General features: G+C 38.6%; 2 protein-coding genes, 1 long non-coding RNA gene and 1 other non-coding gene across 4 annotated transcripts; 1 reads left to right on the top strand and 3 right to left on the bottom strand.

The window, feature by feature from the left end:
- Nucleotides 1-14,901: 14,901 nt before the first annotated feature.
- LOC138720785 (uncharacterized) lies at nucleotides 14,902-15,899 on the bottom strand. The gene is made up of 3 exons (XR_011337475.1): nucleotides 15,856-15,899; nucleotides 15,233-15,298; nucleotides 14,902-15,085 (listed from the first exon to the last, which is right to left on the bottom strand). It is a non-coding gene; the product is annotated as an uncharacterized lncRNA (long non-coding RNA).
- Nucleotides 15,900-20,861: 4,962 nt separating this feature from the next.
- Nucleotides 20,862-43,151, top strand: CTR9 (CTR9 homolog, Paf1/RNA polymerase II complex component). The gene is made up of 25 exons (XM_069857569.1): nucleotides 20,862-20,944; nucleotides 23,325-23,423; nucleotides 24,032-24,271; nucleotides 24,694-24,811; nucleotides 25,453-25,542; nucleotides 27,400-27,548; nucleotides 30,035-30,142; nucleotides 30,596-30,703; nucleotides 30,819-31,055; nucleotides 31,723-31,812; nucleotides 31,916-32,044; nucleotides 32,149-32,332; nucleotides 33,228-33,316; nucleotides 33,589-33,774; nucleotides 33,950-34,037; nucleotides 34,285-34,433; nucleotides 36,427-36,543; nucleotides 36,700-36,845; nucleotides 38,223-38,294; nucleotides 39,504-39,639; nucleotides 40,248-40,394; nucleotides 40,804-40,961; nucleotides 41,225-41,321; nucleotides 41,673-41,785; nucleotides 42,047-43,151. Exons 1-25 carry the CDS (start codon nucleotides 20,900-20,902, stop codon nucleotides 42,456-42,458), a joined length of 3,507 nt encoding a protein of 1,168 aa, XP_069713670.1. The 5' UTR covers nucleotides 20,862-20,899; the 3' UTR covers nucleotides 42,459-43,151.
- An 11,247-nt stretch (nucleotides 43,152-54,398) lies between these two features.
- Nucleotides 54,399-64,496, bottom strand: EIF4G2 (eukaryotic translation initiation factor 4 gamma 2). Its single transcript, XM_069857021.1, has 22 exons — nucleotides 64,451-64,496; nucleotides 63,936-64,047; nucleotides 63,704-63,769; nucleotides 63,187-63,312; nucleotides 62,753-62,855; nucleotides 61,934-62,065; nucleotides 61,780-61,846; nucleotides 61,546-61,697; nucleotides 61,011-61,121; nucleotides 60,356-60,439; nucleotides 60,174-60,272; nucleotides 59,826-59,967; nucleotides 59,566-59,726; nucleotides 59,012-59,125; nucleotides 58,091-58,216; nucleotides 57,750-57,854; nucleotides 57,451-57,666; nucleotides 56,898-57,156; nucleotides 56,471-56,675; nucleotides 55,786-55,997; nucleotides 55,528-55,649; nucleotides 54,399-55,222 (listed from the first exon to the last, which is right to left on the bottom strand). Exons 1-22 carry the CDS (start codon nucleotides 64,494-64,496, stop codon nucleotides 55,157-55,159), a joined length of 2,826 nt encoding a protein of 941 aa, XP_069713122.1. The 3' UTR covers nucleotides 54,399-55,156.
- On the bottom strand, nucleotides 58,807-58,970 carry LOC138721667 (small nucleolar RNA SNORD97). The gene has a single exon (XR_011337597.1). It is a non-coding gene; the product is annotated as a small nucleolar RNA SNORD97 (small nucleolar RNA).
- Nucleotides 64,497-71,786: the final 7,290 nt, after the last annotated feature.

Genomic DNA, 71,786 nt, shown 5'->3' with positions numbered 1-71,786 from the left:
ATATTGCATTGATTCTTGTGACAGGAGAAACTGAATGCCTGAGCGTAAGATGGAAAGATTACGTCAGAATTCTAAAGTGTTTGTTCAATTGTTGGTTTACTTTTCTTCACAAATGAAAACTGCCCCATATTGCTAAAATTGCTTTTGCAAGGCAGTAAGAGCTTATAAAATTAATCTACAACTGTTGCAAACTGATTTTACCTAAAAGATATTCAGAAAAATAATAAGGAAGTCGTATGACATTTACTTGGCACCACATTAATGCCTCCACCAGCATAATCAGTTAATGCTAGATCTCTTCATTCAACATGGGCAGTTTTACATTATTGAGTGCATTGAAAATCCTATCTGCAATATGCAAGTGCTAATAAACAGCATTGTTTACAGCATGAAGCCAGGAGCTGGTCAGTGCCTTTAACTCAAGCGAAACTTAATGCAATGAAGAAAGCTAAATTTAACAACTGCAAGCATAATTGCCAATAATACACCTACTAAGAACAGAATTATAAGACCTGCCTATCAGTTATTTTGGGGTTGGTTGGGTTTTTTTTTTTTGTTTTTATTTTAAATCTCTGATATTAAGTGCTACTGCATTCTATTGACATTGCTCTCCAGGTTCATTTGTGTTTTGGAGAACAATGATCCCAAAGTAATACAAGCAGTCAATTAAATACTTCATTTTTGTGCCAGATAAAGATTTTCATTTAAAAGTTATGAAGGTCAGCTGTATAAATCCTTTTCAGATGAAGAAGAAAAATGTTGGGCTGTGAAATTTTGGAAGGCAAATATGTGATTAACAGAACTCCTCTTATGGCATAATGCAAGAAAAACTAAGCAAAACCAAACACATAAAGTCTCAGGTGATTATTTCAATTATTTCCTAAAAGACTTAAAAATTCAAGGTTCCCAAGGTCAGATAGGGCTGGAAAACTTTGGGAGCAGCATGGATACAGGCTCAGTGAGTGCCGTGTGGTGGGACATTAACAGAGATTTTTGAAGACTTACAGAAGTTAAATACTTTTCATTTTTTTTTAAAAAAGGGAACACTAACTAATCCAAACCCACTGAGAAAAAATGCATGTTTGAGAATGGTGGCAGCATGACGCCAGAAGAATGTTTTTTAATAGTAATTCTTTATAAAATTGAGGACATTGATATAAACTATACAACACACACACAAACACAAGTTTACAGCTGTACCAGTTAACATCATCTTAAGAGGCTTCAAGCACAAAAAGCTTTCTAAATACCACTTTGTAATTGAGGGCCTAATTTTACAGTCTTTGAATTCTTTAAAAATAGATTAGTTTGTATGTTTTAGGGGGTTACAATTCTTACTAATAGCATGCAATATCTGTGACAACCCTTTTTCATGTTTATAGTTGAAGGAACCATTGCCAAAGGAAAATTGTTATAGCATTTGTCACCTGAGAAAAGCAAATTTCATAACAATTTTAGCATGACATGTCATTATGTAGGTAAGAAGCAGCAGTATCTAATTCAAGTAAAATATTACATTATATTCAAGTAAAAATTCAATAAATTATTCCCACTCAAATCATCTTTTCTTCTATTTGCAAAGTTTTATATAAATTTTTTTACAGATTTTAAATTACTTAAATTTGAAATATTTCAAGTAGAACTCTCATCAACACATTAGTAATATCTAAATTTATTCATGAAATTTTTTGTATCCTTAAGATATTATGGCTTCAATGAGATCAATTAAATTGATATAAATTATTTTCCATTCCACTAGATGCATAATTTTAATTTACTATTAGGTAAAGTCCTACAAATTTATATCTTTACCTGGTAATGCTTTTGAGGAAGACTTATTTCTACATTCTGCTTCCTGAATACATGCTCTCCTTCCTTGTCATTTTGAAAAGGATTTTGACGTTTATCAGGCATTGTCGAAACCTTTTAAGTTTTTCACTGTCAAAAAGCTGCAACAGAGCTGCTTGAAGCATTTGCACCCGAGTCTACAATTTTCACTCTTCTGTTTTAAACACCTCTCCTAAATGTTTTTACTTGATGTGAAATAGAGTTGATACTTGATCTTGGATTTTGGTTTTACTCTGAAAACTAAAGTTCACATGGCCTGGGAAGATAGCAGAAATAAATGACTCTCTTATTACCGTCTCAGCCACTGGTGGATTTTCTGCTTTTCTTCTACATTGTTCTGACAAATCCTTTGTTTCATTTGATTTTTTCCAAGAGTAGAGGTTGTATTTTTAGATCTTTGCTGCTGTATAAGTAGAACAAAATTATTTATTAATATTTACTTTCATTAAAAATATTTTATTACAATATTTTCTTTTGCCTTAAAATGCAAAACTGAGCCCTCCGAGCACAGATGTTTATTTTGCACCTAGAATGACACCTTTGCTAGCTTAGAGTGTTTTTCCAGTGGCTTATCTGCTACATTGTAGTTGATTAGACTTAATCATATTGAAGTTCTTACTTCTATAAACTCTAGGTATTTTTGCGCACCAACTTACTTATAAAAAGACTGCTGGAGACTGAAGCAAATAAGTGCCATCACTGCCCCTTTGATAATGCATCTTCATACTTTTAAATATTTAAAGCAGTTTTACTTGGCAAAGATATCTGCTTGGTAAAATTATTTAAGTCAATTTCCCTCAACTTATTCTTACTGACTAAGTATATCAAGAGGGAGCATGTTCAGACTGCAACCTCTTTGGGACAGGGAGAGTATTATTTTTACAATGTCAGAACAACGGTATTAGGATCTTTGTGCCCTACTGTTAATTAAATAAAGAACTCTGTTGCAGAAGATAGACGGATAAGGATGATCAAAAAGTTACCACTCTGCCTGCTTCTTCTTCTCCCTCCATCATTTATTGAAGTTCTTTGGATTTGTTTTAAAAAAGCAATAACAAAACCTATTTTTTTTTCTGAAAATGACTGAAGAACAAGCTTGCATAGCTTCTCTTTACCTTAAATAGAAGCAAAGTTGATGAGAACAAAAAGCCATCTCCACTAAAATTCAGATCATATAATTTACCTTTTATGTCTAACTGTCCTAACAATAGTCTTTAATCGAATATTTCATTATGATTATCTTCTATGCCCAAACAGTAAAGACAGGAAAGGGTGAGTATATCTTAATAAAATTTTTCCTTTTGATGCTGCTCTTTGAAAGTAAACATCCTGTTTTCACTACTAAGCACTAACTTACACATTCTACAAAATGAAGGTAAGATGAAATCTATGTGGTGGGAAGTTCAAATTTTATATGTGGTAACACATTATGGTGGTAATCCTACATTTATATGAAATCGATGCAAATTCATTCCAGGGATATAGACACACACAGATGGATATATCTACTGGATGTAGGCCTTTTGTAGCTGAAGCAGAAGAGGAGAAAAAAACACCATGGTGTTTAGAACTTAGTAATTTCAGTTTACATATTCATATGTAGGTAAGGCCTTTACAGAGAAAAAGAAAGCAAGCATTGTTCCCCATTACACCTGAGGTGCCATCCAGTTCAGTGAAGTCAGCAAGAATTTTGCCATTGATTTAGTGAGAGTTGAATAGAGCCTCAGATGAGTGACTACATGAAAACGACTGTCCTGTTCACAGCTTTACTCACAGTCGACTGAAAAGAAAAAAAAGAAAAAAGCCTTTTAAGATACTTGTTGCAAGAAAGAATGCCCACATTCCCTATTAAACGCTTTGATACATGCTATCACGAGGAACGTTGCTATTAAATGAATTTTTCTCAACAGCCAGGTCCTAAGAACAGTATGGTACTTTGTGTAATTATTATTAGCTAGTGTGAGCAGCCTTTATTTATCTTATTCTTCCCCTGCCTTAGTTATGACTCATTTTCTCCCCTTATAAAATAAGGTTAAGAGCAGTTAAGCAGTGGATTAAGTTTCTCCTTTTTCTGCTTGAGATGGCTACTATCTATCAAATCCCTGACTTCAGAAAAATACAAGCACATATACGTCATGTTAACAAGTGTGACAGGACAACTAAAACACAAGTGTGAAAGTGTGTTTTATCAGCTACAAACAAACAGGCTGTAATACAAAGTAGCATTGTCATCACTCTAGGGTTTTGTTATACTAGCTGTAACATGACTATTTCTATAAAAAATTCATCCCATGATAGTCAGGAAAAATATTAGTTTGCAAACCTGCAAGAAAACAAGTATAATTCCCTCATGGGAAAACAAAAGCAACAAAAATATCTATGCAACAACAGAACCCAACCCAACCCAAACCCAACTAAATGAAACACCCTTTTTGCTATAAACTAGTAGTACCTGATTTCTATATTCTTATTTAATAATAATTTCTGCCTTTGTCTACTTGTTTGGTACAGAGACAAATCCTTGCACTGCTGTTTTACTTTCACTTACAAGACTGTTGAACTCTTGTGGTTCTATTTAATCTCTGGCTTTCATCATTGAAATCCAAGCTAAGTCAATGGAAATGTGCTGAGGCAAAGGTGTTCTGGCTCATTTACTAGTATTCTGCTAAGTGGTAATGTCAGGAAGACTACGCACAGGAGATGGGGGGAGGCAGCAGTGTCATGGAAGACGTCTAAACGTTAAATTACTAAGATGTTTCCATTTACAAATTCTTAGTTTACGGAAATTTAGTTATAATTTCAAACCATTGAGTTTAATGTGAAAGCTTTAAAAATTATTTTGACAAAGAAACAGGGAAAAGTTTGGAATCTAATTCTCAAAACTTAATTTATTGCAATAAGCTTTGAGAATTAAAAAACTAGTATTGAGAATGAAACCTTTCAATAATACCTAGTAAAAGGAGGAGGGTGATCAATACAACAGTCAGAGGATCAAACTTGCATCTTAATTACAGTGCCTAGGTCATATAAGGCCAAGAGAGAGTCATAGAAAATTATGATTGGATAAACTGATGTGTTTCATATGCCATTTGGTACTTGGAAAGTAACAATCTTCATAACTTTTTAGTTGTAGTTCTACTATTTGTGTATTTCTCTATATACTTCACAAGTTGCTATTGTAATTGCCATCTGAAACAACTGCTTCTTCATCCACACCAACTGCCTGCAGATATTGTTATAACTATGCTACGAAGTATTTGATTGTTCAGTCTCATCACCTCAAAATCCTTGTCTGAGAAATATCCCTCAATGACAATTCTGAACCTTTTCCCCTCTAGAGAATACAGTCAGCTTTAGTAGCCTTCCTGGTATTTTGGACTTGTGGCTGCTTCAGTTACTACTCCATTTCTCAGTCAAGAAATACATTATTACATTAACTGATAAGCTAGAGGAACACAGAAAAGCCTTCAGGTATATAAAGCACTTCCCTTGGTCTCTGAAAACCTTATCTTTTTACACGTATCAGCCTAATAAGAGATAATTGCTGTAAACTTTTTTTTTTTTTAAAGTTTGAATAAGTTTGCCAGGCTTTAAGCTTTCATAGGAGCATTCTCATGACATGAATCATGGGAACAAAAATTGCAGAATGAGAAGAGAGGCTAAGGCCGTGCCAAGCAGTTGGCAGTTCAGTTCATAACAGAACTGAAAATTCAGTTTCCACAACTCATTCCAGAAAAAAAAGCCCCAAAAGACACCACCACAAAACTCAGCCAAACAGACGGCCCTCAGATATACTTCTCCTGTTTATTAAGATGTTAAATGGGGCAAGGCATAGTCTAACACAAGCACACCTGTAACACTTGTGTCCACATATTTTTATGCAGACGTGAAGACAAAAGGAGAACAAAACTGGGTATGGCAGATCCCATCTTAGAACAGACTTAAATTTCAAGACCTAAAATTCTCAATCTCAGCTGTTCACCTCCCTGAAAACATCTGACCTATAAAAGAACAGGGAGCCAATCTCCCAGAATAATAACAAAATCAGCTCTACCACGCCACACCACCCCCCTGCACAATGTTTTCCCTCACCTACATCACTCGTATATACAAGGTAGGATTTCTCCTCTTTTGCCTGTCCACAAGAAACCAGATTCACTCTTTCACTCCTCTTCAGAATAGTCTATCTATGCTGCTGCTTCATTGTCCCCTTCTTCCAAGCTTTTTGCATCTGGGAAAGAAAGCCATTTTAAGAAGAGAAGTAGTATTTCTTAAACCACTGTCAGTCTCATTCCTCAGAGCTGATCTAATACAAGGCAGTAAACATGGTCCAGACAAACAATACAACAGATGCCACTGCTCTATAATTCCGTGCTGCTGCCTCATGCTTCTTGCCTGTAGAAGCGACTGCCTGTCGCTTCCTACCCTCCAGCATGGGCACTGGCTTAAAGACATCTTCATGTAAAAGTGTTTATTTTTTAAACAGATTTAACAAACTGGTTGGCATTTCATAAGCATAACAAGAAGGTGCGACATTTAACTATCCAGCACATAATTTCATGCATTTACAGATCCTTTTTCCTGCCTTCATCCGCTCAGAAGTAGATCTGCATTTTTCAGAGAAATACAATATTATATACAGTGCTGCAAGCAAACAGTGTTCGCAATAACTCTGCAAAGTTGACAAAAGGTTGTGAAGATGGTAATGAAAATCTTATTTTTGCAGATGTAGCAATGCAACATTGATACAGTTGCTCATGGGGCACCCAGGTTAGCTCATACACACATTTAGCTTTTAGGAACTGCAGTAAGTTGCCCTACAGTTCACAATACTTGACTCCCATGTTAGTCCTTTTCTCACTCAAGCTGTAAAGCATTTTATATTCCTAATCTTGCCTCCAAAATATTGATCCTTTCCATTACACATAACATTTTAGTTGTTCTGATGTCACACAGAACACACACTGCACAGAACATACTCAGTGCATGAGCAAAAAACACATACCAAATGAGTCAGCAGGCTGAGATACTGCCTGAGCAGGGTTCTGTCTTCTTCAGAAGTGAGCAGGGCGAGCATTGGCCTTTGAAGGTTTCTGGGTTTGAACTGCCAAGTCAACATACAGGATACTTGGTGTTCTTTCTGAGCCTTCAAACACAGGCATGAGGAAAATGCTAGGAAAAAAAACCATAACTGATTTGGCTATCAATAGCCCATAAAAGTCAAGCTTACTTCCACACCTCAAAGCAAGGTAACCATTGCTCACTGCTCTGGTTATGCACAAAGTACCCAGACATTCAACTGCTACAGAATTCAAGTTCATTTCTTTCCTTTCTACAGAATCTCAGGAATAAGAAAAATAATACAACGTTAAAAATAGATTACTTAAATAATATCAGCTTGCCAATTATTCCTCAGTGCTGTACCATCTGCTTGTACTAAGCCCCCATTCCTACTTGGAGTGTTGCAAAAAATGTCATTAAATATCTGTGAGCCAAGTTATTGGTTAAGAAATTTACGCAAAGAATAGAATTTACAGACCTTAACCAAGCTCAGAAGTCCATTAGGACAGGCATTGCACCGAGCCAAGTACAGATACCTCTTCTCTTTTGGAAATACAGCTATGACAGTACTTTACTATTTTCCCCTACCCACCCACCCCACCCCACCCCCCACCCCAAAAAAAAGCTAAATGAAAGAAAGACAAAAAACCTGTTTCCTTTATAAAGTTGCTCCACCTACATTTTACTAGTAGAAGAAACTATATGTAATCCACCATTGCCAGTGTCAGTCTTTCCAAAATGTGGACAGGTAGAAGATTCCTACCAATTTTGTTTCCAGATGAGAGGTAAGGCACCCACATAAAACTTTTCTTATGAGGTATACTGATGCAGTCTGTCTACTTCTAGAAAGTTTATTGTAGGTAATTGGCTACATGGATTTGGAAAGATGCACTACATGCCATTGCTTCCAGTACCAGGAATCCAAGAAATGTATGTTTATAAGTGTCCATACAAGTGTTTATAAGAAATACCCCTTCATCACACTCTTCTTTTTTTTAGAAAAAGGTTCAGAATATTTTGGGGGAAAGGAAGGATTTTAAAGTCAATTTAACTTGTTCCACAATTCAAGAAGCATTTAAACATCCTTGACAGTAAATCCCACTTATTTTATTTTAAACAAATTTTTTGGAACAAAACTCAAGTTGCCAAAATCAGAGCAGCACCTTGGATATCATAACATTTCAATATAATAATCAACGCAACTCTTCCTTGAAAACTACTAAGGAAACCTACTAGGGAAACGTACGGGTTATTTCAGAGGAGTGTCACAAATCACAGCCCTGCAAAGGAAAGTAAAAATAAACAATATCCTTTTCTCTTCACTCATCCATTAGAATAGTAACAGAATATAAACTAAGCAAGAGTGCAATTGGTCATCCTCATGGAAAATTCATCAAGAGTCACAACTAAACTTTGCAATACTTAGATATTGGAAAAGATCACAAAACTCTCCCTATAATTTGCTATGAAGCTGAAGTAAAGCTTGTAATACAAGACTAGATAATGATCTGCTTTTTTTTAAAAAAAAAAAGTATATGCAATAGAATCTCATGCAAGTACAGAAGACAATGTGCGAGGTTTTGGGGGCTAGGAGTAGAAAGCAGAACAGAAAAACACAGGATGTTACATGAAGGATTTGTAGCGCTATGTGCTCGAGTCTAATCAATCAGAATAACTTTGATCTCACAAGGTCATAACTAAAACCATTACTTGCTTTTTGTAGATTTAGTACCTACCTCTGAAAGCACTAGGGATATGCTCTTTTTGCAGCCTACCAGGTATAATTCAGCCACTTTCTGACAGATTCACGTATCTCAAATCTTTTCAGTTACTGTGCGACACAAGGGATGACCTTGCATTCCTTTTCACCAAATACACTCCAAACACTTGCTGCAAGAAAGATTGTCAGCAGGAGTGCTAAATATACTTGTTTACTAGGAGCAACAATTTGTAGAGAGACCATTCATAACTTCCATGTTGTTAAGGCTTGTTCTATCCCTCATCGTTGTCCCCGATATCCCTTCTGAGCTACATTTTCTGCAGAGAGATATAAGTTTATGGTTGGGACCCTTCCCACACAATCTCTGCTGGGACTGCCAAATTGTGAATTTTGTCTCTCTTAAATCTCAGCTATTATAGTCTCAGTCAGTACCCAGAAAAGACAGTATTTGTCATTATCATCTGTCCTAAACTGATCTTTAACTTTTCTGTGCCTTGCATGGCTCCAAGCCTTCTACAACGTACATCATTTAAAACTCACCGCAGAAGTACTTACTCAGCTCCATGCCATCATCTTCCATCACACTCAACTATCACATTACCTTCACAGATGTTTATGCTAACCTCTGATCTACAGCTGGTATTACTCATCAGCAAGTTTAATATAAAATCTTTATTACTGAAATCAAATAGGAAAAAAAAATCTCCACTGATGTTACCAAAAAAAAAAAAGAAGATATCTTCAGTATTTTGAAATCAAGAACATTCCAGATTTTTAAAAAATATTGGTTCTTTTAAAAATAACATAATTGGGAGAAGATTCCCTGACTTTATAGTAGCCCTATATGACAAAGGCTTCTTATCAGTGATCAAAGTATATTGTCTGTTTGGATCTGTCTCCAACTTTTAGCAGGTATTCTAACGGTGGCACAAAGCGTAAGTCTGATGCTGCTTCAGGAACTGGAGATACTGGGAAGCACAGTGCTGATATGCAAACTGGACCCATCCAAGCTGTGCAGGCCTTGAAGCAGTGTAACTTTGCTAATAAAACTTCATATAATCCCTGCCAAAGTTCTGATCACAACCAAAACACACGCCATACCCAAGCTCTATTTTCTCTTGCTAGGATATACACACATCAACACTCAAAAACGCACATGGCTCATGGGGCCATTTGCCTGAGATAGTTTAAACTAATTTGTCTGAGCAGTTGCCAGGAATCTAAACTGCCAATTTAACTAAGCCCCACTGCTTATGTTAAAGGGGTACCTAGTCATCCGAGAAGAACCAGAATTTTAGCCAAACAGCTTTCAAAACCAAGTTGATTTAATTCAGAGGTAAAAGTGCCTTTAAGATGCCAACAATTACTTTATGAGTTGTTCCAGTTTGCCATCAACAGAAGTAGGCAAATGTTTGTGTTAGTTGTAATAGTGACTTAACAATACTCATAGTATTTACTATTCTAGAAGAAAAGAAGAGAATATAAAAACCAGAAGTAGTCCTTTTTAGTAGTTCTGTTTAATAAGTAGAAACCCAAATATTTTGTCTGCATAAACCTTGTAACTAAATGTTTGTCAAAAAAGATTGAAAACCAGACACTGAGATGCAACATTTCTTCACAGATGAAGACAGTAGCAAAGCATGAATTAAAGTAAAATTATTATTTAGATGCACAAATTATTAATGTATCTAAATGGCTTAAGAAAATGCCAGAAGCCGTTTTGTGACACGAGTGTCGGTAAACTCTCTAACATAGCACTGCGTTTAGTATTTTATAACAGAGATTTGTTCCACAGATCAGAAGCCTGCAATTTTGCCTCAAATACACTCTTAAAAAGCATCACAGAATTGGATAAACTAAAGGAAAATAGTACATCCTACAAAGTTAAACATCTTACTATTTTAGCCAATAAAATTTTAACTAATATAAGCAGGCAGATTGAAGAAAAGGAACTGGAATTTATTCAAGTAATGATGGCAGGCTAGGACTGTGTTTATATAAAAAAAGAAAAATTTTCCTTAATAAAACTTACTGATTAGGATAAGCCTCCACTTCCTATAAATCTGTCCACAATTCAATACAACACACGTTGAAAAAAAAGTTTAACATGAAAACAATATGTACTTCTGTAAATTCTTCCTGTGACTGTCTATCTCAGCTCTCCAACAAAGACATAGAAAAAAAAAATCATACTATTGAGTAGCATATATTATACTTCTGTAAGTATAGAAACTATACGTAAAAACAAAGAAAAGAACAATAGAACATTGTTTCAACAGAAGCCACATAGATATAGCTGTGCTGGTCAATCCTGCCTTGCAGAAGTAACAGACAAAATACTCACAGGACTAATTTTTCTTTCAGATGCTTGCCTATTGTTATTAAAGTTGATGAAAACATGCAAGAGCTATTGTTAAAAAAAAATTTACTATTTTCTGACCTTGAAATAAAAATGGCTAAGCATTTGTTTCCCAGTATTATTCAGACAAAATAACCACACTTCAGCATTAGGCATGCTTTGCATCCAGTCTCATAAGTGGATATAAAAGTGGTTTAGAGAGAGAACTAATCTGATCGCAGATTGTCATAGAATACCCAGCAACGCAGACACCTTACCATGGTCATATTGATTGTATCTAATGTTGAATTTGGCTCTCTGAGATGGGGATTGACTCAACAACCTGCAGAGGCCCCTTTCATTAGAAATTATGCAGTGATTCTATGAAGGAAAACTGAAAACACATGGCAGCTGTTTTTTACAATTTCAATTTCTGATTATTCTATTTATACCTCAATACTGCCCTCTGCTGATGTGACAATAGCGTGTTAGAAATCACTGATCAAACATTTCTGAGGGGAAATAACACAGATATTTTCAAATCAGAATTAAGAAATCAGACAAAGTGTTAATGTCATTCATGCAAACAATCACATGTACATGAATTCAAAGGATTCATAGTTTTCACATCTCCTATGACAGGCTATAAAAGCCTTTCATAAAGCAGCATCGATTCACACAGAACCAAACAGATCGCTCCATTTACACACCCATGTTAAAATACAAATTACCCTAAAGAAAGATAAAAAGACATTTTCCTGCATGCTGATGAACAGGACGTAACAGCATTAAACATCAGCAAGGCTAAACTTTCTGAAAAACTAACAGCAAAGTCAAGCAATGAAAACAATCACCATAAGGGTTGAAGGTTTTCCAACATTACAGTTTCAGAGACAAGCATGGCTGAGTACAGACATGCTGATCAAACTAAAAGGGCAAGAAGGAAATGCACAGACAATGGAAGCAAGGACAGGATTTATGCCTGAACAATATTTAGCCATTAGCTAGTTAGAAGTGTTTCTCTTACAAGTTTTGTTTTCCAACACATTATAAATTACTGTATATACATCATGAAAATAATCTGCTGAGGTGCAAATGGGAGCCTCTCTCTACTCAGTGAGATAATAGTCAGATAGAGTAACCTGGGAAATTTGCATCTCCCTTCATGTAAATGATCTGATCTACATGCATGCATAGTCACTTGACTGTTATAAATAAACTTTTACTCATACTTGCAGAGGCAAAATAGTTCTGGGAGTTTCTTTACTGGCTTCTGAATCAACAGAATTCTTGATTAAGTTCCAGCAGCAGCTCTGTTAGTGGCGATATGCAAGCCGGAACAAAAACAACTTCACTTCACATCCCAGGCTGAGCTTGCAGATAGAAACACAGTTTTATTATAAACATACTGCATCATGGATGGCAATTCCAGCAATGGAGAACTGCAAGACAGTAACAGTACCACTACTGCGTTTTGGCAGATAAAATCATGTCTGAACTCTAGGCAGATATCCGTACACAGCTCCTGGAGAGGCTGGTTTCCCTCCTCACACTATTCAGTCTTACTTGCTTTGACAATACGAGACACTGTTCTATTAACATGCAAACCCAGGCAATTTGTAATATAGTATTTCTGGCCTGATAGCTTGCCACATCTGTGAACTGTAGCCTAGACTCCATTAAAAAATGGTTGAGAATATGAAGTCAAATATCTCCTTGTATAACCACTCTGACATATCACTAAGTACTGATTTTAAAAGATGCCTTAGGAAAGGGAAAAAGAAATGTCTGAAAATTTGAAACTTTACATTATTTTTATTTCTAAATGCTGTTACCTGTTTCTGGATTGTTACAGTTAAAGGTACCTGTTCAGTTAAATTACTTTTAAATGGATGTTCATTGCTGCTCACACAGCAGCATTATCCATTTGCCACATGGCTTTGTAAGTTGAGCGAGAAAGTATACTCAGACCAAAACATGGAAATAGCTTCCAAATTATACAACTAACCAGTGCCTGTAATACTTCCTTGCATCTTAAAATAACGTTTGCTTCTGGCTGGTAACAGTTACTGGTTCTCTTCCAATATGAGGCCTTAATTCAAGATAGCTAGGCACATGCCTGGTAAAGTTAAGAATCAATGGCTCTGCTTGCATGGATCAAGTCAATTGTAAACTTAAGTTACATGTTGATAGGAGATATAAAAACAGTCTTCAAGGATGGCATCCATTCACATTACTTCTCAAGTAACTGAACAAAATGTCCTTGACCTTCTAAGAAAAATGTGAAAATAAACACATCAAGTGCTAGAGAGAAACACAGAATAGACATTTCTCAAATAAATTAATAGCTAGACACACATTGTGCTATAACACTGGAGTTTTAAAGTAATCTGATTTATGTTTTTCATCCACAACGCAAGATGATAAAAAGTAAAGTGTTTCCCTTATTAACAGTAAGACGCGTATTAAGACATTATTTAGAATCACTGACATAAAGGTCAAGTTTTAAAAGTTCACCTTTTCCTCTTGGGATGAAATATATTACAGAAAATATCCCTACTTCACAACTAGTAATTAGATCCAGTACAATAATAGTTTCCATCTTGAGAGGAAAAAAATCTACTATTTTTTTTCCCCATACAAAGTTATTTTTCTTCATCAGGACCTAAATTTATTAGTGTGCCCAGCAAAAATAAATTACTTCTATATAAAAAGTGAGAAAGAGATGTTAAAGAAACATTAGTGATTGGGGTCGGGGGAGGAAGGGAAGACTACATTGCCTGTCAGAGTTCAAGGAGCATCCAGACAATGCTCTGGGTCATATATTTTAGTTTTAGGTGGTCCTGCAAGGAGCAGGGATTTGGACTTCATCATCCTTACAAGTCCCTTCCAACTTGATATATTCTACGATTCTAAATTATATGAAAATACACTGGTGAAAACATAAAATAAACAACTCATAATTAATGCTGAGGTTAAAAGTAAATACTGTTCAATATGTATCTACATATTCTGGCAGTGTTTCTTTAAGATCAAAGGAAACATCTATGAAATCTAAGTTCATGAATATGTAAATAGATAGAAAAGATAGGTTACTTACAGTTTATTATTTTAGGTGAATAAATAATGTATAATATAGTGTATTATAAAATATATTATATAATAAGCATAACATATGTGTGTAAGGAGGGTGAAAATATATATTTCTGTGTGTACATACATTTTATTTCAGTCTGTATTAAAAAAAAAAGTTATCTTAAAAGGTTGTGGAAAAAGCTTTTAACATCTTCAAAAAATATTAAAATGAGAGGTTTAGAAAGATAAACACAAGATCCAAACTTCCAAGCTTGGGTGCCTTGTTTACACCTTAAACATTACCTGTTCAGATCATCTACACAGGCAGGAACTCTGAAGCATTTAATAATTAAAATATAAATCATACCCAGTTTCTGCAACATCCATGCCATTCAACCTTCTCCTCATGCTGAGTTGGGGTTTTGCTCTCCATGTTTTCAAGCACATTAGAAACAGGCTTTAAGTTTTGAGAAGAATTTTTTGTGCTGCAAAAAGATATAAATATCAACATTGCATATCTATGAACTAGATCAGGGTGTATTTGCGGTCATAGGCTGTTGAACAGATCTTTCAGAACTCATTTGGCACGACAGAGCTCTGCCCACAAAAAGTAGGGGCATTGATCTGTTGAAACATTGTCACTTAAAGTGCTTAAATAAAAGTGGAAAGGGTTCTGTAGAAGCAAAAAGGAAGGGAAACATAGAAGAAAAGTAAATAATCAGAGAAGAGACTATGGATGTTGGAGACGTGAAAAGTAATTGCTTTTTATATTTAATTTCTATGTATATAAGTCAGTATACAGTTTATATTATAAGTGACATTAATGAAAAGGACATTGAAAACAACCAGGCACCCCCAGGAAACAGAGAAAGATTTGTTGACATATTCCCAAAAGCTTTCTTCATCTTCAGGCTGATTCTCAGGCTTCATCCTTCCTGATAATTTCAGCACAAGTGTTCTTTGTTATTTTTGGAACTAACTTCTCCACTGAAGTACTTGCTTGTGTAATGCGTTTTCCTTTCCTTAAACTTTCTCTTAAAAACCTGGTTTTAAGAGAGCATGCACAGATTTTGGAATAAAAAACATTGTTTTAACAGTGCTACAAAGCACTGCTTTTGTAACATATTCAAAAGCGCAAGTTAGTAGAAGACAATACTGATTTTGGTACCCATTATGTAGTCTTTTCTTACCTTCAACTTCCAGTACACACATAACATTCCTCGGACTATAGACAGCAGGCTATTTTTAGGCATTTTCTGAAAAATAAATGTCTTTATTAAATGTCATTATTTTATGTCAAAGCACGTGTCCGAAAAACATTTTATGAAAAATAATTTTATCAAAAAGACTGGAGAATATGGAGATGCTAGATCTCCATGTTCTTTGGTTGGCTACTAATACCTCTGTTAAAACATTAGATAAATTGTGATCTGTGTGCTGAGCAATTTCATTCCAAAGAACACATTATCAGACCTCAGGAGTCCTCCCAAAAGAAAATTTTGGTAAAGAATAATCAGCGTGGTCTCCATCTCAAACTCTCTTTTTTTTAAAAAAAAACAACCAAAAACAAACAACTTTTGCTCTGTTCAAGGGCAAGCTTTTGTAAAACTAAATATTTTAAAAAGACAGAGAGTAAAGAATTAGAAAGTTCCTTAAGTTCATCATGAGAAAGTTAGTAAAAATAATCATATCTCTCTAAGTGCAAATCTGATCAAAATCCTAAAGACACTAATTCTTCCTAGCAAACATTCAATAATAAAAATTAGTAATACTTTCATTCTCTATATTTCAGCACTGCATTCTCATTTGATACCTCTACAGCTTTTAGTATAATCCTCACTTGTCCTATTAATTGCAGGCACGCATTTTAAATCTGTAATGCTATTGCATAATCCCTGAAAAAGCCTTCACCAGGAAGAGAAGGGGGGGGAAAAAACCCACCTGCTTTTGCCAAGTAGCTCTTTGTACATGAGCTGTTTATCATTCAAATAAAATTTATGATTTAACAATTAGGTGTTTATCAATCACAGCTTCCTGGAACATGAAAGCATTTTGACATGTTGGAACATACTAACACACACACACATACAGAAAATGACTCCAACAGGAAAATGCAAGGCTGTGACAAGAAAAAAATACTACACAACACCACAGTGTAAGCCCAATTTTTCTGTAAAAAGAATGCTGGATAGTGACTCTGAAAATTATTCATTCTTTTTTTTGCCTGAAAGCGGCAATAATGATACCATACTCACAAGGCATTCCATCAATAGTTTTAGATTTAGAAACTTTGTGAGTTTAAGCATTATAAAATATACTTCATAAAATTGCACTTGTACTGTTAACTTTTTATGCCATTATTCATTAGCACCATTGAGGACAGAATGAAAATCTCTTCCAAAAATCATCTTTTGAAAACAGACCAGGTTCTGCATCCACAGAAAAATAAATGGAAATTATTTGCTATGCCCCACAGGGAGAATATTGAAAAAGAGTGTGGCTATAGCCCCAGCTCTGCAATATTTCTAAGTACAGAGATGTTACGTTTTATGCAACCAAGGTAAATGACAACCAATGGTACAGCAAAGAGCAGTAGACCTGTACAAAGCTGAAATACTTGGCATTCTAGGTAACAGGATCTGCAGGGTAAGAGTTTTAAGGCTCACAGAACACACCAGAGTATTTAGACCAAGCCCAGTGTTGCAACATTTTTTTTTTGTGAAGTTATTCTACTTGCACCTTTCAGGTCTACAGGGCACAGGAAAAGCTCTTAATGCTAGGTGTCGATGTCAGAAACTAAAATTCCAGCTACTTTGCTGTTAATGTTTCTGATGTTAACTGACAAACAAAGATTAGAAAGAAGTCAGTAATACAGATAAGCACGAAGTGTGAGCATCTCATGGTTTTGGGGTTTTTTTTCCCCATTCAAATACACAACTTGCTTGTAAAACAGAAAATATTAGACTACTCTTAAAGCTTCTGCTTGCAAAACAGTTATTTAGATTCAGGTGCCTATCTAACTCTGTAGGACATAATTATATTTACTAGAAAATTAAAGAAAATATTAGGGATTGAAAAACCAAATCCGAGCAATTTGATCGTGTGAGTTGAGAAGGGGACACAAAGAAGCAGAAACTGCTAGCAATATCAACCCAACATTCAGCCGGGGTAGCACCAGCTAATTATCAATTACTGCTCAACATTGGTTTCCAAAAGAGCCTTGAAAATGAGGAGGGTCACAGACATCTTTCTGCAACAGACGACAACCAACTGAGGACCAGTGTTAAAGCAGACTCATTCAAAACATGAGAGGTTGCAGAAAAACTAAACGTTAACCATTCAACAGTTGTTTGAAATGTGCCCCAGACTGGAAAAGTAAAAAAAAGTTCAACAAATGAGTACTGCATGAGCCGAACAAAAGTCAAGAAAAATCACCATTACAAAGTCTGCTCTGTGCTTTTCACAGCAAAAGTGATTAATTTCTTGACTGCATTGTGACATGTGATGAAAAATAGACTCTTGTAAGACAACCAGTGGTGTTCCACGCAGTAGCTGAACCAAAGCAAAGCACCAAAACACTTCCCCAAACTAAAGCTTCATCAAAAGAAGGTTATTAATCCTGGCAGCATAAAGTAACACAGCTTGTAGTCGCTACATGAAAAGCCACCTTCAAGCAAAACATTAACATAAAGCAAATATAGACCACCCATTCTTACAGCTCTGTCTTGTTACTTTTCACGTTGTTTTAATAAAAGAAAAAGAGCTAATTTTGTAGAAAAAGAATACATATAACATCGCTCAACATGTATTTAATAGGCCCTGCTTCAGCATTCCTTACTATAGGGACAGAAATTCCTAACTTATTACTGTAGCGAGTTTGAGATGCGCAGCTAATTCAATGGCCTCTGGAACTAGCACAACATTAAAGTATCAAATAAAACAACTGATCTACTTCTTAACTCAATTTTTTTGTACTTTCTAAAGCAAATTTTAAAAAAAAAAAAGCCAAACAAAGAAAATCCAGCCTTTTACTAAACCTGCTAACTATCATTTCAAGATAAACTGGCTATACCAAAGCCCTAAGGGTATTAATTATCTCTAGTGGCTCTGACTAGCCCTGCCTGGTGCAGCCTGCCACTCCCCTGCCTACAGCCTAGAAGCCCCATTTAAGCTCAGTCCAGGACCCACAGTACTGTCTTGAGTCGAACTGTATAAGTGTTGGTCCCTAACTATAGATACTCACTTCAGGAACAGACTGGATCTTCAGTCCAAATGGCTTCAACGTGAATTATAGTATCTCAAGTGTAGCTGATTTGTGAAAAATCAGCCTATAAATCAGAAAAGTAGGCTTAGGAACTCTATTTCTTGCTCTGCATAGCATGGGTTTTGGCATCTTTTTAAATGAAAAAAGCATACGCTCTTTCACTTCTATTAATTTCAATGTCACTCTTCTGTGCCACACGCAAAATTTTCTCTACAAAAGGTATTTACAGCACATACCTACTCGAAGAGCTGTATGAACAGGAGAAATGCTAGCTATGAAATAAGGTTGAATTGGATCAGGTAGCTCAGTTCAGAATAATTAATGCAGAAATAAAAAAAAAAACCCAAAAGTCAAGACTCAAAATTTAACTACATTTTGAAACAACAGGACAAAAATACCACTTGCTTTGGCATCAGAGAAAAAATGACACTGCAAGTAAGCTAGTAGCTACTACTACGATTATACTACTATGATTGTTCACAATTGTTTACATAAAATTTAGTAATTTAATGCTTTATAGTTGTGACTATCAGTTCAGTCAAAATTCTGCATTCTGTGGATCATTAGCTGTAGGACAAAAGCAAGTTTGCTTTAGGGTTTCATAGGCTGTGTAAGCAATATGGGACAGGTTGTTACTTTTAAAAAATCTTCTAAGTGTAAACATGCCAGAGGATCTTTGAATGTTACTACCTCCTTTTTAAAATAATTCAACTGCAAAAATAACTGAGACTGGTCATATATTACTACGCATGCTGTGTTTTATCCAAACACACCACTGCATCTGCCATCCCAACTAGAAGAAAAGAAACAATTTAGGAACCTAATTTTATAATTTCTTCTTTACTCATGCACCTCCATGCCTCAGAGAAAACAACTTCCAGGATAAGGGCATAAGCTCAGGATTCAGAATTTTACCAGACTCACTATTTAGAATTAAAAACACTCAAGTAATTTGAGAAAAAAAATAAAATATCCCATGGTGGGGGGATAGGAACTAGATGATATTTAAGGTCCCATCCCACCCAAACTGTTCTATGATTAACAACATTACACTGTTACCCCAGGAGAGATAAATAAAAACTTTTGATCTTTTAGGCTACATGAATACTTCTGATCTTTGAAGCTGAAAGAATAACAAAGATATTCAACACCTTGTTTACCTCAGAGGTTTCTTCTATACCCTGACTGGTCAGGGCACTCTGACCTCTCTAGACACCTCTTAAGGGAAGAAAGCACCAAGTTGTGAAAGTAATAAACACAGCAGTTAATCCATTCAAGGCTGGGAACCTGTGTCTCCTCAAGGAAAAGTAGTGCCAGATGGGATGAATTTGTGACGGTCTGGGGTTAATTGGAAGGTCATCTTTCTCTTAACTAATTAAAAGAGCAGAATAAGTATTTTTTTTCAGAATTGTGTAACGTAATGAATATGTATTAGATTGGTGTAACTACTGCTTTAAGTAGGCAGATTCTTTAAGTGCTCAGTTTGTATCAATAACCCTTTATGGGTTTCAGAGTGTGAGTTCTGTGGAAGATCCTCCCATCTCGTGCATGGCCGGCCATGTCTCCTCACTCCACAGAATACTTCTCTTTCCCGAGTTCTTTTACCGATTTCAGGTGACACCACCAAATCTATTCAGATAAGATGTACTGCGATTTACGCATTATTCATTTTCATAGAATCATAGAATAACCAGGTTGGAAGAGACCCACCGGATCATCGAGTCCAACCATTCCTATCAAACACTAAACCATGTCCCTTAGCACCTCGTCCACCCGTGCCTTAAACACCTCCAGGGAAGGTGACTCAACCACCTCCCTGGGCAGCCTCTGCCAGTGCCCAATGACCCTTTCTGTGAAAAAACTTTTCCTAACGTCTAGCCTAAACCTCCCCTGGCGGAGCTTGAGGCCATTCCCTCTTGTCCTGTCCCCTGTCACTTGGGAGAAGAGGCCAGCACCCTCCTCTCTACAACCACCTCAACATCCTTCTTGTAGTGAGGGGCCCAGAACTGAACACAGGATTCGAGGAGCGGTCTCACCAGTGCCGAGTACAGAGGGAGAAGAACCTCCCTGGACCTGCTGGTCACACCGTTTCTGATAGAAGCCAAGATGCCATTGGCCTTCTTGGCCACCTGGGCACACTGCTAGCAAAAATGAGAAAATCCCGCAAAAATGAGAAAAAACCCACCCATTTTAAAGCATTTACAAGGAAACTTTTAGTTATCTCCCACTACTGTTTATCCGTTTCCACAGGTAGGTATGGGATGCGCGGGTTGAACTCAGCGGGACTGGGACCCGGTAGCACCCAGCCCGCCGAGGCGTATCCCTCACTGCGATTGGATAACAGCGCCCGGGGGATGGAGCCTCCCTTCCCCTTGAGGCTCATCCATCACTGCGATTGGCTCGCTGCGGCCGGGGGGCGGAGCCTCCCTGCCCCTCTAGAGAACGCTTGGCTGCGATTGGCTCGCTGCGCCCCGGGGGGCGGAGCCACACGTCCCGCCCTTTGCCCGCCGAGCACGTCCGGGTCAGCGGGTGTTTGCGGGGGAAGTGCGGGCGGGCGGCTGGCGGGCGGCTGGCTCTCAGCGCTGTCGCCATCATGTCGCGGGGGTCTATCGAGATCCCGCTCCGGGACACCGATGAGGCGAGTTGAGGGCCGGGGGGCAGTGGGGAGGGGAGGGGCGTTTGTTACTTCCTGGGGGGTTTGTCTGTTTCGTTATCTTGTCGAGGAGGAGGCTGAGGGGAGACCTCATTGCTCTGTACAACTACCTGAAAGGAGGGTGTGGAGAGGAGGGTGCTGGCCTCTTCTCCCAAGTGACAGGGGACAGGACAAGAGGGAATGGCCTCAAGCTCCACCAGGGGAGGTTCAGGCTGAACATTAGGAAAAGGTTTTTCACAGAAAGGGTCATTGGGCACTGGCAGAGGCTGCCCAGGGAGGTGGTTGAGTCACCTTCCCTGGAGGTGTTTAAGGCGGGTGGACGAGGTACCGAGGGGCATGGTTTAGTGTTTGATAGAAATGGTTGGACTCGATGATCCGGTGGGTCTCTTCCAACCTGGTGATTCTATGATAAGCCTGTTGCATATCGAGGTGATGTGCAGCCAATCTCCAGATGTAGATAAGTAACTTGAAAGACGTTCTCTTAGGATTGCAAGAATTTATTGATGTGCCTAATTGTCTTGTAAGTTGTAGCTGTTTTAGTTCAGGGGATAATCTGAAGGGAGTCTCTGGACATGGTTGGATAACCTAAAAAATAAACGTTCTTTGAGGACTTGCACAGTTCTTTCTCTAAAACTAGCCTATATACCTACTGCTGTTGTAAGATGAGACAACCTTCTTTAGAAGAGTATCCAGCACAGCACTGAATTGTAAAATAAAAATATTAGTGCCTTTGCTTTGAAGACTTTGTCCTTTCAGTATTTTAGCAGTGAATTTTACCAGTGAATAAGCGTTTCTGGCACTTGGTTTGCTAGACACTGATTTTTCTAATTGCACTGGTTTGTAAATAACATGCGTGTTCCCCAGTCAGCGCACAGACATAAGCAGAGCATTCAGTCCACTCTCTAAAGTTATTTCAGTGTGGGGTTAGAAATTTATTTAACTTCTCTTTGCTTAAGGTAGACTGTCGCAAGCTAAGGTTAAAAAGAAAAGTATTTGGAAACTTGCAGGGCATTATAAAATTAGAAAACCATAGCAGACACTAAATTGACACCTTCACTAAATGATATACTGCCTATAGGTTGAAAAATGCTTTTTGTGAATATATGTGTTTGTATTTTTAACAAATACCCATACTGCTGCCATTGTGTTTTTAAATCTGACATGGTACTTTAGATTATATATTGGAGGTTTTTTTTCTCTTTGATAGGTATTTCTGAGGTGTCAGTGTGAATAGTTGATCCTGGTACTGCTGTTGAAGTTATGGCTAGGACTTCTTGGACTCTGAAGTTCTGAATTAATCCTTAATTAATAAAGATTGCTATAAAATCCCCCCCTTTTTTTCCCGCCCCTACAACCTTTTTTTTACTTGTGTATTTATTTACTGTTATGGTAACATCTATTTCTCATTAATAACTATTTTATTTTGTTGGTGAGGCTTGCCCAAATTTACGTGTCAAACAGGACTTACTGTGCAAGACAAACATAACAGTAGTAGCAGAGGTATTTTTGCTGATACTCTCAAGTTTTGCACAGTCAAAACTGTAAAGCTTTATAAACTGGATTGCTCTAATCCAGTCTTCAGAAAACGAGTCCCTGCATAGGTAATTGTGGTAGGAGCCTGGGTACAATAACTGTACCTCTTCCTTGCTACAGAATTGCATTGGAGTGTAGCTGACTAATATTAAAGGCAGCACAACAGAGTAACAAGTGAACTAACAGGCAGTTAAATTGTATTGCCAAACATCCCAGTTTAGGAATACCTGTTCCTTTTTTCTCATTTTCCATATCAGAAGGGTGGATCAACATGGTAAAATGGTATTTGCAAAATAATGCCTGTGTGATGCAAAGTTGGTGATGTCATTTGCTCACGATACTGATTAATTTCTTAGTTTTCTTGGCCACAAAGCTGATACTACAAAATTTCAGGGCTCTGAGATAAGTCTTAGGTACTGATTCTCCGATACCTGATTACTCGTAAGATTTTGACTGTATACTGTATCTTTGTATTACCTGGAGGAAAAGCTTCAGAAATTCAGCAGTGTGCAGACAAGTTGGTTATTAGCTGAACTGTAAAAATTTTTAGTCTGAAGTCTATGGCAAAAGAAATTGTTAGCATCTCTACTTATTCTCCCTGACTAGTGTCCCAAACATTGGCCTGTCTTTTTTCCGGTATTTCTGAGAGGTCATCACTTTTGTCTTGTACAGATTATAATACTTTATCACTTCTTTCTTTATCCATAAACTTGTTTAAACACAAATAATCATTTATGTTTTGTGCTCTGAAATGTCTGGCTTCCTTTGAGCTCATTGATAGATAACATTGTTATTGCTTTGTGAAAAGAAAATAAATGTTGTTTGGTTTTAGGTTATCGAGCTTGACTTCGATCAGTTACCTGAGGGCGATGAAGTTATAAGTATACTGAAACAGGAGCACACTCAACTGCACATATGGATTGCCTTAGCGGTTAGTCTATATACAAATTGTATATTTAAATATTATATTCAGATAAACAATTAGTAATTTTCACTTCCTTACTTTCATGACCAGGGATAACTGGATTCTGAACACGAACCTTAACGGGGTTATTTCTTCACTGATTCTAGGCCAGATAGTTCTGATTTGACATATGTATATTAAGATTCTGATTTCATCTTTTTTTCGTGAAACAATATTGTCTGAGGCCTGCTTTCTAAGTTTTTTTTCCTCTCAACCCACAGTTTTTCTAGTTTGTGCCTTTGATTACGCACTTCATAAAAGTAGGGTGGGGCTGTATCTATACTATGGGAAGTATGATGAAATGTGCAAAAAGTCAAATAAGTTTAGAGAAGAAACGGTTAATCTTCACTTATAAATAGGTGTAAGATTTGTGTTTTAATGTAAATATTAAGTTTGGAATGATGACAGAAAAATATTTGGTGATATCAGGATGCTTTTGTCTGATTAGCCTTACATTTATGTCTGATTTATTGCTACAATCTGGAAAAAGAATCTGTATAACACCTAAAGTGTGAAATTTATATATTACTTGCTTGCTGCATTAGTATTGTCTGTTAAAACTGTATGTTTTATAGCTGGAGTACTACAAACAAGGGAAAACAGAAGACTTTGTGAAGCTGTTAGAAGCTGCACGCATAGATGGTAACTTGGACTACAGAGACCACGAAAAAGATCAGATGACGTGTCTGGATACTCTGGCAGCGTACTATGTACAGCAGGCTCGAAAGGAGAAGAACAAAGATAACAAGAAGGAGCTCATTACACAAGCTACCTTGTTGTATACTATGGCTGACAAAATTATCATGTATGATCAGGTAAACCCAAAATCTGTTTAAAAATCTGTATTTGTAAATTATTTAGTGATTATAAAGAACACAAGTATTGATTCACTAAAGGGAAGACAGAAATGGCTTTGTTAGTGTAGTACATATAAGGATCTGAAATGTGTGCAGTGCCACCATGTGTAATTCTGTCTAGCTCGAAACACCTGATAGAACTGTGTCAATCAACTTTTGGGGTCTGAGAAAGAAGGATTGATTGTCACTCTCTTGGTTTATAATATGTGAACTTCAGAAGTGGGTGCTAAAGACCTTTTTTGTTTTATTTTTATTCCTGGGACAAGAGAAATAAACTAATCATAGAAAATGTTATAGCATAGCCAGTTAATCTTTCACATAGTCTAGCCGTCATATTTTACAAAGATAAATGAATTGCTTTTTTTTTTTCCCTTAACTAGAATCACTTGTTGGGAAGAGCCTGCTTTTGTTTGCTTGAAGGCGATAAGATGGACCAAGCTGATGCACAGTTTCACTTTGTGCTGAACCAATCTCCAAATAATATCCCTGCCCTTCTTGGTATGAGTTTGTGGGTATTTGTGTAAAAAGCTGGTCTTGACAGTTGAGTTTTGGAATTAATTATGTGCTTGAAGAGAGTGCATATGTGAGTAGGGAGAAAGAATGGGATAAAGAAGTGCGAATTTTTGAGCAGAAACGTATGACAGACTGCTCCTTACATATACGTATATTTCTGCTCAAAAAGTATACTGGGAAGTATATGTAGGCAGAAAAGCTAGGAAAAAGTGTAATGCTATCTAGCATCTTCTGAGACTTGTGGGCACAAATCCAGTCCAACTACTTATATTTCCCGGGTGATGCCAATAAAGCTGTGTAATCTGTCAAAGGTGAAGACACCTGTAGTGAGGGGTCAGCAGTCTGTAACACTTGTATTTTAATTTGTTTGCTAATTAATCTAGTCTTAATAACTGTCTTTCATCTGGACCAGGAAAGAATTAAGTTTCTGCAGAAAACCATGAAAATGTACACGTAATGTATTTCCATGTTTGATTTTTTTTCATGTATTTGACATCATCAAAGATGATAAAAGTTGTAGTTATCTGCATTTTCTATTAGTTTTTAATTGTAACTTTTGAAAGTTGACATGGCACAAGTTTACTAAATAACATTTACCAGCTTTTGTAACTGGTATGTTATAACAGGCAAAGCATGCATTTCTTTCAACAAGAAGGATTACAGAGGAGCCCTTGCCTACTACAAGAAAGCATTGCGTACCAATCCAGGTTGCCCAGGTAAGACAAAGTATTTGCTGTGTTTGCAAACTAACTCAAGTCTTCTGAATTCAGATACCTAAGGGCTTTTGTGTGATATATGCCTGTTAAAAAAAACAAACAACCCTCCTTACAGAGGAGTTCAGGTATTTGTTGACTTGAAGTGTTCCTCAATTGTTAGTGAAGGAAATTGTGTTTAGGAAAATACTTTTAATTTTTGCAAATTATTGCTCTTTAAAAAAGAGCTGTTAGAAAATGAGAAGTTGCGTGTAAGAGAAGTTAAAATTGTATAGCAAGGTGGTGAGCTGTTCAAGACATGCAGAGCCCATCTATCAGCTTGTGGAATAAGGGTTAAGAAAACAATGTATTAGGATTAGTAATGAAACAAGACATGAAATGTGAAATTCTACTGTTTCTTGTATGGTACATATTAATATGCCTTCTTTATACATAATTAACAATCTAGTTAAGTTGATTAATTTTTAGATGCTAAGATTCCCTCATTCAAAAACATAGTTTTTAGCCAACAGGTTTCACTTGCATTTTGCCAGGGATCACTCATGTTAAACAAAGCACTGTCACAGCATGAGCATGCTATGGGATACAAAAATATGCAAGCTGTTTCAGCCACTGAAGATTGATGGAAGCATCATCTTCCCTCTCTCATTAGTACCTCCAGGGTCCTTCTGTGTCCTCTAAGTACTACCTAAACAGCAGAGGTCATGTTTATGTGGTGCAAGTGGATGGGCCAAACAAAAAAGAACCAAAGCTCTGTCACTAGACATTTCCTCTGTAGCAGGGGCAATAGTTTAAATCTCCTTTACAAGCTACTGACTTCATGAGGTTTCTAGGAATTTTGGTTTAATTTGACCAACAATGGTTATAGAATGTGAGACCAATGAACAAGCAACTTAATAAAAAAGCTTTATTTCTCAGAGAGTGGTAAAGCTAAAAGGTAGAAAGCAACTTGTTCTCACCTAAACTAGGTTCAAAGCAGTCTTTGCTATGAAAGGGATGCATGCAGATTTAAGAGAAACACAGCTACTATTGCAAACAAAACATTTGACTCTTGTGGCCTAGGATTTCAGAGAAATGTAAACTGAATAATTGTGAAGTACAGATAAAATAGTAATTCACAAAGATGAAAGGAGATATGTTGAAATATCTTGTCAGAGAGCCAGTAGTGGTGCCAAGAACTATAAGTGGAGGGAGGACATCAAAACCCAAGATGGTTTTTGAAATACCTAGCTACTCCCATTTTCTTGGGATCAGGCTTGAATGCCAGTGCTAGGGAAGTTTTTCAGAACTATTTTTATCCCATTGATTTTGGGGACATGGAATTCCTTAAGTGTAGAATAATGATGGCAATATGATGTGAATTCTCTTCATTAGCTCATATGTACCTGATCATGGAAGCTAGAGGATATTAAACACCATTTTGTCAGCAGTGAATCAGTTGATCATTTGAGGAGACACATCTAGCTAACTTATTTAGTTGTTTGTATTTTCTGAAGGCCTACTGGTCTCAGGTGCATTTACCCTGCCTAAGAAATTTCCAGCCCTTCCATCTGGCAATTTTTTGATTCCTGTCTCTGGTTTTTAATACATTTCGATATAAGTATTTTTTTTTGTTTCGTATCAGAGTCTTTTAGAGATACAGACCAGTATTTTCAGGTGTGTGAAGAAATAAAATCTTAGATTACTAAGTTAGTTTTGTTGCCAAGTGCCTTAAAACCAGCAAATTTTTAGATTTTACAGCTTGTAAAGAAATATCAAAAATTCTGCTTTCCTCTTAATTGATGTCCAGAATGTAAAAAAAAAAAAAAAAGTCATAAAGTGACAATTTAAGATCCTGAATGGTGTCTTCTTGTTCTGTAGCTGAGGTTCGATTAGGTATGGGCCACTGCTTCGTGAAACTGAACAAGCTGGAAAAAGCTCGTTTAGCCTTCAGCAGGGCTCTGGAGCTAAATTCAAAATGCGTGGGGGCTTTGGTTGGACTGGCAGTTCTGGAACTCAATAATAAAGAGGTGAGTCTGAAACAACAAGAATTCACATATGGTTTACTTCTTGTGTTAAAAAGTAACCTTTTTGTCCTGTGAAAGTTAGTCCATTTTTTTAAAGGAGATAATGACTTTTGTGATGAAATCATGTTAGGTCTGTGTTGCTATTTAATGATGTTATAGATATGTACTTGTGATGTGAGCAGCACATTCTGAATAACTTCCTTCTGTTGCTAAAAATCCTCAACTCCGTTGCTAAAAATCCTCAACTCTGTTGCTGGTAGAATATAGAATCATAGAATCATTCTATATTGTAGCTATCGCTCATTGAAGTCAGATGTTGAAATCAGCAGTTTGGGGTTTTTTTGAAGTGATCAGACTTCCATTCACACATCTCGTGTTGGATTTTTATTACTTTAATTAAAGCAGTTAGCCTAGCACTGGTTTAGCCAGGCTTTCTTAGTTATGTGCGACTCTGTGATGGTTCACTAAAGCATTTTGTACTTGGAATCTTCTGAAAGTCATCAAGTACTTGAAGACCTTGCTTGCAATGGCAGCTGTATAGATCATCTGGCATTTCTTAGTTTGAAAGAGTATTGTGCTTACAGGAAGGTCAAGGGAAAAGACAGTTCCAGGAGATTAGTCCTGGGCTTTAAGGAACATAAGCTTTCAAACAAGTGTTAAAGTTGTATTTGAGCTACCTTGGCGTGTGTGCCACGTGGTAAACCAAAGAGTAGGCAAAAATAGATTTTAATTAGGCTGATGTAAGTATGATGAAGTGGTGATCCTGCCTCTCTAGATGTTGCGTCACTAGAAAAATACCTCTACTCATTTAGCTTAATTGGGATTGTAAGATCCAAGATGAATAACCCATGCTAAGGAATTGCTGGTGGAGGATGGGACTTGTAAGTGTCTAAAGAGAAAAAATTTGTTACATAATTCTGTTACTAAAATTTAGTGTTAAGCTATCTGTGGAACATGTAGCTCCCTAGAAAGATATTTTGTTAGCACAGAATGTCTGAAAATTACTTAGTTTACTAGGTTATGGGGGGAAAAAAAGCAACTGTTAAGACTTCCATGGAGAATTCAAAAAAATATAAGCACAAGAGTTTTCTTTCCTGAAGCTACAGAGACAACAAACAATATTTTAAAGTCAAATTTTAATAAGTAGTTCCATGGGTGAGAAACTAATTAAATTGGGTATCTTTCTTTTCTCCTGAAGGTCTTTTGTCTAAAGGCTCTTCACCTTATGCTTCAAAAAAACCTGTGATTAAAAGCTGACCCAATCAAATATGATTTTTTTTCTTTGTAAGAAGTGTATCATGTGTGCTTTACTTCTTTCTGTTTTCACAACATGCACTGCAAAGTTGGTATAACATTGAAGAGTTGACATGGAGGAGGGAGAACACTTTCTCTGGGGAAGGGATTCTCTCTGAGCTGCAAACTACTAATTGACATTTTTTATGTGCTTAGATATTTCTAATATTTCTGCCTCCTATAAGTTGTTATGATGTCAAATCAGGACTGAAATTACACTGTGTTCTCGTTAAGGTCTATCTTATCTCTGTTTTTCTTTAATGAAAGAGCTTAGGAGCTTTGAGAACTCTTAACCATCTATTGCATTTGGTTGAAATTGGGCATGAGACTGAAATTATTGAAGAACTGGGGCATATACATAGTGTGATTATAAAACCTCTTTGCCTTTGAAAATTAAACCAAGAATGATTCAATAACTTCTAATCAAGATGTATTCTGCTAAGTTTGGAGAGATAGTGCCTTTTCAAATAATGTTTTTAGCTGCCTATTGGACTATGTCTCAACCTCATAAAACCTACTCTGTTCAGTAAGATAGCTTTCTGCTGGTAATAATTGCAAAGTAAAGCACAGATATTACATGATTGCTAGATACCTTTTGATGGTACTTTTCAGAAATAAATACAGATTGAAGTCGATGTGCTTGTGATATAGATCTCATGGTTGTCCCAAGTAAATAGTTATTACTGTATCAGTTATGGATTTGAACTCATAGAAACTGTAAAGTTTCTTTAGAAAAAGTAAGTTAACAATAATATATTTATGTAAACGTATCTCTTGTAGCTCTTACTTCAACATCTGAAGTTCTTGTTTAGAGTTTCAACATGGAAATATTGTCATGTCATGATTGAATGAATTATGTAAAGGGTTGAAAACTAAACCAAACAGGAACTAGGGACATTGAACAGTAGGAGGAAAGTTGTCAGAGTGTGAAACTTCAAAGGACACCAAGACTAAGTTGTTGTTTTCTTTTCCTAGAAAGTCCTGCTCTGCTCTTTTCCATTCCTGCATGGTGGCTTCACTTCTCATTTCTATCTGCTGCAGGGAGAAAAGCTAGAAGCTGAATTTACTTTTTTTCTGTGAGCACAGCAAGGTTTTTTCCAAGTTCCTGCAGCAGTCTAGACTGAAGAATAGTTTTGAAAATGTTAATAAGATACTGCTGTTGAGATGCTGCTGATAACTGTCAATGTTTCATTTAGGCTGATTCCATCAAGAATGGTGTTCAACTCCTCTCTAGGGCTTACACAATTGATCCCAGTAATCCAATGGTGTTGAATCACTTGGCTAATCACTTTTTCTTCAAGAAGGTAAGTTTATTTAACTTTACAGTTAAGTAGTTTATAAACTCTGAACAGCAGGGATTCTGGTGTTAGATTCAGTGTCATTTCATCAGGTTAAGTGGTGCCTAATATGGAACTATTAATCCAGATGGACAGGTGTGGAGTTTTGGATTTAAGTTTTGTATAAACTTTTCTCAAAAAAAGCAAAGAAAATGTACACTTATTACTTAAGTTGAAGTCACTTTTGTGTCCTGGAGGTTGTGGTATGGTTTTTTTTTTCTTCCGCATCCCTTCCAAGCTTTAAAATATGAGCTAGAGAAAAGAAAATAACCACTAAAACTAAATCTGTTGTTATTAATTTAGTCAATGCTATGGCTAAAGCTTTTTTGTATTTTCTAGCCATCCTTGTTTAAATAATAAATCACTTGATGTAAATACAGTGAAGGCTTTCAAATTTCATCTGACTTGCATTTTTTTCAGGACTATGGTAAAGTACAACACTTGGCCCTTCATGCTTTCCATAATACAGAAGTTGAAGCAATGCAGGCAGAGAGTTGTTATCAGCTGGCGAGGTCTTTTCATGTACAGGTAGGGCATTTTTAAAAGCCCCCTTTGAGATTACACTTAATCTGTGTTATAAAAGTTCATACAAAGCTTACCTGTGAAAACTCTACCTGATCTTTATTTCCTTTTTTTTAATCAGGAAGATTATGATCAAGCTTTCCAGTATTATTACCAGGCCACTCAGTTCGCCTCATCTTCTTTTGTACTTCCTTTTTTTGGATTGGGTCAAATGTACATTTATCGAGGGGACAAAGAGAATGCATCACAATGCTTTGAAAAAGTTTTGAAAGCCTATCCTAACAATTACGAGACTATGAAAATTCTTGGATCTCTTTATGCGGCGTCAGAAGACCAAGAGAAACGGGATATTGCAAAGGTGAATTTTCCTTCTTCCAGCTTCATGCTTCTACATACAAGAGTAGAACTTGAAAATCAGACTTGAAATCAGACTACCTTAATTTGTATAAAGCTTGGGGTCATTCAGCTGTAGGTATGGCATATTTAATGTTGGCTGTCATGAGAGATCTTCTGAACTGCGGAAAGTTACAGTTTCTGACACAACCAAGACTCCTGATGGGCTCTGGCTAAAGCAAGTCTAGAAATCTAGAGAAGCCCCAGCTTCACATTTGTATTTGGTACTATGAAAAGGGCTGAATTCTTCCCATATATGTTAAAATTCTCTGAAGATTGTAACTTAGTGATTTGATCAAGACAGCCAGTTACCTAGTGATTTCCAGAAAACACTTGTCTTAGCTTGTCTGAAAAGAAAATGTTATGCTTTTTTAAATGAAAGTAGTTTTTTTAAATCTAATGCTGGGTAAATAAAGGAGAAAAATGTTAGACAGCTTTTCTAGCTTCTCATGTTGGTGTAGTAGTTTCTGCTTCTCTAAGACTTTTGTGCAGGTGTTTAGGATGATTTCTTTTGCAGTATGGTGTATCTTTCTAGTATTAAGGTTAATACCTTCACTCTTTCTTTTTTTGATATTTATTTAAATAGTTTGTGTGTCCATAAAAAGGCATAATTATTTTCTGCTGGTTTTCAGGGACATCTGAAGAAAGTCACAGAACAATATCCTGATGATGTAGAGGCATGGATTGAGCTAGCCCAAATTCTAGAACAGACTGATATACAGGTATCGTTGATGTGTACCTGGCGAAATACGTGTGAGCTTTTCATAAGAGCACATAGTGGTCATTCTCTTATTTCTTTTATCCACTTTTTCTTTCTTCATAAAGGGTGCACTGTCAGCCTATGGTACAGCCACACGCATTCTGCAAGAGAAAGTGCAGGCTGATGTCCCACCAGAGATTTTGAATAACGTGGGTGCTCTGCACTTCAGGCTGGGAAACCTAGGAGAAGCGAAGGTATGCTGTTACTCAGAGCTTGAACTGAGTTTCTTGATCACCCAGAATTTTTTCGTAAAGCATTCCAGAATGTTCTTAATTTCTGTTTTCTTTTTATACTTTAGAAATACTTTCTGGCATCCCTGGATCGTGCAAAAGCAGAAGCTGAACATGATGAGCATTATTACAATGCTATCTCTGTAACAACATCGTATAACCTTGCCAGACTATATGAGGCAATGTGTGAATTTCATGAAGCAGAAAAGCTGTATAAAAACATCTTAAGAGAACATCCTAATTATGTTGATTGTAAGAAACGTTTGGTATTTTAGTTCCACAGTCCTCCTTGTAGTACCAAAAATCTTACCTTTTACAGTGTCTTCTGGTCTCCCTGTATCTATCTTCACTTCTTTTCATAGCGGTTTTGGGGCCTGGTTACCTCCCCAATATTTTCCCTGCATTTTTTATTTTTTCCAAGGCCTGCATCTTACTTATACTCCAATCTCCAGCTTTAAGCCTTCTAATTATTGGCAAATCATACTGTACTCTAAAAAATTAGCAGAATTACTTTATCTAGCATTGCATGCCTTTGCTCTTTGCTCCCCACCTCCTCCAAACCCTTAGCACCTCAGCATTCAGGTGTGATCAAGACCATCCACTTCATATGCCCAGGCTTTGCAAATCTGCCTGTGTGGGTGGAAATAGAGACCCTTTGGGACCCTTTTACTGTGAAGGCAAGGTGGTAGCCCTTGCTCAGTAAGCTGCAGCACACAGCATGCCCCAGCCTAATATGTAGCCTTTTTCCTGCTTGTTATATCAGTTAGCAGATAACAATATATTCTTTCCAAAGCTTGCAGAGGTGAGAGAGCTGTTTAAGTGTGGGGAGAGAGCTGTTTAAGAGTGGGGAGGAGAATTATGTAACTGATGTTTCCTTCTTTCTTTGAGATTCCTTGGTAGTTAGCTTATATAACCAATTAAAAACATTTATGTTACTTTAACTGTAATTAAATCTGCAATTTCTGTATCACCATTGTGGATCATGTTCCTCTTCACATGGTGTATTTCATTGTGAATAGGGTGTGAAAGATGTCTTAATATTTGCTCTCCTTAGCAGATCAAGAATGATTGCATTTGAAATCCATGCATGACCAATATTTTCTTTGTTTGAGGTGACTTTAACATGCTTCCTGGTTTTTATTTTTAGGCTACTTGCGTTTGGGAGCTATGGCTAGAGATAAGGGAAATTTTTATGAGGCTTCTGATTGGTTTAAAGAAGCACTTCAGATAAATCAGGTTTGTAACTTGTTAAGTGTTTAAAGTTAAAGCATTTGAAATATTAACATAACCTAAAACTTGTTTTTCCTTTTGTTGCGTTTTTATTTTGTCTGTTCAGATAAACAAGGGGAGGAAGAGAGAGATACTATAGTCTGCTCTTTTTGTTTATTGTTTTGTTTGATTTTTTTAATATGGAATTCTGTTAAAGAAAAATAACATTTAATACTTGGATAAAGTAACCTTGCAAGGGAAAACTATGCTTTTGCAACTTACAGTGAATTTTTATTTAGGACCATCCTGATGCTTGGTCTCTGATCGGCAATCTTCATTTGGCTAAACAAGAATGGGGTCCAGGACAGAAGAAATTTGAAAGAATATTGAAACAGCCCTCCACACAAAATGATACATATTCCATGCTGGCCCTTGGCAATGTATGGTTGCAGACTCTACATCAACCCACAAGAGACAGAGAAAAGGTAACATGAGTCTGTTGTCTGCCCTGTGTGTGGTTTTAGTTATTTAATGTATGTATGCTCTTAGCTACTCAGAGCCTTTGTTGATGCTTATTTGGCATCTTACGGTCCATAAAACTTCTGGGTTTAATACCCTATTATAGAAATGAGTGATCAGTTGGGATACTTCTTTTTGCAGGAGAAGCGCCATCAAGACCGTGCGTTAGCGATCTACAAGCAAGTACTCAGAAACGATCCAAAGAATTTGTATGCTGCTAATGGCATAGGTGAATATTAGATTCTAATTCTCCTTCAAAGGTGATGATGTTCATGTATTTTATGCTTTAATATAGAACTGGTTTTGCAGGGCCTGAACACTGTGTAGTGGAGCGCAGGAGAATAGCTTTCATATGACAGCTCTGTCACTTAGTTTTTAATGGGGAACTTTATTCAGGCAATATTTTGTTTTCTTTGGTAGGAGTACGTAGTACATGAACCTGGAAGCTTATGCTGTACATATTACTTTCCCCTTAGGAGCTGTCTTGGCGCATAAAGGATATTTCCGTGAAGCTCGCGATGTTTTTGCCCAAGTGAGAGAGGCAACAGCAGATATCAGTGATGTCTGGCTGAATTTGGCTCATATCTACGTAGAACAGAAACAGTACATCAGTGCTGTGCAGATGGTAACATCTCTGAATTGAACTACATGATACATTGGGTTAGGTGATTTCTGGATGTTTCTCTGCTGTTATAGCAGCTGTGAAAGTCTGAGTAATATTTTAACAAGTTAGAGGTTATTTCTAGCATGCTGTTGGCTGTCGAGTCTAGGTTGTAAAAGAAGTTACCAAATGGGGACAAGGGGTAGCAAAGCATGTGTCAACTTTTACACATTTTTTTGGTAGTAGAGTTAAACCATAATTTGTTTAGAATTTTGGTCTTGGAATGAATTCTTAGTCAGAGAAGTTTCAGTGAGTGTAGTTACCGTACATAATTTACATTCAGATGTTGCTGAAGCAACAATTTGCTGCTGGGATTTTTTTAGGAGGAACTCTTCCTATTTTTGTTCTTTCCAATGATAGCATAAATAACAATCAGAGCTGTCTGAAAAGCTGATTGCGCCATGATTTCTTTCACCATAATTGACATCACAAGGTAATTCATGTTAGAAGAGATCTGTTGAGGTCATCAAGTTCAACGTGCTCAAGCAAGCAAACTTCCAAGTATCAGCCTATTCTAACTAAATTAACTCAGTCGATTAAAAGCATACAAGTAAGCTAAAACATAAAAACATATGTTGGACAGGAGAGAAGCTCAGAACAATTGATTGTTGAATTAAGATTGAATCCACACTGAGGCTAAAAGTCTTTATGTTAGAGCTATTCTGAAGCTTTTTGTGATGGTTATAGGGAAGATATACTGGGTCTTTCCTAACTGATTGAGACCTCAGTAGTTTCTGTCCTCCAGTGAACTATTGTTAAAAAGCTTTGGTAATGTGATCAGATTAATTCTGGTGTGTTTGAATGGGTCTGTTGTCTTTTTAACATCTTATCTATTTTTATTGACAAAAAACCTAATGAAAATCTGGTTTTTGTTTAAGCAATGAATTAGTGGGAAACTGGGCTCATTTTCACCTTTTAATTTGTTAGAAAAATATTGCACTCATTTGCTAATATATTTCAGTAAAGCTGTTAGTAGAAGTCTGTTTACTGAGATGTTTTATTGGTTCTGCTATGCACTTGGTACAGGTGACGGTCTGAAATATGTGGTATTGGACTCAAAGGGAGATGAGCTGAATTTAATAGCTTAGCTTAGTGCGTTCTAGAGAGTTCTGTACTATAAAGCACACAAATCCAAGGCAGTCTTAAGCTAAATACAAAATGTTTTACTCTGAAAGTGGTTGAAAATGGGACGCTTGCAACAGTGTGATCCAAGAGTAGTGACTTCAGGTGTTACACTTCAGGGCACTTTCTGTATTTGAGCTGGAAATAAAAATAATTTTATATTTCCTTTTATTTCGACGGTTTAGAAAGGGTAATTTATTACTTGAGAAAAGAGAACGTCAAACAAAATATGCTCTTTACTGGAAAGGTTAAGTTTCACAACTTTTTGCTTTAATTCTAGACGTACAAAACATATAGTAACAAGCCATCTCTTATGCTCTAGAATGGCTAGATATCCCTTGGCACGCCAAGTTATTCAGCTATGTGGACAAAACAAATTTGGTGTTGAAAAAGATTCACACCTTTACTTGCGTCAGATATACGGAATTAGCTACATTGAAAGTATTTCAATTTGTAAAATGTCTTTTATGACTAAAGAAAATAGATATTTCCCCCTCCGTATTGCACAGAATAGTTGAGTGCTATTAAAATAAGTCATGTTTGTTGGGCTTGGTTACAATAGATGGTTCTTGTAATGTATTCTCTTGTGTTCTAAGAACTGTAGTGCCCCTTGAAAAGCTGACAGTTTTCAGAAGAATCAGGTACTTGCTGTGGAATAGTAGAAAGAATTTTCTGATCTGTGAAAAGGAGGCATCTACGTAGCATGACAGAGATTTAAAAAGCAACAGTCATACAGCAGTAATGCTTTTTAGGAATATAAACGTTTGCTGGAGTTAGCTAACCAAAATAACTAACCGTTTTCACCTCTTAATTGGATTTTTTTTTTTCGTTTCAGTATGAAAACTGCCTCAGAAAATTCTATAAGCATCAAAATACTGAAGTATTGTTATATTTGGCCCGGGCGCTCTTCAAATGTGGCAAATTACAGGAATGCAAACAAACTTTGTTAAAGGTACAAATATAAAACTTCATATACCGCAGAATAAAATTACTGTAGGTGTTGATGCATGTTTATGTCTTTCAGTTCAGTATTCTGGGTTCAAAATAATGGTGCTTATTCTCTGTATCACATTGTAGCGTATCTTAAAAACATGGTTTTTATTTGCAGGCCAGACATGTAGCACCAAGTGATACAGTCCTTATGTTTAATGTGGCTTTAGTGCTACAAAGACTAGCCACCTCTGTCCTGAAGGATGAAAAGAGCAATCTAAAGGAGGTGCTTAATGCTGTGAAAGAACTGGAGCTAGCCCACAGGTAATGATGATTTATTTCTAATCATTATAATCTATTCTGTTGTTCCCCTACAGTAAATTTGCTGTATAGGTCACAAATATGGTTAGAAAGGCAGTTTTCTTCTATGAAACACTATGTAATTCTAGAGTTTCTAGTAGGAAAACAAAGATTGGCATGACAAAACTACTTATTCAGACTTTTGCTTCAGAACCAGTTTTGTTTGGCCAAGCGGCCAATATGTGTTTCTCAAAGGGTTTTGTATTAGTTACTATGACCAAGATGCACCTCTTCCTGGAAGAGGATAGTTGAAAAAAAAAAATGTTGAAAATTATTCTACAGTTTTAATACTTTTTTTGACAATTGTATTGAAAACAACATGTAAGGCTCAAAGGTAAATCTGTTTATATTATGCAAGCCTAGTGAACGAGTGGTAGTCCTTGAAAACTAATTTCACCCTCCTGTTGGCAAGTAAGACCTATGCACTCTCATGGCTTAAGAACAGAAGCAGTTTAAGTGCATTTGAGATGTTTTATTCTTTTTTTTTTAATTGAAAATAATTCTGAGCAGAAAACAATGTGATAAATCTGATCTAATCGTGACCATCTTTGAAGAGAAAGCTTTCAGCCATTTATTCTGCTCCTAGGTATTGCTGGTGTAGCTGGTGCTCACTCGATGTATTCCTAGCTCTGCTGTTACGTCAAGCCTAGATGTTGCCTTTCAATAACTGTGTTAACTAAAGCAAGCCTTTTCATACAAATTCTAACTTACGTTCAGTTAGAAGCTTGTTATTTATTGTAACCTAAAACTTTTGTGAGGAATTACTTTCTTCATATGCACAAGAATTTGAGTTCAGTGTAGCATAAACCCACTTCATCTGAAATGCCTCTGATGGAATATGGAAAGAAACTGTGGCTACAGTAGTAGGAAGTAGTTTTCCTTAAAATGATTTGGAGAAACTCTTTTCAAAACGCTGATCATCACAGCTTACCTATCTCCTTGAAAGTCTCTTGTATTCACCAGGACTTGTCAGCTAGGTTCCAGTTTATAAATTAAGTTTTCCTTCTTTCTGCTTGTTTAAGGGACTTAAGTTGTGACAGATAAGGAACAAATCTGCTGGGGTCAGCAATGTACTTATTGCCAGGAGCCATTAAATAAGATCTTAGAACTCTCTTTAGAATTTTTCTAGGGTTTTGTTTTAGAATGTTTTAGATTTGGAGAATTCTGAATGTGCATCTATGCTGTTACATTAAAAGAGGCTGCACACAGAGAAAACTGTTGAGGTTTCTTTATCTGTTGAAGTTTATATTAATACAGGAGTAAATGTTGTTTTAAGGCAAAATTACAATAAATATGCAAGTGATGCCATATTTGTTTAGTTCTGTTGTTTTTACCCTCCAGGTACTTCAGCTACTTGAGTAAAGTAGGTGATAAGATGAGATTTGACTTGGCACTTGCTGCTACAGAGGCCAGGTAAAAAACAAAGGAAACCACAAACAAATCCTTCATTCAGATACCAAATAGAATATTTTTGACTTGTTTTCTTTTACATATTAAAACTGAATTCCAGAATTTTAACTAATAGTTTCTTAGAACAGTAGAAATACAAGTGTATTATATATAAACTATAATACAAGTGTATTATAACAGGGTAACTCCTTGATGCTGTTTCATTCTTTTTTTTTTGCTTTCTAATGTTTTTTTGTTGTCTAAAACTTCAGCATGTAGTGTCTGCTATTAGCTGGAGTCTGCAAAACTTCAGCTATTGTAATGACATTTTCCATCAATGAGAGTGCAGTAATGTTAATTTAAGCATCTCTAGTTCTCACTGGTTTGACTTTAAACATAATCTAAGATGAGGTTTGCTTTCATGGAGATTTTTTAAGGTAGTTCATGGATGAATAGCTTGGGTCTGTTATTGAAACATGAAAAACTTCTGTTTTGCAGAGCCTAGTCTGCTATTTTTTTTATCCAGGGTAATGAGATTATACAAGAGCCCATTCAAATCAGTTTCCTTGTAAGATTTTTTTCTTAGAGGGCATTCTGAGAGGAAACTTGTTTCATTTATTACACATTCTTCTAAGATTTTCATAGCTGTATACAAATAACATCTGTTGGCCATCATACACTGTACATCTTAAATGTGTGTCATTAAAGCACTTAGTACAGAGAAGAAAATGTTAATCTTTTAAAATGTCTTTGTAGCATTAGGTAAGAGGATACTGAAAGCACCTTGCTGTAATGTTTTATGAGACTGGAACACTTTGTGCAATCCTAATTCTTTCACAACCATTTTTTTTTTAAGATAGAATTTCTACCTGCCTTTCTGATTATGTTTGCTAGTACAAGTTCCTATTTACCATACTACTGAAGCTGTCTAAATTAGTTGGGATGATTACTTTAATGATCATGAGGGATTTTTTGTATATAAATAGGCTAAACTTGAAGCATGAAGCATTGTATTCTGATATTGGATATTGCAAGATAAATTAGCATACTAGAAAGTGCTTTAGTTTACTCAAGAATGTGTACCTCTCTACTCTTCTATTGTGCTATTTCAAGTAGCTTTTTTTCATTGTTGGTGATATGAACATAATGTTGTGATGCATGCCCTTTATAAAACTTTCTTCTTGGAGTACATGTCTGCCACCTTCCTTTCCTTAAAAATATTGCATGTTACAGGCAATGCTCTGACTTACTGAGTCAAGCCCAGTATCACGTGGCTCGGGCACGCAAGCAGGATGAAGAAGAGAGGGAGCTGCGTGCCAAGCAAGAGCAAGAAAAGGAGCTGCTTCGCCAAAAACTACTTAAAGAACAGGTTTTAATTCTGTTACATTCTGTATACTGTGAGGTCTAAAAGAGACCATGCCTGTAATTAAATTTATTTAACAAATTAAGAAAATAAGCTACAGTCACCTTCCAAATAGTTCCATTCTGAGTTGACACACAGCTGCATACAATGCTGCCAACATCCAAAGCAATTCTTCCAATCGATTCCTGAAAGGCTGTTGAGAATCTCTATTGTATTTACTTTCACATCTTCTACTAGCTAGTTTTCTTAGTTGTAGTAAGTGCTAGCAGAAAATGATATAGCTAACAGGTAATACTCATACATTCTTCCCCATGGCCTCAGAAATGGATTTTTATTTTTATAATGAAATAAAATTGGTGCCCCAGAAGGTCTGCCATCAAATTTCTTTACTGGCAGGCTGGATGAGGCAGCACTTGGTGCAACAATTCTTTTGGACCTTTGTCTAGTCTGGCATAGGCTTTTTTCTTTTGCACCGTGTGGACCTCCTGCTGTGACACGGACTGTCAAAAGTCAATTTTCCAGTTTCTTGTCAACAAGTAATTTCTGTGCCTGTGATTATAATCACTGTGATGCTGCAGATACAGTAGTAATGGCTAGTTTTCTCTCTGTTTCAGGAAGAGAAGCGCCTAAGAGAAAAAGAAGAACAGAAGAAACTTCTGGAACAAAGAGCTCAATATGTGGAGAAAACCAAGAATATTCTGATGTTCACTGGCGAAGTAGAAGGATCAAAGGAGAAAAAACGTGGTGGTGGTGGAGGCAGGGTAGAAAATAATTATTTTTTTTTCTTTTTCCCTTTTTGATAAGTGGTCTCTTGCAGTAGCACAGGCTTTTAATTTCAGGTTCCTAGACTCCAATGCGTGAAATCGAGCAGGTTTAATACTCAAATATAAAAATCGGAAGCTAATACTTAAAAGTTCCAAGCACAGTGACATCATAAAATCTGTTCTACTCAATTGTTAAAAGAACATAACTTTATTATGTGAAAACTTGGAATCAGTTTCTAAGTTTTATCAGTCTAGAGATTATGGGAAAGTTGGCATGAGAACACCTGAATTTTTCTATATTCAAGAATGTGTTCAGTTAAAGTTTCTATTTTGGATTGTTTTCTGTTAGCTTTTTTAAAAGGAAGGTGAATAATGGGCTATATTATGGAGTTTTTGTTTATTACAGCGTTCCAAAAAAGGAGCAGGGGAATTTGATGAGTTCGTCAACGATGACAGTGATGAAGACCTGCCCATATCTAGAAAGAAAAAGAAGAGGAAGGGCAGTGGCAGTGAACAAGATGGGGAAGAAGAGGAGGGCGAGAGAAAGAAGAAGAAGAGGAGGAGGTAACCGATACTTCAGTGTTAGGCTTCCCTTAGAAATAGTATGGCTTTGAAGTATATTTTCGTGTAGTGTTTCCTAAGAGCTTAAGAAATGAGCTGCTGTTACCAGGTAATAGGATTAACTTTTAGTTAACACAGGCACATTACAAGCCACTCTGCAAAGGAAGTACAAGTAACACTTAATCAACTGGACATTTCTTGAGACTGGCATTTTTGTTAAGTGGATTTTTTTGTGTTCTTTGTCATATAAAATGTTTCTGTTTAAGACCCCAGAAGGCAGATGAGGGGAGTGATGATGAAGAACATGAAAATGGTCCAAGGCCTAAAAAACGACGTCCACCCAAAGCAGAGAAAAAGAAGGCTGTAAGTTAAACCAGAAATAACTGCATCACTTTCTGAGTATGCATTTGGACTTCAGCATTACCCTAGTCAAGAGAGCTTTATTAATGTTGAAAATTACAACAAAACTTCTTGTAGCAAACTGCCTTTGTGCTTATTTTTGTCCTCCTCCCCTGTTGCTATAGCTGCTTCACGCGTGAAAAGGATTTTTCCAAAGCTATCTAGAATTAAGTGATATTAGATGAAAATTTTCCATTTACTGATTTTAGAACAACTGTTAAAGTGTGTCTGGTTTTCTGAATATGTTTCTACACTTGTGCACTATGCTCTAAGGAGCCACATGAACAAGCAACCCTTTGTTTTTCTTCTGTACAGCCCAAACCAGAACGTTTGCCTCCTTCAATGAAAGGAAAGATCAAATCAAAAGCCATCATTTCATCAAGTGATGATTCTTCTGATGAGGATAAACTCAAAATTGCCGATGATGGGTAAGAACCTTTATTAGCTTCATATGTGCTAAAGTTTCAATGCATGGTTTCAAGAGAAACTGCAGTGTTAATAATAATGAGATAATACAAAGATAACGAGAAGCCTTTCATTGCACTCACAACATCGCTTTCCACTGCACATTTATTCCACTCATTCTGATAATTGCAGCATTACTCAAATGTTGATGTCTCATCTTTTTAAGCTAAGGGATAGCATCTTTTTAATACTGGTTTTGTTTTTGTTTTTCTCTTTTGCTACAGGCATGCTAGGAATAGCAACAGTGATTCCGATGATGGGGAACGGCAGCACAGTAAACGCATTGTTTCTGATAGTGATTCTGATAATAGAAACAAATCTGGTAGTGAGGCAGGTAGCCCAAGGAGGTCAAATGTCCGTCCATCTGAGGAAGATTCCGACAGTGACAGGTCAGCTAGAAAAAGGAGGCGTTCGGATTCAGAGCAGTCTGACAACGAGTCTGTGCAGTCGGGAAGAAGTCGTTCTGGTGGTTCAGAAAACGAATCGCGCCCAGCTTCTCGCAGTGCTGACTCAGACAGAGATTCTGAGAGAGGAGGATCTGACAATGAGGGTTCTGGCAGAGGATCTGGTAACGAGTCTGAACCAGAAGGATCCAACGATGAGGGGTCTGAAGGTGGTTCAGATGATAGTGATTAGATGTAAATTACAGACCATCTTTTTGAAATGTTCATGTAAATATTTCAGTTATAGGGAAAATCCAATTTTTATATTTGAAAACTGTGATTTAAAAAAACCCAAACCCTTAATGTTTTAGTAGACTGTTGTGAGACCTTCCTGTGATTCTTTTTATTAGCAACTAATGGATATTTCTCCAAGTTGTTTATGGTGTATTCTTAAATTGAAACTGCTGTAGATGAAGAACACAATGGCTGTACAATAGTCAACAACACACCAAGGATGGAAGGAATGCCTGTAAAAACGATGGGACATAAAATCTCTGTTCAGGTGGTTTCAGTGTCGCTAAAACTGTGTTCTGTGCTTATACATGCATAGATGGATCTTAAAATCCTACCACATGAAACGAAGAGCTATGGATATTTATCTTTTTCCTCATTCTGAATAAAGGTCAGTAGGGAGGTTTTTCGTATTTCTATTAAAGAATACATTTGCCATGATACAACTCCTTATATTTCCAACAGTTTGTTCTTTTGCTTCTGTTTTTGTGTTAAATCAGGTCAAAAGATGCAGACAGTAAAGGACTTTTATAAAGTAACAATGCAGATGTAGATAAATATTTAAATTGGTAAAAAAAAAAAATTAATTGGACAACTCCATATTATTTTGGAAAGGTAAATCTCCCAGTGTCACAATAAACTGATCCTGCTTGTTTGCTTGGAGTGATTTATTTTGCCCTTTACAAGACATAAGCAGAAAACCTGAAAATGTTAAGTTTGAAGGAATATGTATTAAGGAAGAAGTCTTAACTTTATTTTAGGATAAGTACATGGCTTTTGGAATTAATTCCTTTAACATAATGTATTTGGGAACAACAATGAAAAATGCTGTGTTGTAGACTAAAGTGAATCTGTTGTCTTCCTGCAGCTCTGAAAAGAAATCAGTCTTTTGCACCAGTCCAAAGAATTTTTTTTCCTATTTTTTTCATTGTTGAGTCCAATTTTAAGCATTTGCTAAGACAGAGTTACATAGATCTGAACAGTGTATTACTAATGTTTTCAACAGATTGTGTGTCCTAAACTATGTTGCTTTGTTTTTAGAAGATCTGAATTGTCACTTCTCATAGCTCACTTCAAGCACTAACTCAAAGTTAAGTTTCCCATGCTGCTATTTCTGGTTTGCTGTGAGCATTAGCTGTTCTTGTGTATGTTTTCTCATGTGTTTATGAGCTGTTGGTAACCATAGCAGACAAAGCAGAATGTAGAACAGTTGAGATGTTTCTTTTCATGGTTCAGTTTTGTATTAAGTTTCAATATGTGATCTTACCTAAAACTTAAGGCGTTTGGTCACGTTTGGAGCAGAACAATTGCTATTGTGCTGATTGGATTAGAGCAAAACTGAATCTTATCTCCTCCTTGTTCACCCAAAGAGTTGTGGTATATGGAGTTAAATCTAACTGGAGGCTGGTCACAAGTGGTGTTCCCCAGGGCTCGGTGCTAGGACCAGTCCTGTTCAGTGACCTGGATGAGGGGATTGAATGCACCCTTAGCAAAGTTTGCAGACAACACTAAACTGGAAGGAAGTGTCGATCTGTTGGAGGGTAGGGAGACTCTACAGAGGGATCTGAACTGGCTGGACTGATGGGCTGAGGCTGATGTTTCCCTACATCTGTTGTCTGAGGACTAAGTGCATTTTTTGTGCTTTCCACAGTCAGAAAGGAGGCTTGTAAGAAAAGGTTATGACTTGAAAGGGCTTGATGTATGGTATACAAGAGGCCAGTCAGCAGGAAAAGAAAGTAGGCAGAGCAAAATAGTTACATTTTCTTTTTTCTTCCCTTTTATTAGGATGATTAATGGAAAGATGAATGTTATATATAAAGTCATATGTTGCTGTAATTGGAGAGAAAGCTGTGTTTTAGCTTAATTCATATTTTCTAATGCTTGTTTTTTGAAAGTGCAGTGGTGCAATAACGTTGCTGTCATTCTCTCTTGGCAGCATTCCTTGCCTTCTGAAGGCTGGCTTGCAGCTATTAAATCCCTTTATTTATAGCACTAATGTATTCCAGAGTAAAATACAGAGAGTTAGAAGGGCAATACTGCACTGCTATAGAAATGTTCTTGTCCTAGTTTCTGTTACACATCCACTAACAAGTTGCATGACTGCATGAAAAGCGTTTCCTTTGGAGCTCTGTTGCAGTTTAGCATTTTGCACTCCTCACATCTCTAGAATACAATAGAAAAGGAAGTGGCGTGCAGTACAGAGGTCACACAGAGGTCACACAGAACCTTCAGTGACAGATACAGTCAGAAATGTTCTGGCTTAGGCCTATTTCTAATGCATAAGTGACTTTCTGATTTGGGTCCCAGAGCTAGTAGTAGAGAAATTAACCTTTGCTAGCTGCTCGTTCTGTAACAATAGGACAGAGGAGGTCACAGCTTAAGAAAAATCCCTTGCAATGCTATATTCCCTCTGGTTGTTCCAACAAATCTGCTCAGACAAAATTGTCTTCAGTGTCTTGTCCCCTTTGCACCTGAAGGCTCTGGCTGCACAGGCACTGTTAAATCCCCAGACTGCTTTAAGCAGCACTCTCTTTAGAGCAGAAATAAGATGCTACAGTGCAAGATGCTGCAGTGGTGACAGTTTACTACCAATTTTGAAGACGCATGAGAGAATATCAAACATCTCTTCGTATCCACTCATTCAAGACAGGTAACTGTTTTGTTCTAACATTCAATAGAGAGTTCAGACTGCTTTAAACTCGCTCTGCTGTCTGTATCTGCCACGCTGGACTAAATTATGTCTGGTACACATCCCATTCTCACGGGAATCTGTCTAAGCAAAAGGTAACATTCTTTTTTCTGGTGGGAATCCTTGACCAGCTGGGAAGGAAAAATATTTTCAGCAGCTATTTTCTAGCACTAAGAAAGAAAGGGGTATTTTGTCTCATTTGGGTTGGCCGCACCTAAGCAAATTCATGTACAAATTCACGTTGGTGACTTTAGTCAAAATGGTCTTGACTTCCCAGGCACAGACATTTTTAACTTCCAGCATACCTATTTCAGAATTTCAGCAAGAACATACTGAAAATGAGAGAGGAAGACAAAGATAGCACATATACAGGGTGATACATGTAGAAGTAGACTTGGATTTCTTTTCCTTTATGGTGATTCTGAATTTCATAATAATTGCCTCCCTTGGACTTAAAGAGCTGTCTCAGAGATCCAGGGCTGCAGCAACTGAAGAGGCTATAGAGAAAGCTGGGGGCTGGCACATGAGACTGAAATGGAGAAACACTTACTTGAGTGGCATAGAGGAGAAGGTGAAAGAATGTGAGTTTCAGATGTGTAAATACTGTGTTTTGTAGGTTCCCCTGAAGTCTCCAGAAGAAGAAAAATCAAGAAAGAAAAACAAAAATACGAACCAAAATTGTGTATAATGATTCCCAATGTGATAAAATGGGCACTTGAAAAGAAAGACATACTCAAAAATATTAATTTTAGAAACCTTGAAAGACACGATGGACTTTGTGTATTGCTACTTTTGTTTTTCTCATGTATATGTATGTAGTTCCTCATCACACCTCATTGTTCTTACAGGTCACACGTCTGAATTTAAAATGCTAATTAAATGGGTTACTCTAAGTGCTGTGTGGAGAAAAATTCCCATGTTGATTTTTAAGTTTCTTTCCCAGAGACAGGGTAACCTGTGACTGATCAAAAAAAAAAAAAACAGATGAGGAATTTAGGGTTGGAGCAATTGGATTCCTAAATTTTGCTCTACCACCAAAAAAGCAAGAGAAGATTCAGTGGCTAAAAATTGAAGATAATTTCATTTAAACAGGGAATAAGGTGCAAATTTTTTAATAATGAAAGTGACTGAAAATCGGTGGGAATTGCTAGAGTATGAAAGTCTCAATGTTCCCCCATAGTCTGCAGAGTGGGGCTTAGGTTTTCCAGGGCACAACCTTTAAAGTAAACGTCCAAATGGACTAACTCAGACTGAACTTCCAGCAGTCCTGGGGATCTAGGACATTTGCATTCCTAGAACACTGCTAGAAACAGGAGTTTCAGCTGGTTCCACCAATACAGTTTGAAACTGGCTTTCAATGTATTTTTTTCCCCTGTTACATTCTTGTATTTCATTCGCCCTACAATGTGTTTTTAAAATATTGATGAACCAACAGGCACTAATGCTTTTCGGTGTCAGTTGATCTATGAGGTGTCAGGACACAGATGTGCCTGATCAGGGCAGAGCACTAGGGCAGCACACAATTAGCGTACGGTGCAATTATGTGTTAATGAGGAATTATGGCAAATTTCATTTCAGTGTTGTACAGCCAGGTGATTGAGATGAATTTCATTTATCTTCAGACATCTAAAAATGAGCAGTCTAGACGCCTTGCCCAGGCACTGGCATCCCCAGAAGGCAAATCGTTCTGTCCTAAGATAATTATCTAAGTGGAATGAATCACTTTTTGATGAACCTGTTTCTGCCTGTTGCCGAAAGAGTGCCCAGATGTCTAGACGCTCAACATTTGGATTGTTAAATTTAAGAAAGAGGAATCCCGCCCAGCGACACAGTAGCTCTCAGACATTATCTGTGTTACTAATTTGAATTAGTTTCCTATGCTTGACAGAAGTAATTTACTTCCTCCTTCCCCTCAAGAACGATCGTGTAGGGTCAAGTTTATGCAAGCCTTGATTAAACTCATAGGGCGAACAGGATGCATGCAGGTGGTACCATCTACCAGTTCCCTTCATGTTTCGGCTTTTATGAGTTTGGGGTTTTTTTTGTTACATTTAGGGTTTCTCCCAAATTGCATTTTAAGTCTCAGTCTGCTATTGCAGCAAACATCAACACCTTTTGAGGTGTTTTTCTCATACTGTCAGCTAAACTTAAGAATCCCTTCTTGTGCTTCTGTGCACCTAACAAACTGGTGCCTGAGAAATCAAGATGGAAAGCTCAGAAGATTTGTGGTGAGTACACAAAGATAGTACAGTGTGTAACTTACCCAAATTTATAGTGTTGCAATGAGCATCTTCCTTTATGGGCACATGGACTGATATCTCAGGTGTGTGAGACTGACCTGTCCTAATGCCTGCAGTAGGTTTCACAGAAAAGCCTCTGCGTCTAGCAAATGTTTCCAGGGCCTAATGTCCAATTTCTCAGCTGCTCGTTATGTATTTTACTGCACAGATAATTATTATATTGTAGGGTTTTATATACAAATAACTAGGGTTCAACTCCATCTTTTTTATTGTCTTGAACGTTTCCTATTCAAAGATGAAATACAAAGCTCAAACAATGTCAGAAAATAACAGGATTAGCTGAATTTATATTGTTTGACTGAGGAACAGCCTGTGCATAAAAGCGAGAGGGGAAGGAAGAGTTTGAATCAATGAAATTTCCTCTTATAAATCAGATTATGTGTGCAGTCTTCTAGTATAGGTCAAATATTAGATTATTTGCAGGTTGCCCTGCTTCCTGAATTATTTTTCAGTCTTTCCATGAGGTTCACTACAGAATTTGCGCTGGCAAGGATTCAGCAAGGACAGCTGATAGAATAATGTATGCTTTAAACGGCTTATAGGGCTGACACTCTTTGCCAGAGATATTCCAGCCAGTGGCCTGCTATACTCAGTTTCCATAGGCTTCCATAGATTTAACCTACTAAAGCTACATGCCAAAATGGAGATAGGGTGATTTTCTTTGCTTATATTGCATTATGATCCCTACTGGCATCATAAATCTACTAAGCTATTTATCTAATTGAATTTATGAACAGTCTGTCATACCTAAATACTTCACGGTCTTAAAAGTGAGTTGGTACTGTCATTGCATCGATTCTGTAGATGGAAAACTATGTGAAATTGCAGGTTATCAAGGAAACGGTTATTGTATCAGGACAGTAATCGTGTCCTCCTGAAAACAGACAGAACTCTTATCAAGCTTTTATCAAGCTGGAAGTGAAAAATGGAACTGCTCTCATTACTGTGTCATGCTTGGTGCCTCCTCCAGGAGTCTGGCCAGGGCTCTACTTCTGTTTTCTTTGTGTGAAATTGAGAGTGTCCTGTTCTTCTCAGACTGGCTCATGGTGCTACATGTTTTGAGAGTATTTAAGGTTAAAATGTCAGCTGTACCCGAGTACAGTTCCTGTTGTTTTGTTGTGTCAATACTGGAAAGGAGGATTAGTATCAATGCTTCTACTATTCAGCTGAATCTGAAATATTAACTCAGCAAGTAATGTAAGCTGAAAATAATTAAGGAGCCTGATGGCATTTGTCTATGAGGAACAAAAGGAATAAATAAATAAATAAATAAATAAGTATAGAACGTACAGAGTTACAAAATACATGTTTGTTTGCAGAAATAGGAAAAGCCAAGGCCTTAAGTACTTCCCCTGCTTTATGTATCTGGCTCAGAAAGAATGCAGAGCATGCACAGGCTTGGCACTTTATTACTTTGCTGTGGAGAACGCCTGTTTTCTAAAGGAACAGCTGCAAACTGCTTCTTCAGACGTGTATTTGTATGATGTCACATTGTCATTGACTCATAATGGCAGTCCAGCATCACAGGAATCTGCAAAGTTAATTTCCTCAGAATGTAAATTCCCAACACAAAACTATTTTAGGCTTTGGTTTTATAATTTGATTAATGCATAGGAAAAATGCTAAAGACCAATTCCAATTAAGTGTTTCCAAGTATCTGATCATACTGTGCCTCCCTGAGCTGATGCAGACAACAGGAGAAACAAAGCAAGACTCTACTGCAGTGAACTCTAAACTTTGCTGTAGTTTAATATTATTTTGAATATTTAATTTGAATTTGCAAGATTCCTGTCCTGAGAAAGGCCCGTCACCTGATACTCTACATGCTGAAGTGAATACATCTTCAACTGTCTATAAAGTCTGAATGAATATGCAAACATTCCTTGAAGGGTTAAACAAAACACAGAAATGTGAAGCAAACTATCATCTCTACTTCAATTTTAACTCTAATGCTAACTGCTAACTAAGCTTAATGCTGACCCTTCACTTCTGAAATTTCACTTTGTCCTACAACACCATCTATTTTATAACAGAACAACTTCTATAAACCCCTCATGCTCCACATACTTAATCAAACCAGCTAAAGATCCTTTTCCCTTTCACAAACTTGTTTTGCAGAGCTTCTTAGACAATAAAATTCTAGTAATACCTCAAGGAACAGGTCCTTCAGACACTTTCTCTGCTAACATAAATGAAAACTAAAAATAAGATTATGTTGTTATAAACTTCAAAATATTTGAAGATAAAAATCTCCACCCAGTTGCTTTCCTCACTCCAGCCATGTGTTTATGCCAAATATAACTGTGTTGTCATGGCTGTCTAATCATCTCATTAGAAATAACACAACTAGTCTCCAACTGTATGGAATCCGTTAAAGGAACTGGATGTAGTCTCTATAAAATGAATCCAGATGAGCCCTGCATTAAACCCCACCTCATTCAAAGAACTCCTTCTACCTAAAGAATCTTAAGTGTCTGAACCTCAGAGGTAACAACTTGATGTTGTTCCAGAGAATTCTTTCTCATTTAGAAGAAGCTTGTCTTGTAATACCTGGCTAGGAGTGGATCCAGGGGGATACTGTAACTGCTTTGAATCTTACTAGAGAGCAAAGTTTATCTGTGCAGCTATTTTTGAAGCAAGGGCAAGTTTTCTTCTTTGGAGGTCTTAGTTGTCCTGGAAGCAGACGCAGAACCACAGAAACCTCAAAGCCATATTGATATTGTCTTCTATAAATTACTATTGCTAGTTCTATTAAACCCTACTATCTGCGACTACAGATGTACAACTCTTTTTCTCCTTTCCCGTTACAGTGAACAGCTTAAATCTCAGCTCATATGGTTATTTCTAGTTTGCTTTTGAAGATACAACATAAGAGTAACTGTCCCAATTTATAGATCTGCCTGTAAGCAGACTTTGCCCCCCTGAACTAAGATCATATCTGCCTCTAGAAGCAAGATGACTGCTGAATACTTCTGGTCTCCGGCCAACATCATTCAAGACAAAAAGCAGCAACGATGAAGTTACGGGAAGATAAGACAAGTTATGTGAGATGAGGTAGGTAGCTTCACACAAGTGCATTTGATAATTGAGTGCTCTATCTTTGTGTAACATCTTGACACATTCTAATTTCCATTTTCTGTATCGGTTCAAATCAAATTGTACGACATCACTGGCTTCAAAACTGGTTCATATTCGACTAATTACTTGAGCAACTCTACAGAATTAACATACAGGTCTCACACAGTGAGAATGTTCCAAAAATACTTGAGCTCAGGCCCCGTTGGAACTACAGTGTACGCCTCAGAAATACAAGGCAGCATACATTGCCACTCTCTTCCTCTATAGCCTGTTCCCTCCTTCCAGGAGGGTGCAGAGCATTTGTTGCTACTTTATTCTTCCCCTACAACCTCCATCATCACCCTGGCTTCCCTAGGTCGGTACAGTACACGGACTTGGCCAGACACAGATCAGCTGAAGGTAACTCCTGTAACAGCCCCACATGCTTCCCCGTGAGAAGGACGTGCTACTGCTATTCGTCAGCTTCCAAGTATCAACCTCCTCCTCTGATTTGTTCTGAGTTAGGGGACTACTTATGACATCAGTGATGCCATATACTCTTGAGCCCCCTGCACACAAGATAGGGATGCGCAAACATACTTGTTTGCCACAGGTAAGGCCTTAAATGAGCAGTATTTGAAGCAAACATAGCAAGCAAAAGTTAACAAACACAGGTTTCTTCAGGCACCGGTAAGGGTACGCTTTCCCTTTCAGTTTGCTGCACCAGCTCTCTGGTAACTGATTTTAGAGAATAAGCATGAACTAGCAAAGAACTCATTCCTGGCCACTAGCCTAGATTGCAACATAAACTGTAATACTTCATCTTTTAGATCCATTCTAAAACTTTACAGCAACTATTACTATGCACTGAAGTTACATCTTAATTGTCTGGATTTCTTCAGACCCCTGGAAAAACTCCAATGCAAATAGCGTTCAGGTGGAAGCTTACGTCTTCTAAGAGCAGGTCAGGTAAGTCACGCTCTAAACCATTTTCATCTGTACCCAACCTCCTCCCTTCTCAACCCTGTAAGGGTTCTTCCTGTAGCTTTTCCCTAGAAAAAGGATGCCTGTGCAGTTAGGAAGGTATTTTGGTTCTTGGGAACTTGAATCAGAATGCTTCCCCAAAATATTTTAAGTTCAACATAACTAAGCACCAGGGGCAACTACAGCTCGAAAAAGAGATCTAGTCCTCTATGGATACAAAGTCTGACAATAATAAACAACAGTCCTACTATTATGTTTCCCATTTCTTGGAAAAGGTGAGAATTTGCAGTCACTGCTCATTTTCAATAACTAATCCCTAACTTCTGCAGGAAGGTTTAAATGAATTGGCTCATTTAAATGGACATGCTTTTCAGCACTTTGCTGCGAAATACATCAGGCAGTTCCAACACATGGAAATGAAGTTCCCCAAATGGTATCCAGCTCACTATTTCAGAAAGTAAAATTTCATCACTACAGCAGGTATGAAACATGTTTTAATACGCAGTGTTTTCCAGTCCTCCTGTAAAAGTATGTTATATCTAACATTTAATAGGGTTAACACTAATAAAAGCCATTACCATTGATCAGTTACATTGGTTTGACTGACTACTGTTTGAAATGGAGAATGCTCTATTTACATTTGAAGAACAGTGCAACTTGTAGTTAAAAGCCAGTTAGACTGGCTCAACACCCATCCCTGATTCCAGATTGACTTAAGTCAGAAGCACTGCAATCAAACACTGAAAACTTAACAAGTTGTTACCTTTCTTTACATATAGCAAGAACATTTTGGTGTATACACTGCAGTTTTCAGAGCCATCTTTATAGCAGCTTCAAGCAGCTGTATCTGTTCATACTGGCTGCATGTAAGTTTTGCAAGTGTCTCACGACGGAGAGTAATTCTACAGTTTAGCAGAGTCTATTCCCCATTTTTTTGGCTGTGGTTATTACAATTTTACTAACAAAGTTCTTAAGTCAGCAGCTAGTTACAAACATGCCAATGCGGAAAGCCTCCACGCACAATACCTTAAGATGATAGTAATAACATTTTAGACTGGGCAGGAATACAAGGCATAGTTATGCTATTCAAAATCCACAACTGCCACCCTCACCTTCTCCAGACTTTGGCAAAAGAAGCCAGTCGCAGGCTCTGGTTCTGTTCTCCTAAGCTTTCAACTAGGAGTTGTTTTTACTCGCACCTCATTCCACAATTGCCTTTTTCTCTCACCTTCACAGTAACTTCAGTTAGAATCTACCAGTTGGACTGTTCTTCCATGATTTGTGGTTCTTCCCCATCTCAGCTTTGCAGGACACAGGGGTGAAGTTCATTATGTATGTAGTAACCTAGAGCTGGAGTACACCAAGCAGTAGCATACACCTAAACTCATCAGCTCTAACAGCAAAGGTTAAACACAAATGAAACCAAGAGATGAAACACAATCCTGTTATTGAAATAACACTCCTAGCAAGATACAAACTGCAACTCTGAAACAGAATTTGCAGTAGTAGAGGACCTGCGGACCTGTATTTACTTTCTTCTACCCCAATAAATGGTATTTAATTGCAGAACCTTAAGAGAGTATATAGGACAACCACTTGAGAAACATCTTTATCTGCCCAAGAATGGGTGTGAAGTGAGGATAAACCCCACAGCCGCCGTTCATCCAAAGTTGACTCTGCAGAGACGTTTTCATAAATTCAAAACTCCTTTGCATTGTGACTGGGAAGAACATACCAGTAATGATTTTGGAGGCCCCCTGACATCACTGCTCATCACCGTTATACAGAAATTGCGTTTACATGAAAAAAAGCCAGCTTCTGACCCCAAGCCACTTAAATTGTGGTTATAGCGCTTTCCTTTTTCATTCGAGTCCACAGAAATAGCTCTTTTTACTACTATATATGCCACATTTCTAAGGTGCATTGCTTTTAAGTATCATTTAATTGTTAGTAATTCAAGAAGTTCACTGCCCTTTATTAATGCAGTTTGGTTTATGGAAGCACGTGACCTTCATTTACTGGGCTACACGCTGTACAAGTTACTGAGGCAGCTGAAGCAACTCATCGAAGGCACCTAACTTAAAAGCATACAATAGACAACCGTTTGTCTCTGCAGGTTCTGAAGCTTGGCCCTCACAGCAAACTGCCAGCAAAATGAGCACTAGCTCCATTCCCCCATCACAGCACTTTAAGGTGCATAAACACAAACTTGTCCCTCTGCTCTTTTATGATCTCTATTACTTCTCACATTTCCCTTTTTCATCTCCCCCGCTGCAGAAAACAGTATGCAATCTAAAGTGCTTCCAGCACTGGCAAAACCACGCTTTAATCAAGGAAACACTACTGACTTGCCCTTGACTATTTATTAAAAAATAAAAGATTGTTAAGTCTTTAGTAACAAAGAAGGAAAAAAATTTCACTATGGACAAGAGTGGAGGAAGTAAGGTACTTTGAGTATTTAATAGGTGACATTTCAATCCTGTACAATGCAAACAGGCCATTTTGGAGGGATTTTTTTTTTTTGCTTATTTGAGAAGCAGGCAGCTAACAGTCAGTGCTGTTTGATTAAAAACACGCACGGGACCTAGGAAAGAGTTCAAAGCTTTACAGAGTTTAAGCACATGCTCACTGATAAAGCATACATTGGACAAGGCAAACTTGTGCTGAACCTAATCTTCCTGCTGTCAGAGCAGAGCTGTAGTGTTTAATCTTGTCTGTGCCCTTATTTAGAATTTAATTGCACCTTAAGACAATTACTATGCAACAGAACCCAAAGCTGGTCTCAGTCTAAGTCAACTCCCACTGCTATTTCCCTTCCATAAGCAAACTAGTTCACTCGAAGCTTTTTTGCTGGGAGTCATTCAGAAACAAGTCAAGTATCACAATGTTTATTGATAGATACAAGTATATAAAATCAGGGCATGAACATGTCTTGATAAATTAAGCAGACTTAATTTCCATACTATAATAGTTGAAGGACCAATTCATATTTCTGTGTCATGTGTCACACCCACAAAAACCTCTTCAAAGGGCATTAAATCATCACTTTAGCTGATCAGTTTTTGTGCAAGTAAACTGCTTCTTTTTAAGAGACTTGTGCACTTGCCCAGGCTCAAGAGTATTAAAACCTAGCACATAAAGCCCATTACTAGAGGTAGAAATACAGGCAAATATACTATTACGGCAACAACCATCGATTACAGTTAAGGATTCTCTGTAACAACCAAATGGATAATCAAATATTGCAACAACTCAAGTATTACACTGAGCAAAGTGCATTTCTACAGTATTCAGTGTTGCTATTCAGTTTTCTAACTTAAAAACAGCCTATGATAACTGGCGGCAAAGAAGATCCTTGCAACAGACTGCTTCTGCTTGAGAATTTATGATGTAATTATTGCATGCTGCTAATACACTGTTACCTAAACATTAAAGATACTCTAAAATATTTTTATTGTAGACTATTAAGACATACTACAAAAACCTTTTGCAGAAGACATCCTATTGACATGCTTCTGCCTTAAATATTGTGAAACATTACAGCGGAATGAATTTTCGCAGTGGTTAGGTCAAATGCAGTTACATCATAGCAACAGTATGTTTGCACAATTTAAGGCTTTGGCTGGTTCTTTAGTCAGCTTCTTCTTCAGATTCTTCTTCTTCAGCAGTTTCCAGCCAGGTTAGCCACTGGTTCACCTGCAGTTACACAAAAATGGTTTAAGGCAGCAGCAATTATTTCCTTGCTAGGTACTTCTGCACAACACTGATACTTCCTCACTGGCTCATTTAAAAAAATCTTTCAACCACACTTCACACTAAGTGGAGGTATCCAGTGAAGAAATAAGGAGGCTCTGTTAATCTTGTCTCAGTCCTTCCTAGTGAAACACTCTACGAAGTTTCTGGATATTAACCCGTGAAATGCTGTCTGAGTATGTTCAAAATACTCCAGTGCAGAAGACATCATAGAACATGATTTTCTACTTTAACGTTACCAAGTTTACCTGGAATAAAGCTTTGCCTTTCCCTGGAAACTCTTGAGTAATATCTTCTTTCCATGCCAAGAAGGCTTCTTCTTCAATGATCTCCATGTCATAGAAATGAACAAAGAAGCGCAGTAACATGCCTATGGAAGTAAATTTAAGCTTAGCTAGGTATAACAGCTTACTTGACAAAGAAATGCAGCGTGACAAGCCTGAAAGCCATTTACAGATGAACAGCCATACACAAGCTAAATTTTGTTAAGATCTTAAAGTACGTACCTTTTGGAAAGTTATTGTTGTAGCAGTGCACCTGGAGCGCATACAAAGCGCTCACTTGCAGATCAACATGGTCATGGAGGAACTTCTGCATCACCGGCTTGAAGGAAAGAAGCAGCTGCTTTTCCTGCTCTAGCTGCTCTTTAGATGGAGCAGATGAAGAATCCGATTCGTCACTAGGTGGGTTTACCTCACTAGAAATATACTGCAAGAAACTGAACAAAAAACCCCAAAACAATCCGGTAAGTTTTGTAAACTATCAAGCAGCTAGAATTCATATTCTACAACAGTAAAACAAGTACTCTGAAGTTCTTTGCTAGCTATTACTGAAATACATTTGTGCTTCCAGCAGCAGTTAGATGCACACACAGTACATTAGTACTGCAGTTGACTTTCACCAGAAAAATCCTAGGTGCTTCTACTATGGCTCTGAAACATTTTAGGAAAAGAATATACAGGTCTTGACTTTTCCTTCCCAAGCAAAAGCAACACTTCACACCTGGGAATTTGCTTTTCTTCTAAAACACAACAGGTGTTTAGAACATGGGAAGTTTACTCCCAAGCATTTAACTCCCTGTGTACCGTATCCTTTCACACACAGTACTACAAGTTAGCCTTTGCACAACTAATGTCTTATTGGCAGCTTAAAAATTCCATGTGCCTAAACTACATCGACAAAGCATCTCACCTGGTCATCAATATATTCACAAATCCCTTATCTACATGAAGTTTGGGCGAAATGTTATCTTTAATCCACTTATAGATGGCTTGAGGGGATGGATCCGATTTTATCTGCTTTAGCAGTTCCTTCTCCAGTTTCAGAAGTGGGAACAAGAAGCTAAGCCCCTTCCCTTCTAAGATCTCCAGCATGCGGTCCTTGTTCTGGTCAATTTCTGACAAGTAAATAAGAAAGACACTTCAGTGCTGGTGCTAATCAAAACCTACAATCAACAGTTTGTGGGTCTGACTGCCACTTAAACACCACTGAAAATTCGTGACAGATGATGGGATAGAAGTAACTTTGTATGTTATTTTACTGGCTGTAAAAACAAAAGGAAAAAACATCTTGCATGCACCAACATGAAGCATCACAAGAGCTATGTGGCAACTCTTACCTGGTAACATCTTCTGCATATTCACTTTGCTTTGTTGGAACAGTTCTGTTAGCCATTCACGATCTTGTAACTTAGCTAACTGCTGAAGGCAGAGCAGGAATAGAGGGAAATGGGTGCCACTTTCCAGTGGTTGAGCCAGTTCAGAAATGCTCACCAGTTCTGAAATAATGGCACGGGCTGCAAACTGTGCTAAGTAGGATTTCACCAACGGGATGTCCACCTCCAGTTTGGGGCACTGGTCCAACACATTCAGGAAAGCCTAAGAAACAGAGAATGCAAAGTTGATTTTTGGAAGTAATTTTCTTTCTACACAGCAATACTCCCATATAGGAGCCTCACATTTCTGTATTTAATCCCCTGCCCATATCATCCAGTTCCTGAAACCCCATACCTATGTTTTTTCATCACTCCTTATACCTCTTACAAGTTGAGACATTATTTTTATCTCCTCAGATCAAGAGGACTGAAGAAAAGTTTGCATGCTGTCTTTATGCAAGCTAGAAGTCATCAACAGCCAAGCTACAAGGACTGTGAGCCTATCAGGCTGCAGTACCTGCATGAAGTTGTCACTTGTGGCTATTCCCTCCTGCTTGAGCAAGCTGATCAAAGTACTTGCTTTCTCTTTGTCTTCATCTGATCTATCTAGGGATTGAAGGATCACTTTGCTCAGCATCTCAGGAATGAAGTGTTTCGGGGCTCTCATTTCTCTCACAGTATTGACAGCATCATTAGCATTTCCATTGTTCAGATACTCGGTCACAACAGCTTCCTAAAGAGAAACCCCACTGTAGTTAAACATTCAGTTTTAAAGAGCAAACACAAGGCTTTTAAGAAGCACTACTGCATACTTACAGTTTGTTTAAGTAGCTCTTCTTTAGAAGGAGGTGGTTTCTTTGTGGTCTTTGCAGGCTTTTCTTGTATAAGTGGAGGATTTGTTTTAAGACCAAGTTGAGGAGGCTGAAAAAGAGTACTAGAATTTGTTTCTTTGCAATACATCTACCTATATTCTTATCACATTTAAGAACACTCAAAACAAAGGCAGAATAAAGTCAAAGTGGGGTTTCAGGCATTTTTGCATATCCTACTCTGCAGTGAAAGGCTTGTCTCTCCTTCCATATTAGAAACGCATCTAAGTCTTACATACGTAAATTAGTTACATATAGCTAACAATATACAGAAATTTTGGTATTTACCTGTCCCAAAGGTGGTGTCTGAGTGCGTGGTGGTTGAGCACTGGGAGGAATCATAGTTATCTGGGGCTGAAGCTTTGGCACTTGGTTTTTATTCATTAGAAAAGACTGAGCAGGTCTCAGGCTAATCTGTAAACACATAAGTCAGAACGAAAACCCTCAAACTGTTTCAAGTACTGTGACCAAGAACGTGCAGCCACGGACCCGCAGCAACTGATCCCACTGAAGTGTGGCTCTTCTGTTTCTACAATATTATCACTCAAATACAAATTAAGCCATGCGCATACTGAAACTCCCCCAAAAGCACGACTCAATGAATCACAACTTGCTGAAAGTTATTGGCATTTAGTTCCATTTGTAGCAGGTTCTGGAATTGCTCCTTTTAGATGCAGTATGTTAGAGACCCAAGAAGATACTTAGCATGTTTGCTGATGTGTTTTACAGCCAAGACAAAACTCTACCAATTGCTCAGAAATCAGATTTCAAGTCTGGTTAATGCTCAAAATAACAATGCTCTTCACTTTGTATTTGACGCTATGCCAATTAGCCAGTTGAAAAAAAAAGGTTTAATCTGGTCCAGCACTTCAGGGTTTCTAAAGCTTCTAATGATCAAGATTTTCTGAAGCTTTATTTAAATGTATCATTATCAATATGATGCATGGGAACTGATGTCAGAGTAGTGTTCTTGGGGAGGTGGGGGAAAGGGACACCCCCAAAAATTGCCCTCATATCTCAGTCTTGCTCATAGGACGCTGGATACCCTTAAGGGTAGTGAGGGGTAAGGTGAAAGAGAAGGGACAAAGAAGGAGGAGGAGGAGGAGGAGGAGAAAGAGTTCCAGCATTAGTCCTCATAATAACGCGTCTTGCTATAATCATTGGGCAATATTTAGAATAGGCTTTAAGTAATGTAGGCATGTAATGTACCTCATCTGCATTAAGCTGTCCTTTCTTAGAAAACCGAGGTGGCATATCCTTCGACTGTCCTTGTTGCTGGGATAAGAGTCCCTGATTCTGGTTATGGTAGAGCTGGCTTTGCCCCTATTTCAGAAAGGGAGATATAGAGAAAGAAGTGCAGATGATGGAGTGGTGTACATCATATGGCAAGTAGTACCAGAGGGACCAGAAGAACAAAGATTCTATTCGCCAAGAAGGGAGAAAGAAGGAGCAGGGGTGGTGGGAGAGTAGCATCTATCCCTAAAAACAGGGCTATCTTTTAAATAAAATTCACACCATTCTGACCCACCAAAGCCACATGCACCTTTTCTTGCATTAAAAAAAAAAAAGTGTAGTCCTTGCATCCCTTGCACAATTTAAAAAGTGGTTCAGAATTTTTGTATCAGCTGAGCATCAGTTCCTATCAGAATAAAATCTGAGCAAGTATTTCAACATAAGCAGACTATAATCCATAACATACGCATCTGCAGAAGAGCTTCTAAACATGCTAAATAAAGTCATCCTGTGAACAATGCCTTTCTTACCTGACTTTTCAGAAAAGATTTGCCTAGTTCTCCAAACTGGGATTGAGCAGAAGGCATGAGGTGACCCCCATGGCCATTGAAGAGTTGGTTTGAACGATGGCGTCCCATGGTGGGTGAAAATCTATCCTGAATAACCCCTGGACCAGTACCAATTCCGCTACCTATATTGTTAATGAGACAAAGCACAATTGTAGTTTTGTGGTTCCTGTTCAATACAGTACAGCTGCAATCACCACATCAGACTTGCAGTTCCAACGTACCTGGCATTTGTCCAAACATATCAGCAAGCCCTCCGAGTGGGTCCCTGTCAAGTTTCATCCTGGGTGGCATAAAGGGTCCCTCCAGAAAGAAGTCGCTTCTCATTCCTTGGGACATCGGAGCAGGAATAAAAACTCCCAGATCCTGTAAAGCAGCAAGTATAATGTTAGTCAGTTCTGAGTCCCTGAACTAAAATTCCATCCAATTTTAACCCTTAATCCCTTACTGTTGTACTCTGCCAAGAGCTGCTCGTAGGCACAAATCCTAAGTTATGACATGCAGCAATCAGCTTAAGGATACACTAACACTCAGGCAAAAGCCAAATACAAGACTTTACAGACAACACCTACTTTTACTGCATCTTGACGGATTTGATTGATAGTCTTTGGTCCATTGTCAAGAAAAGCTTTGCGAGGAACCCAGTTGTGTTCTCTCAACTCCACAGTATCCTTGGAACACAATGAATTATTAGGAAAGGATTCAAGACAACATTGCAAGAAAGGGAAGGGAGTAAGCCATTTTATCATCATACCTGCAGCAGGAAACGAATCCTTGCTGGCAATTCCTTACTTGACATCAAGGAGCGCATACGGGCAAAGTACTGATCCATTAAGGACTGGGGGAACAGAAGTGATGTCACAACCAGTATCTTGCATGTTTTCAGTAAATATCACCACATTCAAGGCATTTAAGATCATATAATACAGGACTGTCCTTTCCTGCCAGCTCAACCTCCTTGACGGTAGCAGAGCTTAAGGAAAGCTTATGCATCATGACAGATCATCGAAGACAAAGATGAAAACCTGCCAGTGTTCTCATCATTATGACACCATTTTAAGTTTGCATTCAGAACTGAGTCCAAATGCATCTGTCTGATCACCTCATTATGTTCAAACTGGAGTTCCACACCACAACTTCAAGCAGCATTTATGGAAACATCTTTCTTGCTTTTACGACTTCTCAATGACCCTAACTGCATTCCTAAAGGACATTTAAAACCATTTTGAAGAGTGGCTCCTTCTGCTATCAAGAGATTTCATGGAGGAGCAGTAATCGATACTTTTCTCTCTAAAGTCAGATCTCAGTTTTGTACGTATTAACAGAATACTAAATACGGAAAATTCAGACAATTAAGCCTTAGCTATACGATGCGACTAGTTTAATGACTGCAGCGGCTATGCACATACCTTGGCTTTCGCATGGTCTAATCTAGGTCCCACTGTCCTCATTATCTGACAGAGGCACTCCAAATCCTCCCCCATATCTTTGAGTTGGACTCTCTTCTTCTTTTCCAAAAGCTGAAATATTAGAGAGGAATTAAGTTTTTCAGTGTATTATAAATGATAATTTACAGTCAGTAATAACTTTGTACATAGGGACATGTATTCACCTTGTTCTGAAGGCAGAAGGACTTGACAATTAGTTTAAGAACTGAAGTACCTACTACTCAAAGCCTACATACTTTGAAGTACCTGTGGTACTTCTGTCTACGCCAAACTACATGCTCACTTGGAGACAACTCCTACAGCTTTCAACAGTCAATTTTAGTTTTTAATCACACTAAAAGACTTTGTTTTAAACAGTGGGGGGAGCAGATAATCGGCAGGAAACACTCTCATGGTACTTTATGCCCCAGGATTCCCAAAGCAGTATAAACGTGTACATCTCTTTAGTCTGTAAGTCCTATTTTGCTCTTAGCCCACTCTTAATCTGAATACTCACTGTTTTGATGCACTTATGAAGGATAGATTCATGAATAAGATCAAGCTTGCCAAGTTCTCCAATGAATTTGATGTTCCCCAGCATCTTGATCTTTGCAATAGCTCTCTGTTCCTCCTCCTCAGGGAGGAGGGGACCATCATGCTTATCATAGACTGGAAAACAAAGAAGGCTGTTTAACACTGTTGTGGAAAGAAACGATAAATACATTCTGAATTAAATAGTTTTAAAACTTACTATCAACATTTCTGGTTCGGTTTTCAAATTCATCTTGAAGTTTAGATATTAGGAGGCGTCTGAATGTCTAAGAAAAGACAACAAAGAGAACAATTAAGATCATCAGTGCAACTATACACGGTAGTAAAATTTTTCATTCCAGATTGAGACTCACTGTGCTTTGCTTCTGTCCTGGATGACTCTCTGCTGACGGGCCATCAAAGTTGGGTGCATCTTCTGCCAGTCGCAGACATAGTTGAGCATACAGTGAACTATACTTGGGCTCTTCAAGGGCTTTGTCTACGATCTAAATAAATTTGTCTTGAGTATCAGGTAGCATATACAGGATGTGAACATTATTAGGAAAATGAGTTGCAAGGTAATGCAGTATTACCACTCTGCAACATACAGAAATATCTACTTTTTGCAATTTCAAACATACAGAAGCAACTGATTTTATTTCAACACTAGTCAATACTGAAACAAAGGAATGCCTTAAAAAATGCTATACGACCAAAGTATCTTTCATTCTTAGCCAATGAGTGGGACAAATTTGAAGTTTATCAGAACACTGGAATTAGTACTACCAATCTGACCCCTGATTAAACTGAGTGACATGACAGTTGAATTAGCATACCAAGAGGTCACTTACAGTAGCTTTTTGAAAATCATTAAGCTTGCTTTGTCAGGAGACCAGGAAGAGACTAGGAAAGCCAGGAAAGTAAGACAGCTAACTAGCATTTTAGATTATTTAAAGAACATCAAGAAAAAAAAATCCACAATCATGTTTAGCGATCCTTGAGAATTCTAAAACAAACTTAGAGCTTAAAGACTACTTCCGCCCCAGACACCCCTTTTATACAAAAAGGAGGAATGGTATTTATGCACGTCTGGATTATCAAACACGTTAGCCACATTACTTTCATACCCCCAAAACCTCTTACTTTTAAACATGCAAGAAACCTGTAGTTAAAAGAAACTCAATTAAGCTTACCAGCAGTATGACCCCTTTTAGGATGAGCTTAGATTCTACACCCACATTGAGGAGCTCAAGGCATAGCTTGTCAAACTTTTCAGGAGTAAGCTTATTTAGTATGCTAAAGAGGAACAACAAAAAAAAATAATCCAGATTACAGATCTTGTAAGCATTCTACAAGCGATTTTAGACCCAAGTTTACCCTTACTTCTTAAGTCTAATAAAAAATACAGAAGTGCAATTTTCCATCCAACCAATCCTCTCAATTACTTTCAAGTACTTGCTGCCGCTGGCCTATCAGTTTCTGCCTTCTTCCCTTCAAAGGGCATCAGACTCCCATATCCCACACCAAACTCAAGACCCACATGTCATCCTTTCCTACAGGAAGTTTACTGGACATATATACTGCTGAATAAAACAGTAAGGAAAAAGAAATTTTACAAATGACTTACCCTCTTACTTTCCTGAAGATTGCATCATGTCGTTCTTTGTCATTTGCGGAGTCGTCATCTCGTCTAGTGCTTCGTGAAGGAATCCATTTCTGAGCGTTTTGCCCTGGGGTTTTCCCCAGGAACTCGCTGTGATTGTTAAGCAGAAACAGCATCAAGAATTGGCCTTTTACCCTTTCAGTACTGCCTTACTCAGGCTGATTCTGTTACTAGCTTTGCTAAGAGCATGCACCAACCCCTACCAACACTGCACCATCTGCTGCAAAGTATTAACTCACAGAAAAAATGACACCCCAGCTCCTCTACATTTTTAGGTGGAATGCATGAAAAAGTCTGTGTGCATCACATAACTGTACCATGACACTGTCAACAGGTGTCAATATCCACCAATCTGAGGCACAACACCATATCATTAACTTAGTGGCTATTCCTTGTACAACTTTATTCTATTTTGAACTCTATTTACCATCAAGCACTCTACCTCTAAACGTATGCCAGGTCAAAAAGCAAGACGACATACCTATGGCTGGCAGTCTTGGGATAGTGCTGAGGTGCACCCCTACCACCTCCTCCGCCTGAAGAAGCACTGTTAAAAATGACAACATAATCTCGCGTTAAGTTCAAAATCCCAATGCTTTCAGTTATGGATCAGCAGTTTCGGTATAAATCTAAGACAAATTTAAATTCTCAAAGGACAGTTTCCCTTGCTAAATGTTTATCAAAAAGAACCCTCAAACCACAACCACTAGTACCTGAAACGAGAAGCACCCCCTTCTGCAATCGCACTCTCCACTTTGGCGGCTTGACAACGAAGAATCTTCAAAAGAATAAAATTAAATTGACGGGGTGGGGGAAAAACAAAACCTAGAAAGACAAATCAAGCGTTTGTATTACAGTTGTTTTACTAGCAGCCATAGTATCTAACTTACAATAAAAGTACAACTGCTCAGGAGAACACTAGGTTTCATAGAAGAGAATTCTAATTTACACAATACTTGGGACACTCAGAGAAAGGCCAATTTCATCATTATAGCCACATTTTCCTGTGGGGGTGAGGGAGGAGAGAGAAGGGAATCATGGACCGGGAACTTAAGACCCTGAAATTCACCTTGTCAACCCCCCAAAAGAAAAAAAACCAAATAAGTATTTTTTTCCTGCTAGTCCAGCATAATTAAACGAATCCTTTACTAATGCGTTTTAGAAGCCGCAATTCAGCACAAGATGAAGTAGTCAAGTTTCAAGGTACCACACCAAAAAACCTCCACACCTAACGTCGTTAAAGGGATGCGGTTAGGGTACGTCCAACCGGCCATCCAACCTACTGAACAATCAGAAACCCATAGCCCCTCCCCGCCTCGCCAGAGTAACAACCCCCGCCTCGCCTCGCTCCCCTAGCGAAAAGCTGGGGACGGGATCGCCCGGGATGGGGTGGTGGGAGGCGTTTGGAACAAAACCGGCCGGGCGCGCCGGCTCCAACATGGCGGCCGCGAACAAAAGGGCTGCGGCGCGCGCGGAAGGGGGGGCGCCCCCCGCTCTGCTGCCGCATGGAGCCCGCGCCCAGCCGCCTCCCCTTCCCCCACCGGGCGCCGCCCGCGGCCCGGCCCCGTTCTTTGTTCTCCGCTACCGAGGCGAGCGGGCGCTCCGCTCCTTGGCCGCCGGCAGAAAACGGCGCCCTCGCCTCCGCTCCGCCCAAGGGGGCGCCGGGTATCGCTCCACCGGCAGCGCTCGGCTCACAGTTCCGCGAAAGGAGTAAACGAATGAGAAAAACACTCTCTCACCATCGTCTCTAGAGAACAAGCATCTCCTCTCTCGCCCCTACAAGCGATGCGGGCCCCACTACGCGCCGCGGCTGCTGCCCCCAAGGACGATCCCCCCCACCTTCCCGCCCCCCTCGCCGCCGACACGCGGCTCTGACCTTAAGCGCTTCTGCTTAACTTCCCCTCCGCAGCGAGCCGCCGAGCTCCTCGCCCCCTTCGCTTAGCTCCCGCGGGACTCGCAGAGCGGGCGAGGGGAGCCACCGTCGCCCTACGCCGCCATTTTGTGCGGAAGAAAGCGAGAAGAAGCCCACGAGAAAATGGCGGCCGCTCTGGGCAGCCGCCATTTTAAACGGCCGCCGCAGGGTACCCGCTCCTTCCCGGCCCCGAATTGCTCTCCCGCCGCCGCTCCCGCGTTTCTTACCTTCCCTAAGGCCTTGTCAGCTTCCCCGGGTCCCGGCGGCTACCAAGGGCAGGGGAAAAGGCAAGAGAAGGGAGGGGAGGGGAAGGGAGCCGGGGACCGGGGCCGGGGAGGGGAAGGGGGGAGCGCGCGGCACAGGGCGAGTCTCCGAGTCACTACAGCAGCAACAGCGGCAACAGCCCAACGCCACCCTCCACCGCCTCCATAGAGAGCCGACTCGCCGCCGCCTCTAGAGCCCCGCGAGCCAGCCCCACTAACTTTATCGCCCTTCACGCCACCTACCCCGCCTCCCCACGGCCGCCGCCAATCGCCGCGCGGCGCCCCGCCCGCCCTGCCAATCACCGCAGGCGGGAGGCGGGTCCTCGGCCGGGGGCGGGGCCAGTGGGGAGAGGCGGGCTCGCCGCGCCGCCGCCGCAGTGCAGCAGCCGTATTCACGGAAGCATTTGCGCCGCGTGGCTGGCGGTAGTGCCGCGAGGTGGGGGGGTGGTTTGCGCAAGTAGCGTAGCGGGGTAATGGCGGCTCTTGAGCGGCTCCCCTCCTGTGCTGTTGCCTCATGTGTTTCAGCCGATGCCGAGGCCCCGTGTGTGGGGTCTAGACGGTGGCCTGCGGTTGATTCTGTCGCGTTATAGAATGATAGATTTGTACACATGTATCATAAGCTTTTGGTTTATTTATTTATTTAGTAAATCTATTTAAAAGTTTCCTTTCATCCCACATTTCAGATTTGGTGCAGGTAAAAAATTCAGATGATTATGGACTGTGGTCCTGAGTTTGCAGTCAGATCCGAAGGAGGAGAGGTTCTATTTAAGGTCGAAAAGCCTGCCTGTGTGGATCCAATTGCAGGTTTGCTTTCGGGGTTTGGAAACTTTCCACCTCTCAGCATGTGCTTTTAGCTATTAATTGGCCTGCCTATGGCAGGGCGGTCCTGCAGGCAGCCTGCGGACCAGCAGGATTCTCGAGAGACATTTTTACATATATTTACTGTGGGGAGCACACAGCTGGTGGGGTTTTTTGCTCCTGCTTAGTTAAACAAAACAAAGATGGCCAGGCTTTTAGCTGTGAGTGGAATTCGGCATCATGGGAGGCTTCCAGAGACTCACCAGTGTGGAGTTTTATCCATTAGCAGTTGTATCTCCATCCCAGATGGTCACTGAGGCAGCAGCAACCTGGACTTGCCAAAGACATGAAGTTATTTGCCCTAGATGGGGCAGGACAGAAAATGAGCTAAGTGAACGTGATAACAAACCCCACAAACATCCGCATCTGCTTTGTTCACACATATGCCTTCCACTTTCGGTTTGCGTGACTCATATTTCAGATGACTGTGAGAAAGTGATACGTGTAATAACTCTTGAACTATATGGATGGCAAGTCCAAACAAATGATGTTACAGAACATCCAGTTTCCCCGAGCCAGCCTCATTCCAGTGCTTTCAACACTGTGTGCCACAGTGTCCCAGGGTTATATAAGGCCTAAAGGGTGCTGTCACGCTGAAGTTTTTACGTTGCATCTTCTCTGGGATGAAGTTTGTTCAAGGTAGCTTTCCCCGTCTTGTACTCTTAATCATTAAGGACATTTTACGTATTAGATTGTGTTACAGAAAATCTTGAACGACCTACCTGAAAGTAAGTTTTGAGCACATACGTGTTACGTAAGGTTAAAAGTAACTGGCAAGAACTTGTCATACCAAAATTTTTCTGTAATGACACTTTATTGTGTTTAACAATAATCACATTACTGCAAGAGCTTGGACCTCACATGTGAATCTGCAAGAACAGAAATGTGCAGAACTCCACTGAAATCAATGGAATCCTGTTTGAAAGAAGGGATTGATGTGCACAGAGTTATCAGCGAAGCCAACAAGATTTAAACCAATATTCAAACCAGTCGATATGATTTAAATAAACATTCTTAGAGGAAAACAGGTAATAAAAATACATGTGCATCTTAAAAACTGAAGTGAAGGCAAGGATTTTGTTTTGCATTGGATGGCAGCATATTCTTATGCAGTGTTTCCAGCATAGCATTCCAGCACTGCTTAGGGCGGAGACCCCGCAAGTGAAAATTAAGGAGATTTTTTCTTTTTTCTTGGGGGGGCATGAGACAGTGGAAAACCTGCAAAACAAGGTAAGTACATATTGCCTAAATGTCACTTTTTTTTTTCCTTTTATGTTAAAGCATACTATATGGTACATATTACCATAACAACAGAACAAAATCCACCATTTGGTCGGTAAGAGAACAGCAGCAAACAATCGCTGTTTTCTTAAACATATGATTGCTTTTTGGGACTCAGTTCTGCATTTTATTAAGACCAGCAGAATATGTGCTATTCCATAGCTCACACTGACTTTGGAAGGCAGGAACCAAAGAAGTTCCTGTGTTTGGCTGCTCGTAGCTTTTCTTTATATCTGTGCCACACTTTGTCAGCCTCATGGGCCGGCTGTACTAGTACGACTGATGAAGGCAGTGAACTGTAGTACAGAGGACAGAAATGATTGTGAAATGCTTTCAGTTTTATACATCTCACCTACTTCTTAAATGCCATAAACTAATGTGGAAGACAGCATTATTCATGTCTGAGAATCTAGCAGCCCAATTGTTTATATGATTATTCAGTAACAGATTTAACTAAAGAACAATTTCAGTTTCTCCTCTTGACTCGACAAAGAAAACCAAACCTAAATAACCAACCCCCAAACCCAGCAAAGAGAATTTAATAGCTATCAGTTTCAGTATCACCTTGCACCCATCAGTCACCATAATGACTCAAATTCTTCCCCCTCCTTTATATTTTCTCCCTTTCTCTCTTCCACTTGCCCTGAACACCAGTGATGCTTTAATTCAAATAAGCTGTTTTACAATTGACACGGTGGTTCTTCTGGATTTGTTTCTGCAGGTTTGCTCTTGCAGAATCTATGCATAATTCTGAGTGCACTGCCACTTGTTATTTGGAAGAGGCAGGGTTGTCTGTAAGGTGTCATGAGGAACCTACTGTGTTGCAGGCTATGACATAGAAATGGGAGCTGCTGCCACAGATGCAGCATCTGGCTGAGAGGAAGAGGAATGCTTCTTCCTGTGCATATGACGTAGCTCAGAACCTGGACTGGCTGCTGTCGTCTACCAAAGCAAACCATAAATTGTGGGAAGGGAGCTTTGCAGACCTGGGGGTTTTTCTTTACTATTGCCAAGCTGGAATCATTGTGACTTATCCTGTATAGTAGGTTGCATTGCAGTGATTACAGAACTGAGCACTGCTGGGTGGAGATTCCAAATGGAGTGCTGATGACAAGGTAGCTATAGCAATGTGGCAGTGTATGATCTCCAGTAAATACTGCATCTCCTCGCTGTGCTGGTTGTGGATCCGGCTAGGTTGTGTTTTATGCAGAGTGCCTCATTAATGTGGCATAGATATGCATTTAGTATGAACTAAGGCATCTATGTAAAGAACTGCTGCAGAGCTATTCAGTGAAAATTCACGCCCTAGTTTACTCCATGCTAAGTTCTCCAACATAATCACCTCCTTCACCTCTTACTTTCCAGACAGTTTTTCTGCCTGCCTTTTCAAATGAGCCTCATTTTTCTCCAAAGCTGTGTGTGTTTAGTTCCTGACCCACTCTATGAATGAACCAGCTGGCATGAACATTTAACCAAATGTACTCCTACAGTTTTTCCTGTGACAGAAATATGTCTCCAGGAGAGCTATACTACAGATAAAAGGCCTGGCAGGGAAAAAAAAAACAACAAAACCCAAACCTCAACTGAAAAACAGCATGGGCAATGAACAGGAGGAGTTGGAAGCCACCATGATGCTAGAAAACTGCAACCGAGTTTCCACTACTGAAACTTGGTGAGATGAATTCCATGACTGGAGCGTGGCTGTCAAAGGCTGCAGGCTATTTGTAAGGGACAGGTGAGGAAGAAGGGGTGAAGGTGTTGCCCTCTATGTGAAGAAATGGATAGTGTGAAGCGCTATCTCTGAGAGTAGTCACCAACAGGCCGAAAGCTTATGTGTAAGAACCAGAGACAACAAAGGGAACCTTGTGGTTGGTGTCTAGTATAGGTGGCCTAATGAAGGGGAGCCTATTTATGAAGCCTTCTTACTCCACCTACAAGGGGGTGTCATGCGCACAGGCTCTTGTCCTATTACTGGATTTTATCCACCCCAACATCGGCACGGGGAACTGTAGGCAATCCAGAACACTCCTGGAATGTATCAAGGATAACATTGGAAGCCAAGCAATAGGCAGCCCTACCCGAGAGGATGCGATACTTGGACCTGATGGTCACCAACATAAGCAAGCTAATCTGTGACCTCAACACTGGAGGCATCCTGGGCTGCAGTGATTATGCTCTGGTGGAGTTCACAGTCCTGATGGATATGGGTCAGTTGAAGAGAAAAATCAGGACCCTGAATTTTGGGAAAGCAAACTTCCTGCTCTTCAAGGGGTTAGTCAACAGGACCCCCTGGGAAACTACCCTCAGGAACAAGGGAGCAGAACAGAGCTGGCAGATCTTTAAGGATGCTTTCCACAAAGCCCAAGAGCTCTAGATCCTCAGGTGTAAGAAATCAGGAAAGGAATGCAAGAGACCAGCATGGCTGAGTCAAGACTTGCTGGTCAAACTAAAGGGCAAGAAGGAAAAGCACAGGCAGTGCAAGCAGGGGCAGTTATCCTGGGTTGAGTATAGGGACACTACCTGGTTGTGTAGGGATGGGGTCAGAAAGATCAAAGTGCAGCTGGAACTGAAATTGGCAAGGGAGACAAGGAATAATAAGTAGGGCTTCTACAGGTGTGTCAACCGGAACAGGAAGGTGAAAGAAAATGCAGCCCCTGTGATGGGGAAACTGGCAAACTGGTAACAAAAAAAAAAAATGAGGAGAGAGCTGAGGGAGTCAACAACTTTTTCACCTCAGTCTTTACTGTCAGTCTCTCTCCCCACACCTTTTGAGTGGATGGACTGATAGACAGAGACTGAAGAAGCAAGGTCCCTGACACTGTAAGGGAAGATCATGACTGTCTGAGGATCTTGAACATACACAAATCTGTGGGACCTGATGAGATGCACCCCTGCGTCCTCAGGGAATTGGCTGATGTGGTTGCCAAGCCCCTCTCCATGACATCTGAAAAATAATGGCAGTCAGGTGAAGTCTCTAGTGACTGGAAACAGAGAAACATTCCACCCATTTTTAAAAAGGGTAGAAAGGAAGACCGTGGCAACTACCAACCTGTCAGCCTCACCTCCGTGTCTGGGAAGATCATGGAACAGATCGTACTAGAAGCTGTGCAAAGGCAAAGGAGGACGTGGAGATGATTCAAGACAGTCAGCGTGGCTTCACTGAGGGCAAGCCCTGCCTGACTAACCTAGTGGTCTTCTATGATGGAGAAACTGCATCAGTGGACAAGGGAAGAGCTATGGGTGTCATCTATCTGGACTTCTGTAAAGCCTTTGATGCAGTCCTACACAACATACTTCCAAACTATTCTATGATTCTATATTTTTCATGTAAAGGATTTTTTTTGGCACTTGTGCTGAAGCAGAATGCTCTTAATGGTAAACCTGTTTAGATGGTGCAGATGCACTATCATACGAATTGTTTGCATCATCTTGGAAAAATGCACTAATATGTTGGTTATGGGTGTAATTTGCACAATACAGTACAGATGGTGTGAAAGCATTATAGAGGCTTTGTGGTTGTTCTCTACAGGATTTTAATTTGCAGAGTATCTATTGGTATCAAATTTCTGAATATCTATAGAGATGACCTTTAGTGAGGCTGATTTAACAACTATCACTGAGGCAATTCCAAGAGCATTCCAACCCCTCTAAACAATGGTGGACTTCTACCACCTGGGAGGTAGCTTCCCTTTTCCTATGCTTTGGAAAATCTTTTGCAGTAGACTTCAGAGAATCTTCTGTCTAATAAAACCACTGATTTTGCTGTCATCCAATTGTCTTCTGAAATGATGTTCCCTGTATCTTAACTCAGCATGTGGATTTCCTGCTGCTCAGAACTAGCCCTTCATACTTCAACAGATATATTGTCAAAAAAAAAAATCTTATTCACTGTTTAAGACCCTGAAGACTTGCTTGATTTCTTAAGTATAACAGTTAGTCTGGCAGTTACAATTGCACTGGAATCTTCTGGTGTTTCTTTGTCAGGAATTTGGAAAGAAATTGGGGTGTGACTTTCTAGTTAGCCAGTGAAAACTGCTTAGAGTGCTCCAGTGTCAGACTGATATTTCATCAGTGAATGTTTATACATGCAGCTACTGATAGTGAGACTATGCTCATAACAGTACAGCTTACTTGGCTTTCAGAGTTGTGTTTAGAACAGTGAATATTTTTAGCTGATATAATTATACTAATGCATAATCATAATAACTTTCAGAGAGGAAAATTGCGTATGTATTCCCAGAATGGTTTTG

The sequence above is a fragment of the Phaenicophaeus curvirostris genome, chromosome 5, assembly GCF_032191515.1.
Source record: "Phaenicophaeus curvirostris isolate KB17595 chromosome 5, BPBGC_Pcur_1.0, whole genome shotgun sequence".
NCBI lineage: Eukaryota > Metazoa > Chordata > Aves > Cuculiformes > Cuculidae > Phaenicophaeus > Phaenicophaeus curvirostris.
This window is presented reverse-complemented; position numbering and strand designations above follow the sequence as displayed.

Excerpts from the sequence above, each read along its gene's own strand:
- EIF4G2 (XM_069857021.1), bottom strand. The coding sequence starts at position 64,496 with ATGGCCGGTTGGACGTACCCTAACCGCATCCCTTTAACGACGTTAG. Across the intron at positions 61,122-61,545 it reads TTCATAAGTGCATCAAAACA|CTTTTGGAAAAGAAGAAGAG; the intron begins GTGAGTATTCAG and ends CTAATATTTCAG. Across the intron at positions 55,650-55,785 it reads CAACAATAACTTTCCAAAAG|GCATGTTACTGCGCTTCTTT; the intron begins GTACGTACTTTA and ends TTACTTCCATAG.
- CTR9 (XM_069857569.1), top strand. The coding sequence starts at position 20,900 with ATGTCGCGGGGGTCTATCGAGATCCCGCTCCGGGACACCGATGAG. Across the intron at positions 24,272-24,693 it reads AAATTATCATGTATGATCAG|AATCACTTGTTGGGAAGAGC; the intron begins GTAAACCCAAAA and ends TCCCTTAACTAG. Across the intron at positions 36,846-38,222 it reads GAACTGGAGCTAGCCCACAG|GTACTTCAGCTACTTGAGTA; the intron begins GTAATGATGATT and ends TTTACCCTCCAG.